This window comes from Haemorhous mexicanus, chromosome 16 (genome assembly GCF_027477595.1).
Source record: "Haemorhous mexicanus isolate bHaeMex1 chromosome 16, bHaeMex1.pri, whole genome shotgun sequence".
Taxonomy (NCBI): Eukaryota; Metazoa; Chordata; class Aves; order Passeriformes; family Fringillidae; genus Haemorhous; species Haemorhous mexicanus.
The window spans coordinates 1,470,085-1,531,032 of NC_082356.1; the positions used below are offsets into that span (position 1 = coordinate 1,470,085).

Here is a 60,948-nt window from a genome sequence, read left to right on the forward strand (position 1 = left end):
CGGGCAGGGTGGGAACGGGGGCGGGCAGGGTGGGATATAACCGGGATGAGGAGCCCCCGGTGCTCACAGCCCAGCGTGGAGCTGCTTCTTCCCAGCCCTGACCCAGGTAAGTGCCAGCCCCTTGCTCCCGCGTTTCCTCAGGGCTTGCTCCTTCTGCTCCCGAAATGGATGTTTCTCAGCCCAAAAGCTCTTGAAATCGCTGCTTTGGCGCTCCAAAGCGCCCTAAATGATTACTACAGAGCCCAAAATGGGCTTAAATTGTTTTTTTGGAGCCCAAAAGCTCTCTAAATTGTTCTTGCTGATCTGAAAATATCCCCAGATCACTCTCCCTGATTCCCAAAGCTCCCGACATGACTTTTTCTCAGCCTTGAACTCCCCAAATTAGGGTTTCATAGGCCTGCATGTCCCTAAACTGCTGTTTAAGAGTCCCAGTGCTCCCAAAATCAGTATTTCTGAACCCAAATGCTGTTTCAGGTCCCAAAAACTCCCCATGCAGGTGTTTCTGAGCCCCAGTGCTCCTGAAACTTCCGTGTTCTCAGTTGTGAAATTCCCTAAATGCCTTTTTTTTGAGGTCCAAAGTGTCTTGAAATGGTATTGATGAGTCCCAAAGTACCCTAAATTGCTGCTTTTGAGCCCCAAGTCTCTGGACATTGAATTTTCTGAGCCCCAGAGCTCATTAAATGGGTGTTTCTGAGCTCCCCCAGTTGCTTTTCCTGAGCCGCAAAGCTTCTTGTGATCCAGTTTTGGGTACTGTAGTTCCTTCAACATGTGTTTCTGAGCCCAAGAGCTCCCTAAATTGGAATTTTGAGCTGAAAAGCTGGCTAGAGGAGCCTTTCTGAGGCCAAAAGTTCCCCCAATCAGTACTTTTGAGCCAAATGCTCCCTAAATTAGTTCTTCTCAACCCCAATGCTGCCTAAAGTTTGGGTTTGTTTAGAGCCCAAAATCTCTCAAATCAGTGTTTGGGACCCCAAAGCTCCTAAAATCATTGAGTCCCAAAGCTCCAAGACTTGCAGTTTCTTAGCCCAAATGCTCCTGAATGGGAGTTTCTGAACCCCTGAGAAGCCAAAATTGCTTGTTTTGATCTCAGAAGCTGCCTACATCTTTTTGTTTTTGGAGCCAAACCCATCCCTAGATGTTTTGGAAGACTGTGCCTGAGTGCTGGTGGAATGCAGTGGGAGAGACTCTGCCAGAGGAGTGTCAGGGAGGATGAGGATGGGAGGTGTGAAGAGCAGCTGGGATACCTGGAGATTCACAACAGGAAGGGCAAAGGCTGACTTGTGTGAGTGAGCAGTGGGGTCAGAAAGGGGGGACACTGAACTGGCAGTTCAGAAACTCCCTGATCATCAGGGAGAGTTGGCAGAAGAGCTCTGGTGCAACCTGGAGGAGTCTCCAGGCCAGTGAGCAGGTTGCCATGGGGAAAGGCAACTGCCCTGGCATTGATGGCCAGGCAAAGCAAAGGGCTCCAGCAGCGTGGGGATCTGGGAGCGATGGCTCAGCAGAGCTACCTGGTGGGTGGAGAGGGGGATGCTCACGGGGACCTGGTCCTGCCCCATAAGGAAGGGCTGGTCAGGGCTGTGCTCCTCAGTGACAGTCTGGCCTGTCACAGCCAGGAAATAGTGGGGTCCACTGAAGAACAGGGACTGAGGCCAGCAGCAGAGCACAGAGCTGGGGCTCCAGAGGAGAAGACTTTGATGTACTGAACTGTCGCAGTCCCCGGCTAGATGGTGACAGTGGGGGGGTGACAGTCCCCCTCTTTCGGGGCTCCGCAGAATCCCAGCTACCAGGGGAGGCCCAGCATGGAACAAAAAGACACAGCAGCAGCCCGGGCCTGGGGTGGCACTGGGTCACTTTATTTGATGTTACACTCCCCGAGTCTCGGGGTCCCAGGCAAGGAGCTGGGGGCAAACAGCAGCTTATAAAGGGGGGCAGGTCTCAAGGGAGGATACCGTGTAAGAACTGTGGGTGGAACACAAGGCAGGGAATACAAGGGAGGAAATCTGCTTGGGACAGGAGGGGTTCACAACTGGCTGTGGGAGGAAGGGGTTTGAAACTTGGCAGAAAAGTAGCTAAATAGCAAAAAGATAAAGCGACACCTGGCTCAACTGAATTACAAAGGCAGGTGTGTGTCCCTCTGAAATCAGGGGGAGAAAAACTCCAAAAAACAAATCAAACAATAACCTTCAAAATAAAAACACAATACAAGACTGAACCAGATGGTGTCAGGGGCAGCAGCTCTGGAGGGTTCCCACTCCCTCGGGCTCCTCCCTACCCCCTAGCACTTCCTTTCTCGGTTTGACACCAATTTCCTGTAAATGCCTATCAGGAAGTCTGAGAGGGGGCAGGGATGGTCTCTCCAAGAGCCAGGAGTAAAGCACTCATCTCCTGAGGCTCTCAGCTGAACTGACCGAGCTCCAGGGTGAAAAGGCAGCACTAGGGTGGTGGAGCACACGAGCCAGCAGCAAAGCAAGGCAGCAAAGCAAGGCAGCAGCACCCAGGGCTGTGTGAGCAGGAGCCCAGCCAGGGGAAGGGCTGACCCCCCTGGCCAGCACATTCACATCACACCTGCCCAGCCACAGGGGGCTGTGGCACTCAGGAACCACTGTCCTGGTGAGTCACTGTTATGGCAATCCTCTTCCACCTGTCCTTCACTGCTGGTGGGATTTCCTTAATATCAGTGTCTGCAACAGCAAAACCAACGACAAAATGTGACCCTGCCCAAACAGAACCGTCTGCAGCAGAGCAATCTGCACAGTCTGCAGCCGCCCCTCTGGGCAAGGCCAGTGCAATCCCTGTTGGCCATACACAGCAGTGACACCCCCTCCTCACAAGGCTTCCAGGGCAGTGACTGTCCCTGGGCTGGGCACTGCTGAGGCCCCTCAAGTGCTGTGTCCAGTTCTGCCAGAGGGGATTGAGTGGGAAAAGCTCTTTGGACCATCCTGGGGCCTTCATTGGGCTTTGCTGAGGTTTGAAGGAGCCCTGCTGCCCTCCAGGGCTTTCAGTGTCTTTGCCTCATCTGTGCTGCAGAGGGTGGGAGACCACCAAGTTAATATTTCATGGATTTCCCATTCAAAGTCCATTGTCCCTTCTCACCCACTGTCTAGAGACACTAATCCAGCTCCTAATTCATTCATACAAAGCAAAAAAAAATGGTCAATTCAGGCCTTACTTATTTATTTAATGGGTTTTTTGTCTGATAGCAAAAATTGTTGTTGTGGCTTTTACTACACATTATATTGGAGAAAAAGTAAAAAGTAAGTAGCATATTGATTAGGCACAGCCTGGATGCCATGAATATATTATGGAAAATTGTTTGTTTCTTTGATCTTGGCTGATCAGAAAAATTTTTAGTCCGAATATATAAAGAATAATTATTTCACGGACTGCGTAGAACTTCATAAAATAAAATATAAAAATTTAAACAATAGCTCATCTTAGCACCCCAGACAAAGCATAATGAGATTTCACCACCACTCATACAATCCTCCTGGATTTAACTCAAAAACTGGTACTAATGTTGTATTAGACTCAATGCATAATTCAAAAAGTCTAATTTATTGGGCCTCTGTTGGCAGACCAGACTCTGTTGGTCTCTGGGCAACAGAGCCATCACTGGCAATGCAGAAGAGAAAGTTTCTTCCTTTTTTTTTTTTTTTCTGGCCATACTCTTTTTTTCTCCTCTCTCCCCATTCATTTTCTTTTTCCTTCTCCTCCTCTCTCCTGTCTTTCCCCCTTCATTTTTCCCTCCTCAAAGCTTCAACTTTGGCTCAGGATTGCAGATCTGGCCCTGTATAAAATAAATTTCCTGTCTAAAGCAGTTGTCAGCGCTTCTTCTAAATATGAGAGAGAGAGAGAGAGAATGATTTGTCTCTGACTGTGAGAAGTGGGGTGACCCATCCCTGGAAGCACAACCATCTTTCCATGAGTGGTGATCTGAGCTAATGTCTGTGTTCATCAGTTACCAATGGCAGAGGCACATCCAGGACAGCTTCACGTGCACATCATCTGTTCATTGTTACTGTTTGAGAATCCATCACACTATTGCTTTGTTTTCAGGAGAAAACCCCTCAAACTCTGAGTGTTTTATGCCATTTATACGCTTTCCCTCCTTTCAGGCCCGAAAAAAAGAGCAAAAAGGAGGAGATAGAGCAGGGCTCAATCCTGGGAAAGCACCCCTGGCATTTCCTGTCTGATGCCTTCAGTTAGACCCGTGGGACAGCCCCAGGCCCTGGGGCTGTGAGTTCTCTTGGGTCCTTGCTGGCATTTCTCTGTTTCTAATCCTCAGTGGAGCTCTTTTCCTCACCCAGGTCTATCCTCCCCTTGAACACCAGGAAAGCTTTCTTGCATGCAGCAGCTTTTGGCAAGGGCTTCCTTAATTGAGTCCAGGTCCTCCTCCTTCTCTGGAACATGGCCAAAGAAAACAGAAAGTCACAGGGAGCAGACAGCCCAGGGAAGTGGAGTGCAAGAAGGAGAGGGAGAGCAGAGCAAGGCAGTGAGCTGTGCCCTGAGCAGACCTTTCCTCACTCCTGAGCAGTCCCTGTCTCTGCCTTCACCTCGTCACTGCTGCTCTGATGGATTGCTCAGAAGGGACAGGTGGCTTTGTCTGAAGGGTCAGCAGGGCCCTGCTTTCTCTAGCTGGCTGTGCAGAAGAGGATATTTAGGAAACTTCCCAGTCTGACCCTTCCCAAGGCTCTCTGGCCATCACACTCCAGCCACCAGAGGAGGTGTTCAGTGCTGGGACTGGAGCCCCTCCACAGCAGTGGCTGCAGTGCCCCAAGGGCCCTACTGGACTCCCCACACCCCCCTCCCACACCCAGCCCCCGTGTCCTCCCTGGTTCCAGCCCAGGTTTCCCAGAGCAGTCTCAGCTGTCTGACTCCATAAAGCCATTTATTCCCAGTGCAGTAACACAGGAACAGCCTGAGCTGGTCCTCCAACAAGGGAGACCCTCAGTTTTATCCCCTCACAGTCTGCATGCCCAAGGCTCAAGTCTGGCTCTTCCTTCCGGCCCTCAGCTCCTGCTGGGTCTCTCGGTGTCCCTTCCCCAGCTGTGCCACCACTCTTGGTGCCCTTTGTTGGCAGTTCATGAGCTCTTGTCTCGAGCTCCCACTTGGAGCTCAACTTGCTGGGCTGTGCCAACCTCATGGTTGGTCTTTAGTTTTCTCTGTGTTCAGTTCCAGCCATGTAGCCTCTCTGCAGGGGCTGCAGGGCTCTCAGGTCTCAGCCGTGCTGGGGAAGGGAATTTGATGATAAGATCACAGCCAGGGCCAGCCCTGCTCCGTCCCGAGCTCCGCAGCCTCCCCCCATTCCTGCCCAGCTGCTGCTGGGGCCCGGCCTGGCCAGAACGGGGCCGAAGGGGGGAACCGGTGGCTGGCCCGGGGAGGGGGAAAAGGCCCGGCCAGAACGGGGCCGAGGGGGGGAACCGGTGGCTGGCCCGGGGAGGGGGGAAAGGCCCGGCCAGAACGGGGCTGAAGGGGGGAACCGGCGGGAGGCCCGGGGAGGGGGAAAAAGGCCTGGCCTGCGGCAGGACTGTCTGGCCCGTCCCAGCCGAGACCGGGGAGTGGGACTGGGGCCCACCACATCCTCACCGACCTGAAACGGGGTTTTTAGTCTTTATCATCTGTGTTTTGCAGAGGCGTGTTCAGCTTCGCAGTGGTACCATAGACTGTCAGTTACACAAAAAGCTTTGCATCTCTTCCCCAAATTTTCTTCCCATTCCATAACACGACAAGAGTGAATACTGTAAAAAGGACACAAGTATTGAAATAAACAGGGCAGAAGATATCTCTCCTTTTTTGATGCCTTTATTAAAAGTGATCAGCTCAAGGTTGGGAGGCCCGATGGATCTGCGGGTTCGCCGTCGCAGCTCCCTGGAGTGACTCAGAGGAGGAGGCAAATGCAGCCTTGTCCTCACGGGGGCAGAGCTGGGGGTCCAGCCTCACGAGAGCAGGCGGGGTCTATACACCCCTGGATCCCAATTTTGAGTTGGCAGTCTCGGGTCCTGGCTCCAATCATCATCTTCTGAAGTTGTGGTGAGGGACCATTAAGGTTTTCAGAGTCTCTGCTGGCTTCTCACCTCACCCCTGATGTCTAGAGACCACTTTGATCTCTGAATTCCATATTGGCTCGCTGGTTTAGGGGTTTATTAATTGCGTTTGGAATAAGGGCTTGCCCCATTGCATTTTGGCTCTAAACTTATCTGCATATCAACTCCTGGTCCCCTCCCCTCCACCATCGGGGGTGGGGGGATGCCATCCTCCCACCTGGCCACAAGCAGGGTGATGCTGATACAATAGAGTGAATTCTCAACCATAGATGGCTAAGGACCCGATACTTAACAGGTGATTACAACAAGCAGCTAACAAAAGCATTCCTCTGCCAGAACTGGTTAAACTTGTAATTCTACAACTTTTGGAAAAAAAATGGGTAACCCTTTTTTTGTTCATAACAGGTAACAAGAAAAGGGCATGGCTAATTTTTTTGCTAAGAGTTGCATTACTTGTTTAGACAGTGATGGAAGGGAAAACCAGTAAATTAAAAAACCCTGAGTAGATCAGAGGTTTGAGAAGTATAAGGGACATATGTGTCCCCAAAAAGCTCTTAAACGCCCTTTTTAAATCCTTAGGGAAATATTGTAGTGAAGCTTCCGTTTTTTAATTTTTCTTTTCAGGTGAAGCTGTGGCTAGAAGAAATGAGCTCGTTGAGGAAAGCTGGAAAACACATAGGTGGTGACATAGGTAAAAAGAGTGGGCTCATGGATTCCATTGCTCTTGTCTGTGGCCATCCTTGGGAACCCTTGTGGTGGCATGGGATGGGATGGGATGTGTTATCCCGGAGAGAAGTGAGGCCAGTGGAGGTCTCTCCCCTGAGCACGTTGCCTGCAGAACCCCTTCCTGAGCACAGCAGAAGGCCTGGCCTTTGGGGTGGGGTCAGTTTGGTCAGAGGGGTGACCTTCTCTGACCAGGGACATGTCCTACTCTAGTAGGAGGTGTTGCTGAGCAGGGCTTTGAGGGTCAGGCTGAAATGAATGTGCCAAGGGACAGTGAAGGGGCCTGGGAGGTCCCTCTCCACTCCCGGAGTGTGAGGCCGAAGAGTCTCACCTTCTTGTGGGTGGCTGGGCTGTGGTGGGACTGAGGTACCTGTGTGGTGCCTGAGTGCTGTGGCAGCTGAGGCAGCTCCCTGGCCCAGGAGAGCCTCAGTGGGCCCCGAGGATCAGGAACCCCCCAGCACTGCTGAGGTGCTCCTGGTCAACAGGAGCTCATGGCTCCTGGGCCAGCTGGGGGATGTGTTCTGCCCCAGAACCTGCTCAGTGCAGTCCTGGAGTTCCCTGGGGAAAGGTCCTTATTAAATGTCCTGGTTTTCTTTTTTATTTTTTTTTCATATGTACTTCATGTTCAGTATCTGCGATTATTTGGTATGTGGTTGAGAAAGTCCTAGACCTGATATTCGGCACATCCAGTAAGTGTGCTGGGTCCCATTGCTCTTGTCTGTGGCCATCCTTGGGAACCCTTGGGATGGGATGGGATGGGATGGGATGGGATGGGATGGGATGGGATGGGATGGGATGGGATGGGATGGGATGGGATGGGATGGGATGGGATGGGATGGGATGGGATGGGATGGGATGGGATGGGATGGGATGGAGTGGGATGGGGTGGGATGGGATGGGATTGGATGGGATGGGGTGGGGTGGGGTGGGGTGGGATGGGATGGGATGGGGTGGGATGGGATGGGATGGGATGGGATGGGATGGGGTTTGGGTGGGATGGGATGGGATGGGATGGGATGGGATGGGATGGGATGGGATGGGATGGGATGGGATGGGATGGGATGGGATGGGATGGGATGGGATGGGATGGGATGGGATGGAGTGGGATGGGGTGGGATGGGATGGGATTGGATGGGATGGGGTGGGGTGGGGTGGGGTGGGATGGGATGGGATGGGGTGGGATGGGATGGGATGGGATGGGATGGGATGGGGTTTGGGTGGGATGGGATGGGATGGGATGGGATGGGATGGGATGGGATGGGATGGGATGGGATGGGATGGGATGGGGTGGGGTGGGGTGGGATGGGATGGGATGGGATGGGATGGGGTTTGGGTGGGATGGGATGGGATGGGATGGGATGGGATGGGATGGGATGGGATGGGATGGGATGGGATGGGATGGGATGGGATGGGATGGGAGGGGATGGGATGGGATGGGATGGGATGGGATGGGATGGGATGGGATGGGAGGGGATGGGATAGGGTGGGATGGGATGGGGTGGGGTGGGATGGGATGTGTTATCCCTGAGAGAAGTGAGGCCAGTGGAGGTCTCTCCCTTGAGCACATTGCCTGCAGAACCCCTTCCAGAGCACAGCAGAAGGCCTGGCCTTTGGGGTGGGATCAGTTTGGTCAGAGGGGTGACCTTCTTTGACCAGGGACATGTCCTACTCTAGCAGGGGGTGTTCCTCACAATTGGTAATGGTTTCAAAGACATAGCACATCCCTTCTGGGATTTCCTTTCCTTTCTTTGAACACTAAAGGGGGAATCTCACCCTAGGCTTAGCTACAGGGACAAAAGGCAGAAGCCTTTCTGTGCAGGTGAGTGCCAGTCCTTGCCCACCTGGAAACTCAACCCTGCCAAGCAGGAAGGAGATCCAGAGGTCTGTTGTGCATGAGGGCTTGGTGCAGTCAGATCAAGCAATCCCACCTGTCGATAAATTCCCATTTCCAAAGGCCTCCAGCCAGTCCTTTGTTACATTGCCCATCCCCATGCAGATACCCAGGATCCCAGGGTGCAGAGATGTCCCAGCAGTGGGCTTCTCTCAGCACAGACCAGAACAGCCTGGAGGAGAGGAAACCAAAAACCAACCTGTAGAAGACCCAAGAAGAGACCCTCGAAAAGAGACTTTAAAACAGAGGAGTTCATCATCCTCAGGCAGGATGGGTGGGCTCCCCTTCAGACAAGCAATGTCAGTTTCCCACTGACACCAATCCTTTTCTACAGCAGGGACAAATGTGGAGGGCAAAACACCCATGGAACGTGACATAGATGAAGACTTCCAGAAGCCCAGTTTCAGGGTGCCGAAGTTCACGGACATCAACAGTATGAGCCGGTGAAGCCAAATTTATTATCCCTAAGAGGGCTATATTTATAGTAAGTTTCTACTGTCCACGCATCTCTAGCTAATACATGATTGGTTAATCCTAGCTGTTCACATGTCTAAAATAAAATGCTGATTGGATCATCTAATTTTTCACGTGTCTTGCTGTGGTCATCTGACCCACCCATTGCTTTCTCTTTTTTCTTACTTTCTCAAACTTGCTGACAAACTTGCTGAGTCTTGATGACTCTTCTTCTTGTATCATTCGCAAGGATATACCGACCCCATTTCTGAATATGTCCATTATTCATTGTTTGTGAACGTGTCCGTTGTCCATTATCCCAAGCAGGCTGGATTGGGCATCGGCTGAATATGGCCATTGTCCTGCAAAAACTCCTCAATCTGCAGAAAATCTTCAACACCCCAGAGTCTGACCCTGCCCCACAGCCCACCTCAGAAATGAACCACCCAGGTTGGATGGGGGTTCTGGTGAAGGAGATGGGCCAGATGCTGAAGGAGTACATTTCTCCAGCTGGTGAGAAATCCTACCCTTGCCAAAAAGAGGGAGAGTCTGATGGTGCAGCAGTGGAACCCACAGATGTTACAACCATCCAGGTTCCAGCTGAACTGCAGAGGCAGTCACAGCCAGCAGCATTCGCCCCTGCAGAAACAAGGAGGTCTAAGATGAAATCAGAACACCCAGACAAGGATAAGAATGGAGGGCCCTCACATCCCACAGGGGAGCCAGTGGTTGAGATCATCACTGAGTCCCTGACATACAAAAGTGACGGAGTCGACGGGAGAGAAGCACATCCGATGATGATCAACAAGTCTCAATTTATTGATTTAACATGCGTGCTCTTATAACTATGATAATAAGGCTCATACATATTGCAAAACTAAAGCTCACTATGGGTTCGCTATAAGAGGTCAGCTCAACCTTTGCTATCAGATACTCAGGATGCCTATGTTTTCTCCCCTCATTAGCTAGTCTCTGCTTCTGCAGCCCGTTATCGTATAACTTCCTGCTCAAGGACACTCTGGCCCTGCCAAAGGCCCCCGACCAGAGGCCCATTGCTTTACCAGCTGTATTTTATCATGTCCCTTCTCTTCAAGCCACGTCTCCACAAAACTCTCCACACAAAAGTCTCTGTAATCTGCACAAAGACATTGTACAACGGGGTTATGAGGCTTAAACAACCTGGTTACTCCGGGTCTGGGTCCTTTTGGGTACAGGTGTGCAACTGGATGGTTGTGAGGCACGGAATTTGGGACTCTTGACCCAGGACTCAGGTATGAATGAGATTTTTGTAAGAGTGTCAGGGTCCCTTTCCCTCTGGGAGTGGCTTTTAATGAGTGTCAGAGAGAGGTTTGTCCACAGGGAGAGAATGCAGGAGCACCACCATAGAATGTACTGGAAGACCCTCGAGGAAGGGATCCAACAGCTGAGAGAAGTGGCAGTATTGGAGGTACTCTTTGGGAGGGATGGACAGCATGACAATGACCCTGACAAAATCAGGTGCACAGGGCAAATGCTGTGGAGTCTGGCAGATCTGGGGCCATCTCAATACACCACCTTCACTGCAACGATTAATGCCGATACCAACCAAGAGACAGCGGGCTCTGTCACCAACAAGCTTAGAAATTGTGAGAGTATGATCAATGGCCCAAGGCAGGCTCATGTCTGTGCTGTGATCAAGGACCTGATCAAAGAGGAGATGAGGGAGATGAAGGAGGAGGTGAGGAAGATCAATGCAGCACCTGTGCCAGTCACAGGCCCCAAAGTCAGAGCCCAACATCCCCTGGCTGAGGAGAGAGGCTACACCCCAAGGGCTGACTGGTGGTTCTTCCTGAATGACCAAGAGGAAGACATAGGAAGGTGGGATGGGAAACCTGTCACATGTCCCGGCTAGATGGTGACAGTGGGGGGGGGACAGTCCCTCTTTTCCAGGGCTCTGCAGAATCCCAGCTACCAGTGGAGGTGCAACACAGAACAAAAAGACACAGCAGCAGCCCGGGCCTATGGTGGCACTGGGTCACTTTATTTGATGTTACACTCCCCGAGTCTCGGGGTCCCAGGCAAGGAGCTGGGGGCAAACAGCAGCTTATAAAGGGGGGCAGGTCTCAAGGGAGGATACCGTGTAAGAACTGTGGGTGGAACACAAGGCAGGGAATACAAGGGAGGAAATCTGCTTGGGACAGGAGGGGTTAACAACTGGATGTGGGAGGAAGGGGTTTGAAACTTGGCAGAAAAGTAGCTTAAATAGCAAAAAGATAAACCAACACCTAGCTCAACTAAAAACCAAAGGCAGGTGTGTGTCCCTCTAAAATCAGGGGGAGAAAAACTCCAAAAAAACAAATCAAACAATAACCTTCAAAATAAAAACACAATGCAACAAAACCCACTTCTGTCCTGGCAGCACAGGTGTGTCAGCTCAAGGAGGGAAACACTAACTGAGGGAGTTCCACTAAAGTGAAGGCAGCCCCAACCTACCATGACCAAGTTGCTGAGTATGATCTGTAAGATCCCCTTGAAGGAACCTCTACCATGAATGCCCAGGAAAGAAATAATAACCAGGGCTAGGGAGGCCCTGCCTCTAGCCAGGAAGAGGCATGGGAAAACCTGATCCTCTGGCCGGTGTGAACCTGATTGCCTTGCACATCAGAGCCACAAAAATAGGATGCCTTAGTTGAGACTGGTGTGCAGTGTACCCTGATACCATCGGGACATGTTGGGGAAGAATCTGTTTCCATTACTGGGGTGATGGTGGGATCACAGTAATTGACCCTCTTGAGAGCCCAGGTGAGCCTGACTGGGAAGGAGTGGGAGAAACATCCCATTGTGACTGGCCCAGAGGCCCCGTGTATTCTGGGCATAGACTTCCTCCGTAATGGCTATTACAGAGAACCAAAGGGACTCAGGTGGGCTTTTGGAATAACTGCTGTAGAGACAGAGGACATTAAGCAATTGAACACATTGCCTGGACTATCAGAAAACCCAACTTCAGTAGGACTCCTGGATGTGGAAGAGCAGCGAGTGCCAATTGCCACCTCGACGGTGCACTGCCGGCAGTATTGAACAAATCGAGATGCTGTGATCCCCATCCACAAAATGATTTGTGAGCTGGAGAGCCAAGGGGTGGTCAGCAAGACCCACTCACCCTTCAACAGCCCCACTTGCTCTGTGTGCAATTCTGACAGAGAATGGAGATTGACTGTGGACTATCATGGCTTGAATGAAGTGACTCCACCACTGAGTGCAGCTGTGCTGGACATGCTGGAACTCCAGTACAAGCTGGAGTCCAAGGCAGCAAAGTGCTTTGCCACTGTTGACTTTGCTAACGCATTTCTCTCCATTCCTCTGGCAGCAGAATGCAGGCCTCAGTTTGCTTTGACCTGGAGGGGCGTGCAGTACACCTGAAACCGACTGCCCCAGGGGTGGAAGCACAGCCCCACCATCTGCCATGGACTGATCCAGGCTGCACTGGAAAAGGGTGAGGCTTCAGAACATCTGCAGTACATCTATGACATCATTGTGCGGGGGAACACAGCAATAGAATATTTGAGAAAGGAAAGAGGATCATCCAGATTCTGCTGGAAGCTGGCTTTGCTGTCAAGAAGAGCAAAGTCAAGGGACCTGCCCGAGAGATCCAGTTCCTGGGGGTAAAGACAGACTTTACAGGTGTCAGAATCCCACTGAGGTCATCAAGAAGATCAACGTGATATCTCCACCAAACAGCAAGAAGGAAACACAAGCTTTCCTAGGCACCATACGATTTTTGGAGAATGCACATTCCCGAGTACAGCCAGACTGTGAGCCCTCTTTACCTGGTCACCCGCAAGAAGAACAATTTCCACTGGGGCCCTGAGCAGCAGGAAGCCTTTGCCCAGATCACACAGGAGATCGCTCATGCCGTAGCCCTTGGCCCAGTCAGGACAGGACCAGAGGTGAAGAATGCGCTCTACTCTGCAGCTGGGAGCCATGGTCTGTCCTGGAGTCTTTGACAAAAGGTGTCTGAGAAGACTCGAGGCCGAGCACTGGAATTCTGGAGCCAAAGTTACAGAGGGTCCAAAGCCAGCAACACATCCACAGAGAAGGAAATCTTGGCCACCTATGAAGGAGTTCAAGGGGCCTAAGAAGTGATTGTCACGGAAGCAGAACTCCTCCCGGCACCCCGACTACCGGTGCTGGGGTGGATGTTTAAAGGAAAGGTTCCCTCTACCCAACATGCCATCAGTGCTACATGGAGAAAATGGATTGCCCTCATCACACAGAGTGCCCATATTGGAAACCTGAATTGCCCTGGGATTTTGGAGATAATTACAAACTGGCTGGAAGATGAGAACTTTGTTCTCACTGACGAAGAGGAGCAGGATCAAGTGGCACAGGCTGAAGAAGCTCCACCATCCAACCAACTATCAGCAGAGGAAACACGCTATGCTCTTTTCACTGATGGTTCCTGCCACATCATAGGGATGAACTGGAAGAGGAAAGCAGCTGTATGGAGCCCCACATGAACGGTTGCTCAAGCTACCAAAGGAGAAGGTGGATCAAGTCAACTTGCTGAACTCAAGGCCATTCAGCTGGCCCTGGACATTGCTAAAAGAGAGAAGTGGCCAAAACTATACCTTTAATACCGATTCGTGGATGGTAGCCAATGCACTGGGGGGCTGGCTGAAGAGGTGGAAAAAGGGCAACTGACAACATAGAGGAAAGCCAGTTTGGGCTCCTGATGAGTGGGAAGACATCGCCACTTGGGTAGAGAAGCTCCCTGAGAAAGTCTGTCGAGTAGATGTCCATGTCTCCAGGAGTCAGGCTAGTGAGGAACACCAAAACAACGAGCAGGTAGATCAGCCTGCAAAGACAGAGGTGTCAAAGATAGATTTAGATTGGCAGCACAAGGGGGAGTTGTTCCCAGCTCGATGGGCCCATGACGCCTCAGGTCATCAGGGCAGAGATGCCACCTGTGAGTGGGCACGAGAGCGAGGGGTGGATCTAACCATGGACAGTATTTCTCAGGTTATCCATGACTGTGAGTCATGTGCTGCCATCAAGCAGGCCAAGCAGGTGAAGCCCCTGTGGTATGGTGGGCGGTGGTCCAAGTACAGGTATGGGGAGGCCTGGCAGATTGACTACATCACACAGCCCCCGACACGCCAGGGCAAGCGCTATGTGCTGACCATGGTGGAAGCCACTACAGGACGGTTGGAAACCTAACCTTGCCTCACACCACTGCCCAGAACACCATCCTGGGCCTGGAAAAGCAAATCCTTTGTAGATATGGAACCCCTGAGAGAATTGAGTCAGACAACAGGACCCATTTCAAGAATGGCCTTATCAACACCTTGGCAAGGGAACATCGTATTGAATGGATATATCATATCCCCTATCATGCACCAGCTGCTGGGAAAGTTCAACGGTGTAACAGACTACTTCTGACTACCCTGAAGGCACTTGGCAGGGGAAACTTCAGAAATTGGGAAATGAACTTAGGAAAAGCCACCTGGATGGTAAACACCTGAGGATCCATCAATCGAGCTGGTCCTGCCCAGTCTGAACCCCTGCACACAGTGGATGGAGATAAAGTCCCTGTGGTACCCATGAAAGGTATTTTAGGAAAGACTGTTTGGATTAATCCCACCTCAGGCAAAGACAAACTCATCCATGGGATTGGTTTTGCCCAAGGACCTGGTTGCACTTGTTGGGTAATGCAGAAAGATGGAGAAAGCCCTTGTGTACCACAGGGAAACCCAGCCTTAAGTGAGAACTGTGTGTAAGGTTTCATTGTGATGCAGATGGTAATAGAATAAAGGGTGGATAATGTCCTGGATTGCAAGGTAATTAATGTGTATATTCTATTTTCCATCTGTTAGAGGTGTGGCAGTTATCTTCTGTTAATTGGGCAGTTTTCTTTATCTCTTCCAAAAACCAATCCTTCCTCTGGGTAATATCTTCTGTCCATGGGCCATTGAGTGTCACTGCATAAAATTACTGATAAAATTACATCATCCCATTGGGAGATGCTCCACCCAGGGGGAGGAGCCAAGCATTCCTACCTGGATATAATCTGAGATTTTGGGATACCAGAGCAGCCTTTTTCCACTGGATTCCCACAGGAGCTGCTGTCTTCTCCACTGGATTCCCAGAGGAAGACCAGGCCCATCTACAGCACTCCTGGATCTTCAGAGGAAAACTCCACCCTTCTACAGGATCACTGCTCCAACAGAACCCCATCTGTCACTGCAGCCACCATTTAATGGGACTGCTGCCAACACCCTGACACACAGGGTGTCAGGTTGTGTTCTGACTCTGTCAGTGGTGTTTTTTTGTTGTATGATTGCATTTGTCTTTTTAGCTTTCCTAGTAACGAACTCTATTGCTATTCCCATATCTTTGCCTGAGAGCCTTTTATTTCAAAATTGTAAGAATTTGGACGGAGGAGGTTTCCATTTTCCGTTTCAGGGGAGGTTCCTGCCTTTTTTAGCAGACACCTGTCTTTTCAAACCAAGACAGTTGGATACACAGAATTTTAGAGGCAGAATATCAATTTCAGCCATGGACACCTGGAGGTGAAGGACGGTTCTTTTCCATAGAAAGGAAAACACAGAACACTGGTGTTTCAGGGCCAGATGAAAGGCAGCAATCAGAGGCCAAGGGCAGGCAGATCTCTCTGTCCTGGCAGCTTTTGTCTGAAAGCAGCCCTTGGATATCGGGAGTTCTGGAGGTGGAATCCCAATTTTGGCCATTTCAGCATAGATATAAAGGATGGTTCTTTTCCACAGGAAGGAGAGCACAGAGCCCAAGTGTTTCTAAGGAAGAAGAGGAGACAGGTGGCTCCTGGGAGGCCAAGCCAGCCAGACCTGTTTGTCCAGGCAGTTTTCATCACCGAGAAATACTTGGATATACAGAATTTGGGGTGCTGAGTCTCAGTTTCAGCCCTGGACATCCTGATGAAAAGGATGGTTCTTTTCCATTGGAAGGAAAGCACCGAGCCCCAGTGTTTCAAAAGCAGGTGAGAGGAAGCCCCAAAGAGGCCAAGGGCAGCCAGACCTGTCTGTCCTGGCAGCTTTCACCTGGGAGCAATCCTTGGATGGATGGAGTTTTGGAGGTGGAATCCCACTTTGGCCATGAGCACCTGGTCGAGGTGGATGGTTTTTCCATAGGAAAGAAAAGCACAAACTCCAAGGGTTTATGAAGAAGATGAGAAGTGGCCTCCCATGGGCCAAGGCTGCCAGAGCTGTCTCTTAGGGCACCATTTATCTGTGGATCGACATAGGGAATTTTGGAGGTGGAATCTCAGGTTTGGCTGTGGGCACCTGGCCAGGAAGGAGAGTTCTTTTCATTAGGAAGGAAAGCACAGAGCCCCAGTGTTTCAAAGGCAGGCAAGAGCCAGCTCTTTAGAAACCAAGGCCAGCCAGACCTGTCTCTCCTGGCAGCTTATGTCAGGAAGAAATCCCTGGATATAGGGAATTCTGGATGTGGATTCCCAACTTTGGCCTTGGGTCCCTGGATATGAAAGGTTCTTTTTTTCCTATAAGAAAGAAAAGCACATGGTCCCAGTGTTTCAAAGGCAGATGAGAGGTGGACCCCCAGTGGCCAAGCGAGAAAGATCTACCTGTCCTTGCAGATTTCATCGGGGAAGAATTCTTGGGTAGACAAAAATTTGGAGAAGGAATTCCAATTTTGGCCATGGGTGCCTGGAGGAGAAGGGCATCTCTTTTCCACAGGAAGGAGAGCCCAGAGCCCCACTGCTCCAGAAAGGCCAAGCCCTGAGCCCAGCCTGGGCCAGCAGGGCCTGTCCCTCAAGGCTGGCTCGGGGCTCTTTGTTGGGCAGGGGGATATGAGGGGCAGCAAGGACAAATGCCATCAACCCGTGTGACACTCCAGATCCTCAGGGAACCGAGGGCCAGAGTGACACAGCGGGGCCTCATGGAAACAAGAGGCCGTTGGGAGCCTGTGGGGCTCTGACACCCCAGAACAGACACCCCAGACCCCTTTTGGTCACCTGGGGGTGACCAAAGACTCCTTTACTCAAGTTTGGTGCACAGGAAAAACACCAACCAGATATTCTCAAGAGGCCAATACAGAGTTTTACTGGTAAAATATGGAAAATCAAGGAACCTTGGCAAAGGATTTTATACAATATCCAATTCAACACGAAACTCTTACTATAGCATTAACTTCATTAACTTAGGCCATTTCTCCTGGATACCTCTAACCCTTAAGATGCTAAGATACCCAAAAATGTTTAAGGTAAAGAGGAAAAGAAATAAAAACAGAGAGAATGGTAGAAAGACGGAAGATCTACAGAAAGACACAGATATAACTACCAACTGCTTGGGTTCCAGTGTGGGTGAGACACAAACCCCAGGAGAAGGAGGGTCCAGACCATGGGCTGAGCTTGTGCTCTGTTCTTTTAAACCCTCAGGCCTTCGTGCAGCCATTGTGACACTGCAGCAACGAGGAGACCATTGCTGACAGCACAGAACCTCATGGAACCAAGGGGCTGTGGTGACACTGAGGTGCCTCATGGAATCAAGGAGACCATTGTGCAACTCGGGGGCCCCATGGAACCAAGGGGACATGGAACAGGTCTGGCTGCTTTGGCCACCTGGGGGCCACCTGACAGGTCCAGCTGACCCTGGCATGTCGAGGGCTGCTGCTCATCTGCCCCTGGAGCACTGGGGCTCTGGGCTCTCCTTGTGGAAAGAACTGTACTTCTCCTCCAGGTGTCCATGGCCAAAATCAGGATCCTTCCTCCAAATTTCCATATATGCAAAGATTGTTCTCAGATGAAATCTACCAGGACAGAGAGATCTGGCTGGCTTGGCCACCTAGGGGCCACCTCTCATCTGCCTTTGAAACACTGGGACCATGTGCTTTTCTTTCTAATGGGGAAAAAGCACCTTTCACATCCAGGCACCCACAGCCAAAGTTGAGAATCCACATCCAGAATTCCCTATATCCAGGGATTTCTTCCTGACAAAAGCTGCCAGGAGAGACAGGTCTGGCTGGCCTTGGTTTCTGAAGAGCTGGCTCTTGTCTGCCTTTGAAATCCCTATATCCAGGGATTTCTTCCTGACAAAAGCTGCCAGGAGAGACAGGTCTGGCTGGCCTTGGTTTCTGAAGAGCTGGCTCTTGTCTGCCTTTGAAACATTGGGGCTCTGTGCTTTCCTTCCTAATGAAAAGAACTCTCCTTCCTGGCCAGGTGCCCACAGACAAACCTGAGATTCCACCTCCAAAATTCCCTATGTCCAAGGATCTCTCCCTGATTAGAGGTGTCATGTCTGGCTCTCTTGGGTGGCCACCTCTCATCTTCTTCCAAAACACTGGAGCTTTGCACTTTTCTTTCCTATGGGAAAAACCATCCATCTCGATCAGGTGCTCATGGCCAAAGTTGGGAATCCACCTCCAGAATTCCGGATATCCAAGGATTCCTCCATGATGAAAGCTGCCAGGACAAACAGATCTGGCAAGTTTGGCCTCTCAGGAGACTTCTCTCTGTACTTAAGCCCCTGAAACACTTGGGCTCTGTGCTTTCCTTCCTGTGGAAAAAAACATCCTAGATACCATGGATATGTGCAGAAATGGCCAAAATTTGGATTCCAACTGCAAAATTCCCTATATCCAAGGGCTGCTTTCAGACAAAAGCTGCCAGGACAGAGAGGTCTGGCTGCCCTTGGCCTGTGATTGCTGCCTTTCATCTGGCCCTGAAACACTGGTGTTCCATGCTTTCCTTCCTATGGAAAAGAACCGTCCTTCTCCTCCAGGCATCCATGGCTGAAACTGGTGTTCCATCTCTAAAATTCCCTATATCCAGAGATTGCTCCCAGAAAAAAGCTTCTGTCTAATCTGGCTGCCCATGGCCTCTGGTGGATGCTGCTCATCTGCCCCTGGAACACTGGGGCTCGGTTGTTTCCTTCCTCTGGAGACCACTGTGACACTGTGAGGACCACGTGGAACCATGGAGACCATTGTCACACTTTGGGGCCATGGTGACACCGTGGGGCTTCTTGGAACCAAGAGACCACCATGACACTGTGGGGCCTCGTGGAACCATGGAGACCATTAAGACCCTTCAGGGCCTTGTGTCACCAAGGGGCCACTGTGACACCTCAGGGCCTCATGGAAGCAAGGGCACCACTGGGACATTGTGGGGCCCTGTGCAATCAGGGGAACATGGAACAGCTCTGGCTGATTTGGCCTCCCAGGGGCCACCTGACAGGTCTGGCTGATCTTGGAATGTCAAGGGCTGCTTCTCATCTGCCCATGAACCATTGGGGTTCCATGCTTTCCTTCCTGTGTAAAAGAATTTCCTCTCTTCTCAGACACCAATGGAGAAAATTGGTACTCGCCCTAAAAAATTTCCCGTATGCAAGGGTGTCACCCAGACAAAAACCTGTCACCTCTGTCTGGCCTTGGCCTCTGGTGGTCACATCTCATCTGCCTCAGAAGCAACAGGGCTCTGTGCCTTCCTTCCTTTAGAAAAGAACCAGCCTTCTTGTCCTGGGGCCATGGCAGAAATTGAAATTTGGTTGCCAAAATTCCATCTATCCCAGGATTGCTCCCAGACAAAAGCTGCCAAGACAGACACCTCTGCCTGGCCTTGGCCTCTGGTGCTGTTCTTAGACTATGAGAAGAAGACTATGAGTGTTTTTATTTGCAAACACCTTGGAGAGGGCCCAAAGATCTCCCAAGCTGGGGCTTGCAGGCCTCAAGAACATAACCCATGGAGGTTGATGTGCCTGGTCCCAGTTGAGAAGAGACTGAGGAGAGAACAGGAGTGGCCTGGAAGGGCTTGAAGGGTGGATTCAGGAGTGGTGGAGCTTTTTCTCCATAGCGGGAAAGAGCCAGATAGAGAAATGATACCACAAATGCAGGTGGGGAGGCCCAGAGGGGACACAAGAGAGGAACCAGGCACCAGGGCAGGGCTGTGGTACAACGCGTCCCCCAGAAGGAGTCTGGGTCAGCCCAAGGCTTTGTGTGGGCAGGCAGAGGCAGGCAGGAGGCAGAGCTGTCAGCAAAGGAAGGGGCCAGCCAGGTGGGGCAGCCGGGGGATGAGCACAGCCTGCAGGGACAGAGGCGCAGGGCAGGGACACCGTAGCACAGCCTGGGCTGCACAGGGCACAGGCATGGGCAGCAGCTGCCAGGCCCTGACAGAGCCAACTTGGGCAGCACTTTGGCCATGGCTGCTGGGCCTGGGCCTGAGCCAGGAGCAGGAGACAAGTGACCCTTGCAGGCCTGGGGCCTCATGGCCTCCTTGTCGCTGCTCAGCAGCCTGGCAGGGGCCGCCCCATGCTCCTGCCCTTGGCACTGCACATCCCCACATGCCAGTGCCCATCCCGGGAAGAGCCCTGAGCAAGGAGGGAGGGACAGGATCTGCCTGGCCAGGGGCTGGGGCTCAGGCCTTGGCCCTTTGCATTCCTGGAACACATCCAGCTTTGCTCAGCACCAGAGACACCTTGGCTTTGTTTGTCCCCAGCTGTCATCACTGCCTCCAGTGTTCTGTTCTAACTGGAACCTGGGGACGCTTTCTCAGTCGTGTCCCTCAGTGGGACCCATTAAAACTTCAAGAAACTTCAAAGTTTCAATTTAACTTTGAGTTGTTGAGTAGCTTTTTGAAGACTCTCTCAGGGACTGAGTCTGTTGTAAACAACACCAAAGCCATGAGAGGGTCATTAAAGTTTTCCTAGTCTAGTTATGGAGAAAGATCTCAAAGACCTTGTAAGAAATACACATTCCTATTTTAAAGGATGTATTTAATTTATTTCTCTTTAGAGCAGAGGTGATCCCAGCATTCTGTGACTGATATTGACCCAGGGTCTCTCTTCAGGAGCTCTGGCCTGATCACAGAAGCTGTGCCTTGATCTGTGGGTGACACTGGGACATACTGGGAGTGACGCTGGGGAGGACAGGGACAAACTGGGGACAATGGGAACACTGTGGGGAAGACTGGGGACACTGGGGCATCCTGTGGATGACACAGGGGGGGGAACTGGAAGGGACTGGGAATAAACTCAGGTGTATTGGGAGGGACTGGAGGGGCACTGGGGTTGTATTGGTTTCTGCTTGGGATGAACAGGTCTGTAATGGGGTTGTACTGGGAGGGACTGGAGGGGGTGAATGGGCTGTTCCTGCCTCCCCCGCTTCCCATTTGCCGAGGCTCCCGCCTATCACCGAACGCAGCCAATCAGCGCCGGAGATCGGTGCCTCGGGGGCTGTGCCTAGCATGGCCGCAGTCTTCTATTTCTAACTACAAATCCCATCATGCCCCGCGGCCCAATTGAGCCCCATTGGAGCTGGGACTACAACGGCCGTCATGCCCCGCGCTCCACAGACATACCCCCCCCCCCCCCCCGGGGTCCGCCCCCATCTGTCCCATTAGTGTCCCCCAGACACTCCAGGATCTCTCCGTGCCCCCTGAGTGCCCCCTGAGCGCCCATTCGGGACCCCCCTAAAGCGTCCCCGGAACGCCTGAGTGCACCCGCACCCACAGCTGCCCGGCATAGCCATTTCTGGGAATTCATCTCATCTCCCGCGGCCCCAGAGCCCCTCAGAACACAGTCCCCCGCCTAAAATTCCTGCCGCGCCCAGCGCCCATAAAAGCACGGATAGAGCTCCCTGAGCTCCCCCCCAAAGGGGTCCCGAGCCGCTTAAGCTCCCCCGAGGACCTCAAGTCGCGGCTTGGACGCAAAAGTATCCCCCAACATCGTGTTCGAGCCACTTCCGGGACTACAGCTCCCATCATGCTCCGCTATTCCAGCCGGGACTTTATCTCCCGTCATGCACCGTGTCCCGGCGAGAGCCATTGCAGCTGCGTCTCGAAGTCCCGTGATGCTCCGCGGCCCTGTTAAACCGTAGCGTGCCCCCGCCTACAACTCCCATCACCCCCCGCGCCCCAGAGAGCCCTGTTCGAGCTCCCCAAGGGCCCGCCCGGACCCCGAAGGGCCCCAAATTCCCCTCCCTGACCTCCAAGGGCTCCCCTGGACCCCCAAGTGCTGCCCCGGACACCGAAGTGTCCCTCAGAATCCCTGAGTGCCCCTCCAAGTGCTCACCCGGCTCCCCCAAGTGTCCTCCAGACCCTCAAGTTCTCTCTGAATTCCCTCCCCAAACCTAGAACAGCCCCAAATGTGCTCCAGAAATGTCTCCAGGCACCCCAAAGTTCCTCCCCTTGACACTATCGGAGAAAAAGATGATAAAAATGATGCCAAAAGGACTTCAAATATTACTAGTTTCCATAAAGAGGAAGAAATATATAGCCAATAGACATGAATTAATTAAGGAAATTGTGTTACTTGTAAACAATGACCAATAAATTTTTTGGTTGCTAAAAATGTATGGAATTTAAATATAAACATTGAAATTTGGATAGAGACATAGAATATTACTAATATAAATAAGAAAAAATAATTATAATTTTATTAATTCATTGCATTTTTTTTTTAAGGCAAAATGTATAATTTTTTTATGCTTTGGGATGTCAGTCTGTAAGAGAGTCCAAAGATCCCTCATTTGCCTCACAACCGCCATCGAGGACGGAGATTGAAGTCCTTCCCAAGGACTGAGACTAAGATCCTTAAAATTCTGACGGGGGTGCTGGGCTGACTGAAAGCGGGATGTCTGCCATTGGGAGCGGGATGTTTCCCATAGGAACCAGTCCTGAAACAACGGGCCCCGCTCACTGCTGGCACCGGTTTGTCCTGTTCAGAACTGGACTGTCTGTACCTGTGAGAGAGTCTGTCTGAAATATCCTCCAATCTGCCTCACAACTGTCACTGAGAGATCGCTCAGAAGACCCCCTTTGTCCCATTCCTGGCCCTACAGTGGAAAGCTACCCACCAAGCCAGGGGCTCTAAGACCTGAAGGAATTGCTAAGTTACTGTTTCCACAGGTGCATTTTTCTGCATGCTACACTGAGCCCAATGAGAAGAAGGGGACACTGAGCCCTTTTTGCAACAATAGCCTTGGAAGCTGTCCCACCTCTTGGCCTGGCTGAACTTCTCCTGAGCTTTTGAGTGGTCTCCCACAGAAGACCCCTCTTGTTCATCTGCAAGCACTGTGACAGACAAGCTGAGATGACAGAAGCCTCTCCACCAGAGAAAAACCTGAGAAATCCCCACGTGAGAAAGGCCGCTCCTACACTCCCCAAGGACTGGGACTGAAGCCCCCAGCCCGGGGAGGTGCGCGGGGGAGGCGAGCTGACCAAAGCAAGATGGATGTTGCAGGTGTGGGCATTGGACCACGAAAACAATGGCCCTCACCCACTGATATAAACTGTGTGTACCCCTTTTCCAAATACCATTATTTTACCAGATGATACAATAGATTCAGTTTTGAAATAATCCCCCTCCCCCCTTAACAAAAAGTGTATAATTGGAGTCCAGATGGACTGCATCTCGGAGATCTCCCCAACGTAACAGGCAGATCCTCACCTGGACTGGACCTAAGGACTTTGTCTCTACGTTTGGTAGCTCTATTCCCCTTTTTCTTTCTCTCTCTCTTTCTCTGTCTTTCTCTCCCTTAATCCCTCCATCGCATTTTGCTGTGGTCATTCAATAAAGGTGCATTTGTTTGGATTATTGCTGCAACACCCCCCTGTACCGTGTTGGTTCTTTTTGCACCCTGAGATCCCTTACGAACCATCATGAAACCCATTCATAGGGACGGATCGCGACAACCTGTTCTCAAGGGACTCATTCTCCACTGTCCTGTACCTGTTCCCTCGATGTGCCGTCCTGCTCCCCTCCCGGCGGTAGATTATAAAAGACCCCAAGTTAACCAAAGACTTTGAGATTCTCCCCGAGTTTACAAGATGGATCTGTTGGCCGGACCACGAGGATTTCGTGTCTATATTGGTAGCTATTCACCTCCCCCCCCTTTCTCTCTCTCTCTGCCCTTTATCTCCTTTCTAATCCTTCTATCACATCTGCTCTGGGCACTCAATACAAGGTGCATTTGTTTTGGTTAATACTGAAAGTCCCCTGCTGTGTGTGTTTGCACTCTGAGATCGGTAAAACGAACCATCAGGACCCCCCTTGTCCCAGCGGATCGTGACACGGCCTGATGGGGTTGCTGCCCACAGCACGTGAACGTGATCTTCTTGGTGGTGGCTACAGTGGTTCATCTGGTCTTGCTTTCCGGTCTCCCTATCCCAGAATTACCTATGCCACCTGCTTTTCTCATACTGTGGTTCTCTGTAATTCCTTAATTAGTCAGCCCTTATTAAGTTCACTCTTGGAATAGGGGATTATCAGCTCCCCATCATATCGAGTGCATTTGAAAGCACTTGAATGCATTTTGCCTGCATTCAAAATATGGTCCCTGTTTTTGATTTACTGTGGAATCTCTGTTTGTATTTTCTGCCTCTGTTGAGGTTGGGATTGAAGGTACTTGAGATGATATTTCAGACTCAGGTATTTATTGTTTCTTATCAGTGAAACAGCCTCACAACCATGAGTTCTGCAGCCTTTCATTAGCAAGGCACAAAATGGCTCACTGTCTCTTGTTACAAGGCCTGGATGGTACCAAGGAGACCATGGTGATACTGGGGATCCAAGAGACCGTGGTGATACCATGGAAACTCATGGAACCGTGGGCATTGTGACACAGCAAGGCTTCATGGAGCCAAGAGTCAACTGCGACTCTACCAAACCTCATGGAACCAAGGGCCCATTGTGACACTGAAGAACTTCAGGGAACCAAGAGTCGCTTGTGACACGGGGGGTACTCATGAAACCATGGAGACCATTTTGAAACTTCAAGGCCTTATGGAAGCAAAGGGTCATTCTGGCACTTCTGAGCCTTGGAACCAAAGGGACCATAGTGACACAGTGGGGCTCTGTGGAACCAAGGGGCCACGGTGACACTGGGGAGCGTCATTGAACCAACTTTCCATGGTGACACTGCAGGGCCTGATGGAATCATGGACACCATTGTGACACTACAAGGCATCATGGAAGCAAGGGGCCACTGTCACACTATGGGGCCTCTTGGGGCTCAGGGGCAGTTGTGATACCATGGAAATTATGGCAACATGTGGCACCATGAAACCAAGGAGACCCTTGTGACACTACAGGAACCCATGGCACTAAGGATCCATGGAACAGTGCAGGACACATGGAACCGAGGGGCCATTGTGATGCTGTAGAACCAAAAGGCCCCATTGTGACACTGTAGGCCCCCATGGATCCAAAGGTCCAGTTTGACATTGCAGGGCCTCATGGAATCCTGGAGACCACTGTGAAACTTTGAGGCCTTGTTGAATTAAGTGGCCCTGCAGGTCCTCATGGAACCAGTGAGACCCCTTAGAACCAAGGGTCCATTGTGACCCTGTGGTACCAAGGTGTCGTGGGTTGACCCAGGCCAGATGCCAGGCATCCATGAGAGCTGCTCGCTCACTCCCCTCTGCAGGACAGAGAAAATTTAATAAAGGGCTCATGGGTTGAGATAAGGACTGGGAGAGATCACTCATCAAATACTGTCCTGGGAAAAACAGGCTTAGCTTAGAGATATGAAATTCATTTATTACTAACAAACTCAGAGCAGGAAAAGGGGAAATAAAATAAGCCCCTCACGTCCCTCCTTCCAGCTCTACCTCCTACCCCAGCAGTGCAGGGAGACAGGGAAAGGGGGTTATGGTCAGTTCATCACCCATGGCTTCTGCCCTTGCTCACGGAGAGGGGGGGTTCCCCTGCTGCACCGTAGGTCCCTCCCGAGGGAGGCAGTTCTGCAGGAACTTCTTCAATGTGAGTCCATTTCAGGGGCAACAGCCCTCTGCAAACTGCTGCAGTGTGAGTCCATCCCAGGGACAGCAGTCCTTCCCAAACTGCTGCAGCATGGGTCACTCTTCCATGGGGTGCATTCCTCCAAGGACAGGCTGCTCCAGCCTGGGAGCAGGGGCCCTCTCTCCATGGCTCTCCTACAGGGTGTCTGGGTCTCCAGTGCCTGGAGCACCTCCTCCCCCTTCTTCTGCACTGACCTTGATGTCTGCAGAGTTGTTCTTCTCACATGTCTTCCCTCTGCTCTTTTCTGACTGGAGTTAAAACTGCACGACAATCTCTATTTTAGTTTCTTTTTAAATCTGTTATCACTGAGGCGTTACCACCGTTTGTAACTGGCCCAGCCTTGGCCAGCAGCAGGTCCATCCTTGAAGCCATCAGGGATTGGCTGTGCCAGGCACGGTGGAAGCTTCCAGCAGCTTCTCACGGGAGCCATCCCTGTGCCCCACCACTGCCAAAAACTAGGCCATGGTACCAAGGGGCTGTTGTGACTCTGGGGGGCCACATGGAACCAAGGGGCAAGGGTGACACTGTGGGGTCTCATGGAACCAAGGAGCCACGGTGACACTGTGGGGTCTCATGGAACCAAGGAGCCACGGTGACACTGTGGGGCCACTGGAACCAAGGAGCCACGGTGACACTATGGGGCCTCATGGAACCAAGGAGCCACGGTGACACTGTGGGGCCTCATGGAACCAAGGAGACACGGTGACACTGTGGGGCCTCATGGAACCAAGGAGCCACGGTGACACTGTGGGGCCTCATGGAACCAAGGAGACATGGTGACACTGTGGGGCCACTGGAACCAAGGAGCCATGGTGACACTGTGGGGCCTCATGGAACCAAGGAGCCATGGTGACACTGTGGGGCCTCATGGAACCAAGGAGCCACAGTGACACTGTGGGGCCACTGGAACCAAGGAGCCACAGTGACACTGTGGGGCCACTGGAACCAAGGAGCCATGGTGACACTGTGGGGCCACTGGAACCAAGGAGCCATGGTGACACTGTGGGGCCTCATGGAACCAAGGAGCCACGGTGACACTGTGGGGCCTCATGGAACCAAGGAGCCATGGTGACACTGTGGGGCCTCATGGAACCAAGGAGCCATGGTGACACTGTGGGGCCACGTGGAACCAAGGAGCCACGGTGACACTGTGGGGCCTCATGGAACCAAGGGTCAAGGGTGACACCGCACGGCTTGGTGGAACCCAGGTTCAATGTGACACTGTGTGGCTTCATGGAGCCAAGGAGAGCACTGTGACACTATGGAACCTAATGGAATTATCAGAAATGATACAACTTCTGGTTTCTTTTAACGTAACTTCAGTCAGGGGTTTGTTTGCCCAGGTAGAGGGGAATTGAAGTTTCTCTTCAAAAGACTCTGCTCACCAAGGCTGGGTGAGGCCTGATGAGCTTAACATCTACAGATTTGGAGTGGCCAGAAGATGCACAGGAGGTAAATGAACATTAATGAACATCACCCCCAGTGTGCAGAGACACCTGGTCTGGGAAAAGATTGAGAAGGGAATCAAAGAATGAGGACTTAATTGACATCAAAGGCGAACGGATCAATCAGCAATAGCAGATGGAATACTAAGAATTGGATAATTTGAGAGCAAAGAACATTAATTTCTTTGGGTTTTTTCTGTATAAATATGTGAAAAGCGTAGTAAAGAACAATGTGTGATGGAATGATTTTCACTGTGGAACCCGGACACGTGTGGATGGAATAATTTCTATTGCATGTGATGGCCGCAATGACATCCTGGCAAGAATAAAGTAATGCCTAAATTCTGTAAGGTGTTGTTGGAGCTTCTGTTTTTCATGCAGTTTCAGTGTCAGTCCAGTGAGGTCCATCACCAACACAGGCTCTTTCTGGACTCTTTAGAGAAGAGAACCAGAGGCCACGATTGCACAAACCTCTCAGAGACTCCCAGGCAAAAGCAAAACCCAAAGTCCCTCGGAGCATTAAGGAGCCCCCAGGGCCATTCCTGAGCAAGGCTCCCCAGGGACTCCTTCCAGCAGATCCCTGAGGCCACTGGGATGTGGGGCAGGGGGGATGCTGAGGGCAGGACAAGGGGCTGACAGTGCCCAGCCTGGCTGGGGCTGTGCCAGGAGGCCCCAGTGGCACAGACCCTGCTGTGCCCAGGGCACCAAGACTTGGCTTCTCCTGGGCACTGCAAGCCCCGCCAGGGCCCTTGGCCATGTCCAGCACAGCTTGTCCTGTGTTGCTGCGTCCCTGCAGGCTGCACACTCCGATCTCACTGCCCCCTGGCTCTGCCCTGCCACTGCCAGCCCTGCTCTGACCTCTGCCCACCCTCATCCTCTGTGTCTGGGGACACACACACATGCACTGAGCTCATCCCCCTCCTTCTGGGTGCTGCTCCTGCCACAGCACTGCCCTGGGAGGGTTCATTCCTCACAGGAGCTGCTGTGTTTGTACTGGAGCATTTTATAGCTCTGCTTCTGCCTCTCTGGCAATTGTCTCTTCAAAGAGCTCTCCAAGGAAAAGATTCATTCAATTGTGGAATAGCAGAGGTGGGAAGAGCCCCCTGAGCCCCCTTGGCCTGGGTGTGGCTGGGATGGAGTTCCCTTTGCCCAGAGCACCCCTGTCCTGCTGTGCTTGGCTCTTGTGGCTGCAGCAGGGCTGGTCCCAGCCCAAGGCTTTGGCTGTCCCTGAGCAGGGCTCGCCCCACATGAGGCTTTTCTGCAACCTGCTCCCCCAATGGGCTGGGGGTGGGCAGGTGTTCCTGGGGGCACAGGGATGGGACAGCTTGGCTGGACTGACCCAAGGGCTCTTACATTCCATGTGATGTCCAGATCATGAGGGAAATGAGGGGGACAAGAAGGCCTCTGGATTTTCTGTATTAATACATTTGTCTTCCAAAGCAACCACTACAGGTGCTGAACTCTTGTTTTCCCATGGTTTTCCTTGCTTCTGCATTTGGCCTTTGCTTTTTGGTCCCTCCAGTATTAATCTCTCTTTATGATGACCCCCAATGTTTTCACCTTATTTTCTCCTGTTTTCTGATGAAGGAGGGACAGTGACAGAGACACTTGGTTGTCACGTGATGGCCAGAGGGGTTTAACCACAGTCACCCTGCCCAACTCTTCTCTTATGGGCACAGCCAGAAATGTCAGGGCTCTGCCAGGTGCCCACCCCTGAGCTGGGCTCATGCCCTCCTCCCAGCCCCAGGGCTGCCCAGGGACACGAGTCCTTCCCTTGCACACACACACAGAGTTCATTGCAGCACGGGCAGGGGCTCCCTGGGCTCTGCTGCCACTGCCAGAGCCTGGCAGGGACCTCAGCCCTGCGGGTGTCACCCTGCCCTGCTCTGCCCTGCCTGAGGTGTCCCAGGGCCAGAGGGATGGACACAGGGAGCTCTGTGCTCAGGAGCTCGTCCCAGCCCTGCACTCAGGGGTTCCCAGGGGATGTTACTCTCTGGAAAGTCCAGGAGCAGCTGAAGGAGTTTGTGCTCACTGGGTTTATGTCCCCTCACACACACAGGATGTTCAGGGCTGTGGAGTGTCCGTGCACTGCAAACACAGACTCCTGACCCGGGCACTTGATGTCCCTCCACAGAGAGAAGAAGAACCTCTGTGACCTGGGGTGAGAGGCCACTGCTGTAGCAGTGCTGGCTTTGCACTGCTGGGACAGCCCCCACCCTGATCACTGCCACACTTCTGCTGGGCACTGCTGGTTTCCTCTCCAGGGCACTGTGCTGGGCACATCCCTGAGAGTAGAGATTGAAGCTTTCAGGCCCTGCACTGGGGAGATGCCCTTGCATGATGGAAATGCTGCTGCAGAGCCCAGCTCTGTCCCAGCAGTGCCCACAGCCTGTCCCTGCCTGCAGTCCCTGGACAGGCACACAGCATGACAGGGACTGAGCTGGCAGAGCCCTGAGGCCCTAAACCAGCACAGGGGTTCTGAAGGGGAGTGTGGCAGTGAAGGAAGGGGAGGCTATGAAGGAGAAGTCCTGGGGCTCCCTGGAAGTGAGGAACACTGGGGTTCCTTTTTCTCCTCCAGCTCTGCCCAGAGGCACGGACCCTGCAGCTCTAGAAATCAGGGAGGAAAGATGTCAGGCACACATGGCAATACAGAGTTCTTTAATTTGTGTTAGCATATATGTAGTATACATATGCTGGTTTTCCAGTATCTGGGTGCAAAAAGGCAGATAAATATTAAAATAAAAATACTGGAGTCAAACATTGTTATGTGAACAAATTCACAAAAGTTTAACGCCTATGTAAAAGGCAAAAAATACAAGACACAGAGTGAGAATTAAAGAGTAACATCATAAGAGATATGCAGAAGAATGAGAGTTTATTGCTTCTGAAAACCAATTGATATCATTTTCTCCAGGTTATTCCTGAGCTCCTGGTTCCTCAGGCTGTAGATGAGGGGGTTCAGGGCTGGAGGCACCACCGAGTACAGAACTGACACTGCCAGATCCAGGGATGGGGAGGAGATGGAGGAGGGCTTCAGGTAGGAAAAAATGACAGTGCTGAAAAACAGGGAGACCACGGCAAGGTGAGGCAGGCAGGTGGAAAAGGCTTTGTGCCGTCCCTGCTCAGAGGGGATCCTCAGCACGGTCCTAAAGATCTGCACATAGGAGAAAACAATGAAAACAAAACCACCAAAAGCTAACAGGAACCAACAGCAAGAAATCCAAGTTCCCTGAGCTGGGAGTGTGAGCAGGAGAGCTTGAGGATGTGTGGGATTTCACAGAAGAACTGGCCCAGGGCATTGCCGTGGCACACGGGCAGGGGAAATGTATTGGCTGTGTGCAGCAGAGCACTGAGAAAGGCACTGGCCCAGGCAGCTGCTGCCATGTGGGCACAAGCTCTGCTGCCCAGGACGGTCCCGTAGTGCAGGGGTTTGCAGATGGACACGTAGCGGTCGTAGCACATGATGGTCAGGAGGGAAACTTCTGCTGAAATGAAAAAGGCAAACAGAAACACCTGTGCAGCACATCCTGAGTAGGAGATAGTCCTGGTGTCCCAGAGGGAATTGTGCATGGCTTTGGGGACAGTGGTGCAGATGGAGCCCAGGTCGCTGAGGGCCAGGTTGAGCAGGAAGAAGAACATGGGCGTGTGCAGGTGGTGGCCGCAGGCTACGGCGCTGATGATGAGGCCGTTGCCCAGGAGGGCAGCCAGGGAGATGCCCAGCAAGAGGCAGAAGTGCAGGAGCTGCAGCTGCCGCGTGTCTGCCAGTGCCAGCAGGAGGAAGTGACTGATGGAGCTGCTGTTGGACATTTGCTGTCTCTGGCCATGGGGAGCTGTTCAAGGAGGAGACAGTGACAAGTCAGGGCAGACTTTCCTGAGCAATGTCCAAGCCCTTTCTCCCAGCCCTTCCCCTCTGTTCCCCCCAGTTTTCCTTCTCTCAGAGCCCTTCTTTCAGCCCTGTGCGTGGAGCTCTGCTGGGATCTGGCCCTGTTGCTGTGATGAGCAGGGGCTCTGTCCATGGACACCGAGGGGTCAGCTCTGCTCTGCAGCAGTGGGGTCATGGGAATGGGGACAGGGGTCAGTCCTGGGGTTGGATTCCATCAGCCCAAACTGCTCCTGAGGCAGAGGAGCTTGGCAGAATCTCCTGTCCCAGGGCTAAGGAGCCGTGATGGCCAAAGGCATTTTGAGAGGGTTTCCCGCTGAGCCCAGGGAGAGCAGAGAGAACTGTGCAATGCAAGAGCCTTGGCTGTAACTCAGTGAAGGGTGAGGGGAGCTGCTCTGTCGCTTCATCTGTCCCCAGCTGCCTTTTCTGAGATGGAGGGCAGTCCCTGGAAATCAGCCTGACACAGCTGAGAGCAGAGGGACCCAGAGCAGAGCAAACTGGCTCAGCCTTTCTCAGGGTCTCAGCCCCGCTCTAGCCAAGGACTGTCCCCCAGTGTCCCCTGGAGGCAGCTGACAGCTTGGATGACATGCCGAGGACACACCAAAGGCTCCTGTCCAGGGCACTCCTTGAGGAGAGTGGGCTCATTGCCAGCCCCCAGGCTGCCCTGCCCAGAGCTCCCCGGGCACAGGGAGCTGGGACACCCCATTGCTGTGCTCAGCCTGCACAGGAGGAGCCCAAGGGCTGGGCCTGACCCTGCAGCTGGAACTGCCATTCCAGAGAGCCCCTCAGCACTGCCAGGAGCACCTGGGCAAGGCCAGGAGAGAGAGAGAGCCAGGCCTGAGGATAAGCCTTTCCCTGCCCAGCCCTGCCCAGCCCTGTCAGGCAGCAGCAGGGCAGGACAGTGGCCCTCAGGCCCTGGTCAGCAGGGAATGGGCACATGGCAGGAGAGATGCCCTTCATCTCTTGCGCTGCTCTGCTTGCCCAGGAGGGACTGAGGGCCCCGAGCCCCCGGGCTGAGGGCTGTGCTGGCTGGGAGGGGACACAAGAGCTGTGCTGCTCAGGGCAGTGTCTGCCCTGCAGGGCAGGGCCAGCAGGTGCCACATCTGCCTGCAGCAGGGCTTCCCTCAGCACTGCCTCCCTCCCTCCCTGCCCACGGCTCTGCTGCTGGAGCTGTCCCAGCCCGAGCTGCTCCTGTGGCCCCGGGCTCCTTCCCTGCCAGAGCTGCCAGAGCCCAGCCCAGCCCCTGGGCCAGCCCTGCCCTGCAGCTGCTCGGGGCTGCAGGGATGAAAGAACAGCTCCCCCAGCCTGGGCACCATGGAAAGGTGATGCTGGATGGATCTGGAGGCTGGGCAGGTGCAGGCACTTGCAGAGGTCCCCAGGAATCCTCAGTGTGGTGGTTTAAGAGCCCCAGCCCCTGCTCTGCCCTGCACAGCTGAGTTTTCATTGCCACCAAGCTGAGCCAGGGAAAAGTGAGGGCACAGATTCAGGAGAGCAGACAGGGAAGCAGGAAAATACAGCCCTGATTGAGCTCCTGAAAAGTCCCCTCAAAAATGAGCTGGGTATGAGCTGGAGCTCTGAGCAGCCCTGGCCCACACAGCACCCTCTCCACAGCAGCAGGACCTGCCCTGGCAGGAGTCACTCCTTGCACCCACAGCTGCCCTGCACCATCCATGGGGAGCTTCCAGGCAGGCTGAGAGCTGCCCCTGGCAGGTGGCACATGCCCTGGGCTGGCCAGGAGCCCTGAGGGCTGCAGGACCTGCTCTGCAGGACAGCCCTGGGCAGCCCTGGCTGCAGCCCCAGCTTCACCCCCTGCAGCCATCCCTGTCAGCAGCAGGAGCCGTCCTGCCCTGTCCCTCTGACGGTGCCCAGGGCAGCCCTGCTCTGCAGCACATCCTCCCCAAAAGCAGAAAGGGCAGCAGAGCCATCCTTACAGTCACATCAGTCCTGTCCTGGGTCAGCTTCAGGAGATCCCCGCAGCCAGAGACTGACTGTGTCAGAAGTAGTGAAGATTTCTCCATGAATGAGCTCAGAATTGTCCTTCCAGCTGCTTTGAGCCTCTGTCTGCTTCACTGCTGACAGGTACCTGCAGGCAGTGCCCTCAGCCCTGCTGGGCTGGGAGAGGAGCTGCTCCTCGGGGGAAATGTCTTTTTGAAGCTCTTCTTGGTTTCCAAGACCTTCTTCTGTGCCAGGAGCCTGGCCCAGCTCAGCAACACAGACACAGCACAAGGACTTCAATGACCCTCTCAGGGATTTCGTGTTGTTTACATCAGACTCAGTCCCTCAGAGTGAATTCAAAAAACTTCTCAAGAATTCAAAGTTAAATTTAAACTCCAACGTTTCTTGAAGTTTTAATGCACCACACTGAAGGACATGACTTAGAAAGTGTCCCCAGGTTCCAGGTAGAGCAGAACACTGGAGGCAGTGATGACAGCTGGGGACAGACAAGGCAAAGGTGTCTCTGGGGCTGAGCAAAGCTGGATGTGTTCCAGGAATGCAAAGGGCCAAGGCCTGAGCCCCAGCCCCTGGCCAGGCAGATCCTGTCCCTCCCTCCTTGCTCAGGGCTCTTCCTGGGATGGGCACTGGCATGGGGGGATGTGCAGTGCCAAGGGCAGGAGCATGGGGCGGCCCCTGCCAGGCTGCTGAGCAGGGACAAGGAGGCCATGAGGCCCCAGGCCTGCAAGGGTCACTTGTCTCCTGCTCCTGGCTCAGGCCCAGGCCCAGCAGCCATGGCCAAAGTGCTGCCCAAGTTGGCTTTGTCAGAGCCTGGCAGCTGCTGCCCATGCCTGTGCCCTGTGCAGCCCAGGCTGTGCTACGGTGTCCCTGCCCTGCGCCTCTGTCCCTGCAAGCTGTGCTCATCCCCCAGCTGCCCCACCTGGCTGGCCCCTTCCTTTGCTGACAGCTCTGCCTCCTGCCTGCCTCTGCCTGCCCACACAAAGCCTTGGGCTGACCCAGGCTCCTTCTGAGGGATGTGTTGCTCCACAGCCTTGCCCTGGCAGGGAAATTCCTTGCTCTTTTTTCCCAATCTGGGCCTCCCAAGCTGCCCTTTGCATTAACTCTTTCTTTCTCTGGCTGTACTCTACTATGTAAAAATGATCCACCATCTCTGAATCCACCCTTCCGTCCCTCCCATGGCTCTCCCCTTCTGTCCTCAGTCTGCACCCCACTGAGCACAGAGCTCCTCTGTCCCTATACAGTGCTCATGTGCTTGAGGACATGGGCGCCTGGACAAGAAGGACGGTTCTTTCCTACAGGAAGGAAACCACAGAGCCCCAGGGTTTTGAAGGCAGATGAGAGGAAGGCACTGGAGGCCAAGGTAAGCCAGACCTGTCTGTCCTTGCAGCTTTTGTCTGAAAGCAACCCTTGGATATTTGGGGAGTTTTGGAGGTGGAATTCCATTTCAGCCATATGTAGCAGTGTATTTCTATAGCCATGGGTGCCTGGACAAGAATGACAGCTCTTCTGCACAGGAAGGAAAGGGCAGAGCCCCAGTGTTACACAGGCAGATGAGAGCTGGTCTTCAGGAATCCAAGGGAACCTAGACAGTCCTGGCAGCTTTTATCTGGGAGCTCTCTTGGATGTAAGGAATTTTGGAGGCAGATTCCCAGTTTTGGCTATGGATGCCTGCACATGAAAGAGGTTTCTTTCCATGGAAAGAAAAGCACAGCCCCCCCAGTGTTTTGACGGCAGATGAGAGGTTGCCCCCCCAGATGCCAAGGCCATCTAGAGCTGTCTGTTCTGGCAAATTTCATATAGGAACAATCCTTTGATATAATCAAATATGGAGGTAGAATCCCAATTTCAGCCATGAACCCCTGGAGAAGGAGAGTTCTTTCCCAGAGGGAGGAAAACATGGAGCTCCATGGCTTCAGGGGCAGATGAATAGCAACCCTCAACATGCCAAGGTCAGCCAGACCAGTCAGGCTAAGCCAGCAAGACTTGTTCCATGTTCTTGTGTAGGATTTGTGGCTGCTGTAGAGGGGATGAAACGACCCTCTCAAGCTTCTCCTACTTGAGGGAATCCTGGGCAGGTGGTCCAACTCCCAGGGGAGCTGTCTCCTCGATTCTCCTCACGCGCACACAATCCCAGGTAGCTCAAAACAGTCCAACCAGACGAAGAAGGAGGATTCTGCACACTCTGCCAAGGCTCCAACCAGGTTAATTGAAGGAGCAGTAGAGGATCTTAGGCAGGGTGGGTAGGAGAGAAGAAGGGATACAACCAGACTGAAGGGAAGCAGGTGGCAAGAAGCAGAGAGCTGGGCGGGAACAGGGTTTATAACATTGTAACAAGTAGGAGGGGCTAGGGTACAAAGAACCAATGGGATAGGGGACCAGGGGAGGAGCAGGAGTGGAGTGATCGGGGATGTACAAATGAAATGAGGGGAAGAGGGTGGCACCAACATACAGGCCAATGGGGAAGGGGGAACCACAGAACTTTCTAGCTCTTTGGGAGGGAGCCATAGTTGACGGACACCTGCAGGGGAGTGCCCTCCCAAGGCATCTCCACCCCATTATCCCTAGGGTCTCCTCCCACATTCTTGGATCCTGGGGGCCCTGCAGCAGAACTTTGTTTCCAGAAGGCCCAGCGATACCACAGTGGTCTTCTTGGCTCTGCAGTGGCACAATGGCCCCTTGCTTCCATGAGGCGATGAAGTGCCAAAATGGTTTCCTTGGTTCCATGGGACTGTGTAGAGTGCCACAATGGCCCCTTGGTTCTATTGGGCTCGCCAAGATCACAATGGACCCTTGGTTCCACAGGCATGGCTGTGTCACACTGGCCCCTTGCTTCCATGGGGACCCATAGTGTCACACTGGCCCCTTGGTTCCATGGGGACCCAGAGTGTCACAATGGCCCCTTGGTGCCATGAGGACTCAGAGTGCCAGAATGGTCTCATTGCTTCCATGAGTCCCTGCAGTGTCACAAAGAGCTCCTTGGTTCCACAAGGCCCTGCAGAGCCCCTTGATTCAACAAGGCCTCAAAGTGCCAGAATGGTCTCCAGGACTCCATGATGCCCCACAGTGTCACAAGGACACCTTGGCTCCATGAAACCCTGAAATAGGGAATGGCCCCTTGATTCCATTGGGTTCCTCCCTGTCACACGCGTTCTTGGTTCCACCGCACCCTGTAGTGTCACAATGGTCTCCTTGGTTCCACAGAGTCAGAATCTCTCGGTGGTCTCATGGAGCCCCACTAAGATCCCCTTGATTCCATGAGGCCCCGCCGTGCTACAATGACCCTTAGGTTAAATGGCCCCTTGGTTCCAGTGAGTCCTGAAGTGTCATAATGGTCTCCATGGTTCCATGAGGCCCCAGAATGTCACAATGGATTTTTGGTTCCATGAGCTTTCGTACAGCCAACAGCAGTGTCCTTGGCTCCACAGTGTCATAAGGGACCCTTTGTTCCATGAGGTTCAGTAGAGTGAGATGGACACCTTGATTCCATGAGGTTCTGTAATGTCCCAATGGACTCCTTGGTTCCATGGCCCTGCTGTCCAGAATTGGCCCTTGGTTCCATGAGGTTCTGTACTGTCAGCAGGAATCACCTTGGTTCTGCAGTGTGTCCTAGGTTGTCTATATGATGCTTTTATCCCCAATTGTCTCATTCCGTTTATGCTGAATAGTAAGTTTTGCACCTTTAAGACTTGCTTCAAAGATTGAGGGGGGGAGAGGAGGCGCGCAGTTTGTTTTCAGACACTGAACTTACTCCTACACATTCCTGCTTCTGGACTGCGTGGTTCTGCGGATGAACAGATGGCGGGACAGGGCTCTCTATTTTTTTCTTGCTTTTTAGTTAGTTTAGCTAGCTGAGGCAAAGAAATTCCCTGGACTGTGCTTTTTTTTTTTTCCTTTTTTTTTCCCCTTTCTCTGGACCGGTTCACACCTGCTCTGGACTGAACAACCATAAGAGCACCAGCAGCTCGCATCGGTGGGCCGGGCCGGGCCTGGGCCACGGCATTTCCAGCGCCGGAGGGACTGATAAGAGACTGAGTGAGCTGAACTGGAATCTGGGGAGGGGACTTTCTGGGTTTGTCATCTCCTTTGGAGCAGCAAGGGGTTTTATTGTTTAATATTAAGTTTTCTTGTTTAATAAACAGTTTTTTTCCACTTTTCTCCAAGGAAGTATTTTCTCCTGGACCGGCTGGGGGAGGGGAGGTAGAATCCGATTTCCTAGGGGGGCCCTTTTGGGTTCTCTCCCAGATTTGCCCTGAACCAGGACAAACACATATATTGTTGCCCAATGTGAGGCTCGAGAAAGTGGAAAAAAGCATTATTGATTGCATGTTGGTTGTGCTTGCTCTGCAGTGAGTTAAAGCAGTCAGTAGCCATGTTGCTCGATTTCGTAATGTCTCTTGGGGGGGAGGCCTTCCTGTGGTTCTGGTCTATAAGCCTTTTTGAGGTTTCAATACCTTTCTGGTCACTAGGATTATTGTCCCTAAGACGTAAGTTTCACAGTACAGGGGCACGGATTGGAACAGCTATTTTGCTGGCCTTGGTGATAATGATTTATAGGGCATTTACAAGGTTACTGGAGTCTGCTTACAATATGTATGGTTTATGGTTTCTTCGTCCTACCCCGCGTCCTAGTTCCGGCAGTATGTTTTGGGAATTTATTAGTAATTGCACCCAGTTTGTTAGAGGAGGAGCAGGGAATGAGACTTTCCAGCCTTTCCTTTCCTTCTTCTCCTCTGAATCTTTTATGTCACTTTTTGAGAATGTTCAGTTTCCCCTGAATGGTAAGGAGACCATGTTTCTAGCATTTAATGTGGTAAGCTTCCTCTATATGGTCTGCAGCTTCTCTAGAATGAGGGCTGAGATGTCCAGAGGAGCTGACAAGACCCCTGACCCAGAAGTAGACTCAGGCATGAAAAATGATGAGTGATGTGGAGAATGGGAAAATATGGGCCAAACCCTGAAGGAATTTTCTGATCCTGTAGACTGGGATTTTCCATGTGAACAAATTCAGAACCCAGCTGAGGTGGGAAAATACCTGAAAGAGAAATGCCATGGTGACTGTAAGGAAAAAAGTCTCATTGCAATAAGCTGGGCCCTGGCCTACGCTTATCGCACCCTGCTAGATACTAAAGGGCAGCAGACAGAGGCAGGCAGGCAGGGAGATAAAGCAGCAGCTACTCCAATCACTCAGGCTGCAGCCAACACTCCAGCTGCTCAGGCTGGAGCTAAACCAAACAGTAACGCTTGAGGGAAATGGCAGTGGCAGAGATTGTCTTCTCGGATGATGTAAACACTGTAAATCCAGACTTGGTACCATGCACATCTGTAATGTGGAGAAAACTTGTACGACTCGGGCCACATGAATATGCTTTTGCTCTAGCAATAATGAAGCGAGATGACGGTGAGGAGACCGTGCTGGATATGGCAAAGCAACTCCGAGCATATGCAGACGCTGTGCATGGCCCGACACATGCCAGAATCGCAGCAGTGGGAACACGTCTGCAGAGGTTAGAGGATAAGATAGAGGAGAATCACAAGAAGCTCAGAGAGGAGATTAAGGAAGACCTTCTTCAAATCTCAGCAGTACAGATCAGAGGTTCTGGTGCCCAATGCAGACGCTCCCCAGATGGAGAGAGAAGGTACACCCCACGAGCTGAGCTGTGGTTCTTCCTGCGTGATTGTGGAGAAAACATGAGGAGATGGGATGGAAAACCTACAGCTGCTCGGGTACAATGGGTATGTGAACTGAAGACTCAGAGAGGAAGTTCCAAAAAGGAAGCAGCTCCAGTAGCCAGTAACTGAACTGTCATATATGATGATAATGACAATATTTTTGATGCCCTTGAAGGAACCTCCAAGACATATGTCCAGGGAAAGAAGGATAACCAGGCTTAGAGGGGCCCTGCCTCTAGCCAGGTAGAGGCTAGGGAAAACTGTGTTTTTTGGACTGTGTGGATTCGTTGGCCTGGCACATCTGAACCACAAGAATACGAAGCTTTGGTCGACACTGGTGCGCAATGTACATTAATCCCATCGAGACATGTGGGGGCAGAGTCTGTTTCTATTGCCGGTGTGACAGGGGGATCCCAGGATTTCACTTTGGTGGAAGCTGAGGTGAGCCTGACTGGAAATGAGTGGAAGAAACACCCTATTGTGACTGGCCCAGAGGCCCCATGCATTTTAGGCATAGACTTCCTCCGAAGTGGGTATTTCAAGGACCCAAAGGGACTCAGATGGGCATTTGGAATAGCTGCTGTAGAGGCAGAGGGCGTCAAGCAATTGAACACCTTGCCTGGACTATCAGAAGACCCATCTGCAGTAGGACTTCTGAAGGTGGAAGAGCAACAGGTGCCAATTGCCACCTCGATAGTGCACCGCCGGCAGTATTGCACGAATCGAGATGCCGTGATCCCCATTCACAAAATGATCCGTGAGCTGGAGAGCCAAGGGGTGGTCAGCAAGACCCACTCACCCTTCAACAGCCCCATCTGGCCTGTGCGTAAATCTGAGGGAGAATGGAGATTGACTGTGGACTGCCGTGCATTGAATGAAGTGACTCCACCACTGAGTGCTGCTGTGCCGGACCTGCTGGAACTCCAGTATGAGCTAGAGTCCAAGGCAGCAAAGTGGTATGCCACCATTGACATTGCCAATGCATTTTTCTCCATTCCTCTGGCAGCAGACTGCAGGCCTCAGTTTGCTTTCACCTGGAGGGGAGTGCAGTACACCTGGAATCGATTGCCCCAGGGGTGGAAGCACAGCCCCACCATCTGCCATGGACTGATCCAGGCTGCACTGGAAAAGGGTGAGGCTCCAGAACATCTGCAATACATCGATGACATCATTGTATGGGGGAGGACGGCAGCAGAAGTGTTTGAGAAAGGAAGGGAAATTATCCAGATTCTCCTGAAAGCCGGCTTCGCCATCAAAAAGAGCAAAGTCAAAGGACCTGCCCGAGAGATCCAGTTTCTGGGAGTAAAGTGGCAAGATGGACGGCGTCAGATTCCCACTGAGGTCATCAACAAAATCACAGCAATGTCTCCACCATCCAGCAAGAAGGAAACACAAGCTTTCCTAGGTGCCATAGGCTTTTGGAGAATGCACATTCCTGAGTACAGTCAGATTGTGAGCCCTCTCTACCTGGTCACCCGTAAGAAGAACAATTTCCATTGGGGCCCTGAGCAGAAACAAGCCTTCACCCAGATCAAGCAGGAGATCGCTCATGCAGTAGCCCTTGGCCCAGTCAGGACAGGACCAGAGGTGAGGAATGTGCTCTACTCTGCAGCCGGGAATCATGGCTTGTCCTGGAGCCTTTGCAGGAGGTGCCTGGGGAGACTCGAGGCCGACCACTTGGATTTTGGAGTCGAAGCTACAGAGGGTCTGAAGCCAACTATACCCCAACAGAGAAGGAAATTTTAGCAGCCTATGAAGGAGTCCAAGCTGCCTCAGAGGTAATAGGCACTGAAGCACAACTCCTCCTGGCACCCCAACTACCAGTACTGGGGTGGATGTTCAAAGCAAAGGTTCCCTCTACGCACCATGCCACCAGTGCCACATGGAGCAAATGGATTGCTCTGATCACACAGCGCGTCCATATTGGAAAACTGAATCGCCCTGCGATTCTGGAAATAATTACAAACTGGCCAGAAGGTGAAAACTTTGGTCTTGCTGATGAAGAGGAAGAAGAAGTGACACGTGCTGAAGAAGCTCCACCATACAATGAACTGCCAGTGGAAGAAACGCACTGTGCTCTTTTCACTGACGGTTCTTTTCGCATTGTGGGAATGAAACGAAAGTGGAAAGCAGCCGTATGGAGCCCCACACGACAGGTCGCTCAAGCTACCGAAGGAGAAGGTGGATCAAGCCAACTTGCAGAGCTCAAGGCCATTCAGCTGGCCCTGGACATTGCTGAGAGAGAGAAGTGGCCAAGGCTCTACCTTTACACTGATTCGTGGATGGTAGCCAATGCTCTGTGGGGATGGCTGGAGAGGTGGAAAGAAGCTAACTGGCTGTGGGAGCTCAGCACATCACTCCTGATGTCCAGAGCTACCGAGAGAACCCTTGGGGGGCTCGGGAGTCCTGGAATGTTGCCAAAAGCACTTGGTGGCTTGATTTTGATCCATCTAGAGATGTGCCACCGATGTATGAGGAAATGGAACATGCGAGAACCACTCAGGTGTAAATAGTGAAGGGAAGATATTATTATAGGGTGAATTACAAATTTTGGGGTTTCGGTACAGGGGGGTGGTAGAGACAAGATGGAGGAATCAGGGTGTGCCACCAGGCTTTTCCTTCTTCTTCCTGTCTTCCATCTTCTGGGGTGGTGTTGGCACTTGTGGATTGGTCTGGGATGAGGGTGTACTTAGTGACGAAGATGATAGGTATTGGGGACAAAAATGTAAATATGATATACGTAGTTTTTGTTATAAAAGATGCGGCCGCCTTAGGGGTGGGCAGAGTGCCTTTGGCTGCCGTGCTGGTCAGATCCTTCAGGCAGGGAAAAGGACTTTTTAGATAAGAGATAATATACAAAACTGAAGACCGAAAAAACCTAGCGTCCAGTCTCATCCTTTGAAGCCCAGCGTGCAAGAACCATCCTAAGCGCGTCTGGGGGCAGAGACAGACAGCCGACCCCAGAACTGGCAACGTAGAGGAAAACCGATTTGGGCTGCTGATGAGTGGAAAGACATCGCTACTAGGGTAGGGAAGCTACCTGTGAAGGTCTGCCATGTAGATGCCCATGTCCCCAAGAGCAGAGCTAATGAGGAGCACCAAAACAATGAGCAGGTAGACCGGGCTGCAAAGATAGAGGTGTCAAAGATAGACCTAGATTGGGAACACAAGGGGGAGTTATTCCTAGCTTGGTGGGCCCACGACGCCTCAGGTCATCAGGGTAGAGATGCCATCTATAAGTGGGCACGAGAGCGAGGGGTGGATCTAACCATGGACAGTATTTCTCAGGTTATCCATGACTGTGAGATGTGTGCTGCCATCAAGCAGGCCAAGCGAGTGAAGCCCCTGTGGTATGGTGGGCGGTGGTCCAAGTACAAGTATGGGGAGACCTGGCAGATCGGCTACATCACGCTGCCCCAAACACGCCAAGGCAAGCACTACGTGCTGACCATGGTAGAAGCCACCACGGGATGGCTGGAAACCTATCCTGTGCCTCATGCCACTGCCCAGAACACCATCCTGGGCCTTGAAAAGCAAGTCCTGTGGAGACATGGTACCCCTGAGAGGATTGAGTCAGACAATGGGACGCATTTCAAGAACAGCCTTATCAACACCTGGGCTAGGGAACATGGCATTGACTGGGTGTACCATATTCCCTACCATGCACCAGCCACAGGGAAAGTGGAGAGGTACAATGGACTGTTGAAAACAACTTTGAAAGCGTTAGGTGGGGGATCTTTCAAAAACTGGGAGCAGCATCTGGCAAAAGCCACCTGGCTAGTTAACACCAGAGGCTCTACTAACTGAGTGGGCCCTGCCCAATCTGAGCCTTTGCATAGAGTAGATGGAGACAAAGCCCCAGTGGTACATGTCAGAGGTTTATTTGGGAAGACAGTTTGGATTAATTCTGCCTCGAGTACAGACAAACCCATTTGTGGGGTTGTCTTTGCTCAGGGACCAGGTTCCACATGGTGGATAATGCAAAGAGATGGAAGAACACGATGTGTACCTCAGGGAGATCTCATTGTTGGGTGAGACTTACATGTAAATATCACTGTCTGCTAAATGTTACTACCATTGTCTGTGTATAGCTGTATATTGAATGTCTGATGTATGAGTTTATAGAGTTAGAATATATATATTAGTTTTAGTAGTAAGCTGACGATATGGGGATAAGGGGTGGAATGTCCTAGGTTGACTATATGATGCTTTTATCCCCAATCGTCTCATTCCGTTTATGCTGAATAGTAAGTTTTGCACCTTTAAGACTTGCTTCAAAGATTGAGGGGGGGAGAGGAGGCGCGCAGTTTGTTTTCAGACACTGAACTCACTCCTACACATTCCTGCTTCTGGACTGCGTGGTTCTGCGGATGAACAGACGGCGGGACAGGGCTCTCTTTTTTTTTCTTGCTTTTTAGTTAGTTTAGCTAGCTGAGGCAAAGAAATTCCCTGGACTGTGCTTTTTTGTTTTTTTCCTTTTTTTTCCCCTTTCTCTGGACCTGTTCACACCTGCTCTGGACTGAACAACCATAAGAGCACCAGCAGCTCGCATCGGTGGGCCGGGCCGGGCCTGGGCCACGGCATTTCCAGCGCCGGAGGGACTGATAAGAGACTGAGTGAGCTGAACTGGAATCTGGGGAGGGGACTCTCTGGGTTTGTCATCTCCTTTGGAGCAGCAAGGGGTTTTATTGTTTAATATTAAGTTTTCTTGTTTAATAAACAGTTTTTTTCCACTTTTCTCCAAGGAAGTATTTTCTCCTGGACCGGCTGGGGGAGGGGTGGTAGAATCTGATTACCTAGGGGGGCCCTTTGGGGTTCTCTCCCAAATTTGCCCTGGACCAGGACACAGTGTCATAACCGACCCTTGGTTCCATGAGGTGCCTGGCCTCCCACAGCCTCTCAGAGACCCTTCTCCCCCTCAAGGTCCCCGACAGCCCTTCATGGCCTCTCAGAGACTCTCATGGCCCCTCAAAACTCCTCATGGCCCCTCAGGACCCCTCACATATCATGGCCCCTCATGACCCATTTGAGCCCCTCTCAGCCCCTCACAGCCCCTCACAGCCCCTCACAGACCCCCATGGCCCCTCACAGCCCCAGGCCTGGGGCTCCTCCCAAAGGAGAAGGGGTCGGGCCCTGCTTGTTCTCCTTTTATTTCAGTCCCTTCACAGCAACGAGTGAAGAAAGGCTGAAATGGAGCCTTTCCCCAGCGTTTCCCTCGGGGTTCATTGCGGGCTGAAGCTCTGTGCTGGCGCTGGCCCGAGCGCCACCATCCCTGCAGCCGCCAGGCCTTTGCTGTCCCCCCGTGTCCGTTCCCTGTCCCCGAGTCCCGCCCGGCTCTGGCAGCAGCAGCAGCCGCAGCGCAGGGGGCGCCGGCCCGGCCCAGCCGGGGCTCCCGGCCAGGAGCAGCAGCAGCGCCGGCCCCTTCCCGCCTGCTCCTGCCTCGGCTCCCGAGGGCTTTTTCCAGCTCAGTTCTGGAGTAGAGCAGCAATCACCCACACACAGCCCTGACTGCGCAGGGCCCGCCTGTGCTGCCCTGACCCAGCTTCAGAGAAAGAAAGGATCGGGTTCCAGCGCTGTTTTCAGCACTGCTTTACTCACCCTGAGGTGACAGCAGGAGGCTGCTGCTGCCTTTGCCTTGGGAATTGGAGATCATGGCGCTCTTGCCACTTGAAATTTATCTGTAAAACTGCAATTGCCTTTTTTGATCAGTGCTACCCAGAGTGCTTTCGTGACAGTGAATGTGGGAATCCTTAAAATCAGAGGGTTTTGGGAAAGCTGCAAAAGGCAGGCCTCAGAGACAGCAGAACTGTGATTAGAGCTGAGCTGTAACCATGAGATAGGGCAGCAGAAAAGTTAAATAAGAAGTGGGAAAGTAAGGACAAATAGAACAATAGTTTGTGTATTAACGCTTGGCTAGAAAAACTCCCTAAGCTGCAGAAAAGTATATCTAGCCTGATATTAGGAAGTACTGAGCTTAATAAATGAGCTCTGAGCATTGTGTTTTAAGGCTTACAAGCAGGTATTGTATTCAAAATAATCGGGCATTGTTTTAACCAAAGGTATGTGTGCTTATAATGGTTGGATAGAACTACTGTCAATATGCTTTTCCTTTGCGTGATTGGTCAAAAAACTTTTAAAGTAAGTTGTAACATTGAGTTCTTTGTCTGCTGCCGAGGACACAAACTGCCGGCATCTTCCCATTGTCATAACCATGTAATGAGACTGATGCTGGAAAATAAACACCTCAAGACACATTCCTCAGCAGTCCGGTCCTGTTTGTGATTTTGTACATAGACCCCCGGCCGGCAATAGGTGAACTCAGGCTTTTGGTCACAGGCATCATGATTAGCAGATCTTGAAATCCCCTAAAGTCCCTGAGCACTAAGTCAAGGAGAATTAAAGCCACACAGACCACATTTGCAGTGCTCAAACACTGCCCTGTTGCTGCTGCTGCTGAAATAAAATCACAGAAATTGCCTCTCAAGTGTCAAATCAAATGAAAACATCCACCAGGAGGAAGAGAAACCAGAACTTCTCGACTCACTTCATTGTTTCTCCTTCTGAGCAGCAGCAGCAGCAAGTGGAGATGCGCAGAGGTATTTCCAGCTGCTGCTGATCCCAGCTGGAGCCCAGCCTGCTGCCCAGTCCCAGCGGGAAGCTGAGCCCAGCCCGGGGAGCTCCCGCAGTGTCGGGAGCTCAGCGCACGCGGGGCCAGGCCCAGAGCCCCGGGCACGGCCGCCCATTGCGGGGCAGCGGCGCAGACGGAATGTCCTGCGGCCCAAACCTCCTGCTCCTGCCACACAGCGCCAGCGCTCTCCCCCTCCTCCTCCTCTCCCAGCACGGCACAAATCCCAGCTCGGAGGAGGCTTCCCCAGAGAGGGCTCAGGCTCCTGCTTCAGCCTCAGGGTCCCTGCAGAGGAACAGGGCATCTTTCAGGCACTTCCACAAGCTCAGGGCTGCCATTTCATGGGCAATCTGGGATGAAAATGGACTTGTTAGGAAGCACAAAAGCAGAGGGAATTGATCAGAAATTATTAGGGAAAAATGACCCTTCTTAGAGACAAAGTTCGCAAAGTCATTCCATGCATTTCTCCTTTTCAAATTCTTCCAGTCATCTCCTGACAGGTCCAGCATGTTCTGGTACTTTTCATGAACTGACTGTACTCTTGATTCATATCAATGCATGAGATGGAGAAGCATCTGAACTGAACACTGAAACAAACTCCCTCTGTCAGCCCATTTTCATCTTCTAGATCACTTTCCATATGTCCACGGGCATGTTGGAATGATTATCCCACAGCTCTCCATTTCTGGCTGCAGGCTCTGGAGATTCTTTCTCTGCATTCCCTAACAATTCCTGGTAGCCCATCATGTTTTCTTAAGGTAGAACAGTAACAGTGAAAACCTCACCAATGGCACAACTGCCCAGCCCACAAGGAAAAGAAAGAACAAGCTGTCAAGTTCTTCAAATATTTGTCCTGCTTTGCTGCAAGAGTCGTGCTGCACACACGGTGTGGAAAGCCAAGAGGAGCTGCAGTTGGTGGCACATCTTGTGACAGAAGCTGCACCTCGTTCTCCAGGAAAGATTCTTGGAAAGAGCAAAGAGGACTGAGGAGCAGATGATTGGAAAACTGAAAGAGCTTTGAAGAAATTCAAAGAAAACAGAAAGAAACCATCTGAGATGTTTTACTCGATTTATTTTTATGCTCCCCTTTTCCATCTTGCACTACTTCTCCTTCCCATTAATTCCAAATGGATCTCACCTCGAAGATCCATGACTTGGCAAGTTGTAGACACTGTCAAATACCATGAGCTACACCCAGTTTGCCTTCCCCTGGTTTTCTTTGGAAAGCAATGCTGGAGAGGTAAGTGCAGTGCCTGGGTCACGTACAAATTCAGCATTCAGGGAATGCGCTCCGATAGTGTTTGACCCTCAGCAGGGACAATGCACAGCAGGGACTGAGGGGATTCCTGTGCCGCTGTGCAGGAGTGCAGACTCTGGGTCTTGGCTGAACACGGCCAAGTTCCTGTGTTTGGACAGGCTCAGGGGCTGCCCCCGGGGAGCGCGGGGCTCGGCGCGGGGGCGAGTGGGCAACGGGAAAAAGGACACGGGGACAAACGGCCCCGGCGCTTCAGTTGCAGCGAAAGCAGCGGCAGCAGCAGCGGCAGCAGCAAAATCAGCAACTTTGTCGACTCCCTCTCGCTCTCCAGCAGTCCCGCACCCTCTCCCGGTCTCCCTTTCCCGAGGTCCCCTCCTCTCCCAGTCTCTCTCCCCATGCCCTGTCGGGCCATGCCCCCGGCCCGCCCCCGGCCCCGGGCGGGGCTGCCCCGTGCCCGGCCCCGGCCGTCCCGCCGCGGTCTCGCCTCCGGCCGGCTCTGATCGTACTGGCGGTGGCGCTGCTGGGCGGGCATCAGTGCCTGGGGCTGGGGCGGCATCGCCTCCCTTTGGCTCCGCCTGGCCCAAGCCTGGCCCCGGCCCCGGCCCCAGCCCCAGCCCCGGCCCCAGCCCCGGCCCCTCCCGGGGCCCGCGGAGGACACAGGCGGCGCGGCCGCTCCCGCCGCCTCCGCTGCCGCTTGCCTGGCCCGAGCTCCGCCGCTCGGCAGCGCGGCCGCCGGCCCTGAGCCGCCGCTGTCCCGCTGCAGGGAGCGAACGCCCGGGGATGGCCGGCCCGGGGCGCTTGAGGGGCGCTCGGGGGCCGTTGCCGGCCCCGGGCCGAGCGCTGACAGCCGCGTCCCGCCGGCAGGGAAGGCGCAGCAGGGCCTGAAGGAGCAGTACCGGCTGGGCTCGCTGCTGGGGCGCGACGGCTTCGGCAGCGTCTTCGCGGCCACGCGGCTCTCGGACGGCGCCCCGGTGAGCGGCGGGCACAGGAGGAGGAGGAGGAGGGGGCGGAGGAGGAGGAAGGCGGAGGATGGGGCTGAGCAAGGCGGGCGGCGAACTCAGCCCGCTGCTGCCCTTGGCTTGCAGGTGGCCATCAAAAGGGTGCCACTGGAGCGCGTCCGGCACTGGGGCGAGCTGGTGAGTGAGCGGGGCCAGCGGAAGCAGCCGGGCCGTGCCGGGATGAGCCGAGGCCCGACAGGGTGGAAGCCACCAGGACGCCTCGAGGGAGAGCGGGCGTGGGGCCAGCGCAGGGCACAGAGCATCCCAGGCTGGCTGAGGGCTTCCCGAGCCCCGGCACGGCATCAGCCCCACTGACGGCATCGTGCTCCTCCCGCAGCCCGACTGCACCAGCGCACCCCTGGAGATCGTGCTGCTGGCCAAGGTGTCCACTGGCTTCCCTGGTGTGGTCCAGCTGCTGGAGTGGCTTGAGCTCCCCAACGACGTCTTGATGGTGCTGGAGCGGCCGGAGTGGTGTCAGGACCTGCAGCATTTCATTCGGGAACAGGGGTTCCTGCCCGAGGAGGTGGCACGGGAGCTGTTCCGCCAGGTGCTGGAGGCCGTGCGGCACTGCACCAGCTGCGGGGTCCTGCACAGGGACATCAAACCAGAGAACATCCTGGTTGACCTGGCCACCGGGCAGGCCAAATTGATTGACTTTGGCTGTGGCACCTACCTGCAGGACACAGCCTACATTCACTTTGCAGGTGAGCCCACACAGGGTGTGCTCCTGGTCCCAGCATCTCACGGCCCGACATCTCACAGCCCAAGCTGGGTGTGGCAGTGGGGATTCTCCCTTTTGCTGACCTTCATGGCACTTAGACTTCAGCCAAGTTGCTTTTGAGCAGGGCTGGGTGTGGAGCCAGCTTCCAGCCCTGCAGGCAGCCTTTGCCCACCACTCTGCCCAGGACTGAGGCTGGGGCAGCCAGCCAAACAAAAACACCCGTGGGTGGGGGTAGCCGAGAGGGGGGGTCGGAACCAGTGCCCCAGCCAGTTTGGTGTGCAGGTGAGAAAGGGCTTGGACTGTTCCACTCGCCTGGTTTGTTTTGGGTTCATAATGTTTTTTGGAGCAATGCAGGCAGGGAGGATGCAGGCATGGTTTTTCCCCCATCACTGAGTGGTTTCTTCCTTGTTATGGTGGGGCCTTTCCAGGGCTTCCACTGCCCTCTTCCAACCCCAGTGGCTTCTTTTCCAACCCCAAGTCTGTACACAAGTCCGAGGTGCTGGTGAGAGGGCAGTGCGTCACACCCCATGTGCCACTGGAGCAGGGATGCTGGGGCCAGGCTCTGGGAGCAGCAGCATCCCCCTGAAGAACTCCATCTGTATTCCATAGGAACACGGTCATACAGCCCCCCGGAATGGACCCACTTTGGCTGGTACTATGGCAGGCCAGCTACCATCTGGTCCCTGGGCATCCTGCTGCACCAGATGGTCTGTGGAGAGCACCCTTTCAGGAAGGGCCAGAACATCAGCTGGGACCATCAGCTCTCGCTGCCACAAGGGCTCTCTCAAGGTGGATCCTCATCTCTGGGCAGGGGGGAATACCAGTGCTGGGAGACAGCAGCGGGCTTGTGAGCATCCTGCTCTGGCAGCTGCTGAGGAGGTGGCACATGTCCTGCTCTCCTGCTCTCCTCCAAAACAGGGAATGGATGGGAAAGCTTAGGCCCAGCTCTGAGCACATCCAGCATGGCCTGGGCACGGGAATAGTGGGGCAAAGCCAACAGGAGCCTTCTCCAACTGACCAGCGGTTTGTGGTTTCTCTGCCTAGAGTGACAAGATCTGATCAGGCGGTGTTTATCCATGCTGGACTTGGAAAGACCCTCATTAGAAGAGCTGCTCTGTCCTCCTTGGATGCAGGATATTCATCTGCCCTAGAAGAAGGGAGAGAGCCACAGGCACACTGTGATGCAGGGCCCTGGTAAGTTACAGCTCCACACATGCCTTGGCAATCAGAAGCAAAGGAAGCCAGACTTTTTTGTCCGGCCCGTGTCACTGCCCAGGGCTCATCAGATGGGAACACACAGCCCTTGTTGTTGAGCTGAGCTGCTCTGCCCAGCACTGGTGGCCACCATCCGAGCTGGTTTTGCTTGTCCTGGTTCCCTGACAGCTGGGGCCTTGGGCAGAACCTGAGAGCCTGGTCTCACCCCAGGGAAGGAGAAAGAGCCCCTGGAGAAGCTGTACCAGGTGGGACTGCTGCTGCTGGAGACAGCGAGGATGACAATCTCTTCCTGGACCTGGCCACTGGCCAGCTGAAGATGATGGACTTTGATTGTGGCACCTTCTCCAAAGCCAGGCTCCACAGCAAATGTGCAGATGAGTCCACACCCAGGGGGATGCTCCCAGATTTGGCCATTGCACAGCCTGGCGGGGAACCAAAGGTTCCCCCTTTGCTGGGGCAGATGCAGCTGATCCTTCAGTCGGCTGCCCAGCTGGTTTTGGCAGGGCTGGAGGGATAGGCTGGGCTGGGTACAAAATGGGAGTGGGTTCCTGGCCCTGCCAACAGCCCCCAGCCCCCACCGTGCCCCGGGCTGGGGCTGGGGCAGCCAGCCCGACACAAACAAATCCCATGGTGGGAGCAGAGGTGGGACTCCAGAACCTGTGCTGCGGCTGCTTTGCTGTGCAGGCAAGGAAGGGCTTGGGCTGCTCCACTGCCCTTGTTTGCTTTGGGATCAGTGTTATTGTGGGGGGCAGTGCAGGGGGGAAGGGAGAAAGCCTGGGCTTCCCTTCCCCGTGTGTGGGTTTTTCCTTGCATGCAGGGATTGGGCCTTCCTCAAGGCCCTGGCAGAGATAAGATTTTTTTTACCTTTTTTCTTGTTTCCCCTTTTTGTCTGTAATCTATTTTCAATAATTTGTTGTTTGTTTTCCTAGATGAAGCCTTATAGTTTGGGTCCAGTCTGGATCAGGAAGTGCTTGGGACCAGCTGCAGTGTGGATGGGCTGTGCCCTTGGAGAAGGCTGAGGACATCATTTGGGACCAGCTTTTCTTCCAGCAGGGGAGGGCGTGAGGTGGGTCCCCGTCTGCCTGGCATGGTGGGATCAGAGCTTCTGGGAGATGGCAGCGAGCACAGGAGCCTCCTGCTCTGGGCAGCTGCTGAGGAGGTAGATGTGCCCTGGCTGGCTGCAGGCTGGGCACATGTCCTGCCCTCCTGCCCTGCTGCCAAAAGCAGCAGTGATGGGCAGCTCTGGGCACCGCTCTGAGCACGGCCAGCATGGCCTGGGCACCGTGGGCGGCTGGGACAAGGGCACAGGAGCCTTCAGCTGACGGGCGGTTTCTGCTTTCTCTCCTTGCAGCCGGGCTCTGCGGGTGCTGAGGCTGCTCTGGGCTCTGGCAGGGCTCTGCTGGAGCTCAGCACCGGGCTGGAATCAGCCAAAGAAGAAATGGTGTGACCTGCAGCACAGACTTGCTTGAGCATTTTGGCAGCACAGCTCAAGTTTGCAGAGTGTACACCTCCAAGGGAAAACAGGACACGCCCCAAAAAATAAATTTGTTCAATAACTTCTGAAATGAAATCAATCTGGGATGCCCCTCAAATGACATTTCTCAGCTTGCTCAAGTTGTAGCTCAGCCCTTCTCTGAACAGTTCTCTCCCCATCTGCCTTTTACTACTGCTCCCTCTTTTCCCTCGGTGAGTTCCCAGCCCATTGCAGCCTGTATCACACTGTTGCCTTCCTTGGTGCCCCTCCCCACGAGGAAGGCTGAGCCCCAGGCTTAGGGATGCATCCTGTCACTGGCTGAGGAGCAGCAATGTCTCAGAGGTCCCATGGGATTTTGGTGTCATTGAGAGCCACTCTCCAGCCCTCAGCTCTGCTCACGGCTGAGCTCCCACTCCCTTTCCCTTGTCCTTCCTGCAGGATGAGCTCTCTGAATCCCCTTGAGCCTCTTCACCCTTCCCAGCCCACACACCCACCTCAGTTAGGCCAAAGCTGAAGCTGCTCTGTCTCCTCTGGTGTACAGGGTGATCTTGTCCCCAATGAGTTGCAGCTGGACCAGTTGCTGAAGATTGGAGGCGGGCCTGATCTTGACAGGCCACACCTGCAACCAACAAGCACTAGTGATATATAAGAGTAAGGGAAGAGGAGTGACAGGAGTCAGATTACTCCTGCAAGGATCTGGAACAGTCAGTGTGTAGAGGAACTGCCTGTGAGGAACATCAAGAAGGTATGAAGCTCTGACAATACGAAATCCTTGCGCTATGATGACGCTAGAATTTGTGTTATCCAAGACAACGCTCTGGCACACCATCCAGTCCCCTGTGCAGGCAGCCCCAGCCCCAGAGCACAGCACACAACAGTGCAGTCCAGGCTGGAACAGCTGCCCTGCAGGCCTGGCTTGGCTCTTTGTGGCAAGGGAATGCTCCCTGTTTCCAGCTGTCCCTGCAGGATGGCCCCAGGGCAGAGCCCAGCTGGGCTCCCACTGCAGCCCCTGGAGCTTGGGGCAGACAGTGCTCCCAGAGCTGAGGTTCCTGGGGAGCACCCGGAGCTGTGCCTTGCACTCTGCTGCCATGTGTCACAGTGCAGGCTGGCTAGTGCTGTGTGAATGCACCAGCCCCTGGTTTGACTGACAGGGGCCTTGCCCAGTCACATCTCTGCCAAGGCTGCAGCATTTCACTGGGCAGAACCTGACAAGGCATAGAGAGCAGAGCAATGAAATTATCCAGACTGGGTTTTTCAAAGGCACTTTAGAAGGAAGGGCTTGAGAATAAATGCTCTCTGTTTGCCACATGAACACTGGGGAGAGTTTAGTGTCTTTGTCTTCAACCCACTCCCCCTCGAGCCAACGTTACAGCCACCCACTCCCTCACACATCCCCCTCATGCCTTCCCACTGCTGTGTCCTGTCAGGGCTTCTGCAGCCCCTCGTCCCTTCATGGCCCCGTCCCCTCAGGGTCTCCCCCAGCCCAGCCAACCTGCCCGGCAGCAGCGCCGCAGCCCCACAGCAGCTGCAGAGGAGCCCCATCCAGAGGCACCTTGGAGCCCTCAGGAATCCAGCCAGCAGCACACGGGCAGGAGGACACAGATGGCGCTTCCTGCCTGGGACAGGGCTTGTGGCCATCTCCAGGCACCGCTCTCACAGGGATCTCTCCAGCTCCAGCCCCTGCCCACCCACTCTGTTGGCAGCAAAAAGGCTTCAGCCGAACCACCAAAGGCCAAGGGGCTTCTGGCCATTTTCCCTGCAACATAGCACGCCGGGACAGCTTGCTGAGCCCAAGCACCCTTTTTCCCCTCTTCCCCTATGCCCTGCAGACCCTGGGAAGCAAAAGAAAGCTCCCAGGAGTCTGTGTATTATAACACAATCTATATTCATATACTAAAAAAAAAACAAAAATAAAAGAACAATCTTGAAGAAATAGAAAATTCCTGCTGGCTTAGGTGGCCCCAGCAGACAGAGCCTCTGGGCTCAGCTCTCTGCAGATCTCCAGCAGCGCAGCCAGCCGAGCCCCGACAGACGAGGCCGTGTCCTCCATGCCCTGCGGAGCTGATCCTGCAGCCTCTGGAAGACGGAAGATCGCTCACTCTGGAGTGCCTGGAGGACATTCAGTGTATGAAGTGCCATGTGTGACGTGGCACTGCTGGTGTCCTCTGTCAGGTGTTCAAGGGCTGAAAGAGAGAGGAACAGAGCCATGGTCAGAATCTGAGAGAACCCGAGGAGAGTCCCCTGCCAAGGCCATTCCAGCCGGCTCTAGCCATGGCCAGGAGGGAGCAGGGACCAATGCGACCAGCCCGAAGCTCCTGGCCACGAATCCCCCATGTGGCCCTGAAATCTCTGTGTGCTCTGCCCACGCCGCCCCTCATCCATACAGGGAGCAGAGCCCTCTGCAGCCGAGGCAGGGCTTGCAGCTCCCCCCGTCAGCCCCTGCTGTCCGCACGCTGCCCTCACTCACCACTGCAGATGAGCCGGAGCTCTTCCTTCTTCCCCCTCAGGTGCCGCTCGGCCATCCCTGGGAACACAGAGCCTGTCACAGCCCCAGCGGCACAGCTCCCTGCCAGCGGCGCTGTTGGCACTGTGGCCACACGGCCTGCTGGCCCGGCAGGGCTCAGCCCGGCCCTTGCTGCACGCGGCCACCCCAGGGCACGGCTGCGAGAGGGCGGCAGCAGCGCCAGCGCCAGGCGGGGCTTGATGGTGCCGGGCCCGGGTGGCGCAGCCGGGGCAGCAGGTGGGGCTGGGGCCGAGCTGTGGCGGTGTGGGGAGGGAGCGCGGGCTCGTGGCTCACCAATGAACCTGATGGCCACCACTCGCAGGGACTCCTGTGGGCTCTGCAGGTAGGGCAGGGCCCGGCGCAGGTGCTCGGCTGCTCTGCTCCCGTGGTCTGCCAGCTGGAGAGAGCGGCAGGAGGGAAGGGTTGGCGCGGGCTCAGCCCCTTGGCCGGGCGTTGCCTGCGCCCAGCCCCAGCCTCCCCTGCCTGCACAGCCCTGAGGCGCGGCCAGCAGCTGCTGGTGCCAGGCTGTGGAGGGGCAGAGGGCCGGCTGCTGCCCGGGGAGCCGCGGTGCCAGCCCGCCCCACAGCTCTGCTGGGCCAGGGCTGCATCGAAGCCTGGCTCAGGCCCACAGGAGCCTGGAGAAGAGCCCGCACAGCCTCTGGGTGCAGCAGCGGGCAGGGGCACAGCTGCCAGCCCCGCACTCTGAGCACCGCACTCAGGGGCCTTCTCCAGGCTGAGGCTGGGGCTTCCAGGCCGTCCTTACCAGGCACTTGGTGAACTTCCACGGCTTCTGGTTCTTCACCAGTCTTTCAAGATCCCTCCTCTTCAGGAACTTGACCACACAAAGCAGCATTGCCTGAGAAGCCTGGACAGCAGCAGAGATGCAGAGATGGCCCCACAGCCCAGGGCGCAGGACTCACGTCCCTGTGCCAAGGCCTGGAGGAGGCTGCAGCCCGGCAGGCGCCAGGGCAGGAAGCAGCCGAGCCCCCTGCCAGGGGGACAGCAGCAGCCCACGAGTCCTCACCTGTGCCACACGCCGATTCTCATCATGGCAGTGGAAGAAGAGTGGCAGCAGGCTCTGGAACAGGGGTGTCTTCAGGGCCTTTTTTTTCTTTTCCAGTGGAAGAGTCACCAAGGTTCTGAAGAGCAGTATGGAGAGCAGCTGCACCTGGCTATTATTCTGTATTGAAGGAAGAAAAGAGGACCTTAGCATTGGCTGCATGGGGCTCAGCTTGGCCCAGGCCTGCAAATCCACAAGGCACAGTGCCTGGGAAGCACCCAGTGGCCGTGGCTGGGGGCAGCGAGCCTTACATGGTCAAAGAGTGGCAGAAGTGCCTCAAGCAGCTGCAGTGTGATGGGGCTGGGCATCAGCATGTCATTGTCCAAGATGATAAAGCTGAGAAGCATGACTGTCATGCTAACTATCTCTCCATCTGCGTCCCACAGGAGCTCCACAAGACTTTCAGTCAGGCTCCACATTTTTTCGGTCTGTGTGGAACACAAGTTTGTGAAATGCCATCCTGCTGCTGCAGGGCCCAGAGGCCAAAGGCCTGTCCTGAAGCACTCGGGCAGCTGAACTGGGAGGCAGGAGAGCTGGGAGCAACTGCCCCAGCGCCCAAAGCTCAGCCAAGCCCAAGGGACTGCATTCCCCAGCTCAGCCTCAGCTGCTGCCCCCTTCTTACCATTGAAGGCTCCTCAATGAGCTCCAGAAGGGCCCTGAGCGCCAGGCGACGCCTCTCCCTGCACTCGCTCTGCAGCTGCCTTGACAAGATTTCCAGGACTCTGTTAGCACCGTGTTCACTCAGGTCCAGGAACTCGAGGACCTGAAAGGCACAGGGCAGTGACAGGGGACCCGGCCGGCAGGAGCCCAGAACCGCACAGGGCTGGGCCCAGGCAGCAGCACAGGGCACGGGCACCGTCCCAGGCAGCTGTGGCTCCGAAAGGGCAGAGAGCTGGGAGGCAGCTGAGCGAGGCAGTGCTGGCCATCAGGCTCACCTCCACAAGGAACGCCAGGGCAGGCAGATCCCAGCGTGGCTCCCGTGTGCTGAGCAGCCGGAGCAGGTAGCGAGCGATCCGGGAACACAAGGGGATGGAGACACAGCACATCTCCCTGGCAGGAGAAAAAGGAACCAAGACTTTTGGCCAGGGGAACAAACCTCTGCCAGGACTGACTCACAGAGGTCTGGTCTTTCCCCAGCATCCTTCAAGGGGCCCTGGCCTATCTGGGAGGTGGCTCCTTGTGGGCACCCTCCTCTCCCTGCCTATTCCAGTCTGCTTGGCCATCCCTCGTTCACAAGGCTCTCTGGGCCACAACCACGGGGACTGTGTTGGGAACCCTGGGAACAGAGCACAAATGTCAGAGGCAGTGGGGAGAAGGGGGTCTCACCTGGCCAGCAGACCCACGGCATAGTGGTGGGTGTCAGCACACAGCAGCGTGTCCCAGCCACCCCTGCGTTCCACTGCCACCACCACATCCTCCTGCTGCATTTGGCAGAGCAGGGACTTCAGGGTCTGCACTGCAAACCTGTGTGCAGAGCAAAGCCCAGGTCACGCTGGCAGCACTGGCTCCTGCCCAAGGATGTGGCAGGGACAGGAGGACTGGGATGAGCACCTGCTGGGGCTGGTGGCAAGGCCATGTTGCTCCTGGCATCCTTTCCAGAAGGTATCGACCTCCTCTGGCACATCCAGAGTGCTGAAGAACACTTGGAAGAGCAGATGCACAAAGAGGCGGGGGAAATACACCGTCACCATATGTGGGACACAGGGCACCTGGAGGATCTTCCACATCACCACAGCTGCCTGCAAAGGACAAAGCCCCCCAAGACAGCCCTCAGTGCTGAGGTGTCCGTGTGGCAGGGCCCGAGCAGGGGAGGGAGAGGCCAGGAGAGAGGCAGGGGGAGCATGGGGCCTGGTGCCCCTGAAGCTGCTCCTGGGCCAGGTTTCAGCCCAGTCCCTGAGGCAGGGAGATGCAGTGGGGCAAGGAAGATGGAGAGCTGCTGGATAGGCGGCCGGGGGGCCAACAAAGGCCAGTTGCAGAAACTCACAGCCAGGGCAAAGACACCCGTTTTGTCCCCGTCCGAGGTGCACGTGCTGTGCTCTGGCCAGCTCCCCAGCACATCCAGGAGTATCAGCAGCACAGGCTCTGCAGTCCTGGGCGAACACATGATGCTCTTCCACATGGTCAAAGCAGCTCTGTGGGGTTAGAGCTCTGTCTCAGGGGTCTCTCAGACACAGCACCATGGCCTGGGCAGCAGTGGGGATCTGAGCTGGCTTCCAGCTCTGCCTCTGCCCACTGGCCTTCACCAGCAGCACCCAGGCAGCCCAGCCCTATGGGGACAGTCCCCTGAGGGGTGGCAAGGGAGCGTGGCAGCAGGCTCGGGGGCTGACGTGCAAGGGCTGGCAAAGAGAGCAGCCAGAGGGCCCTGGAACTCTCTGTTGGTCAGACACTTTGGCCAGGCTGTAGAGGCTGATGGGCTGGGGAGCCCTGAGCCCTCTGGGCAGGTGGGCCCCATACCTGTCACAGCACGGGGACACACGCAGGAGCGTCATGACTACGTCAGCGGGCTGTGCTTCAGTGAGATCCAGCAGGGTCCTGTTCAGTCTGTGCTCAGCAAACTGATTGGCCAGGAGCCACTGGTGGATGTACCTGACCAGGGCAGGCACCTGGAGAGGGCACAGGGAGACTTGGAAAGCTGCCAGAGGGAGGAATGTCCCCAACTTCCCCAGAGAAGTGCTGCCCTACCACCACACTGCCATGTGGCCTCAAAGGTTTCCAGTGACCAGCAGGCGTGGCTTGGGCAGCCAAGCAATTCCTGGGAGGATCAAACCCTGGCCACAGGCTGCTTACTTGCTTTGGACTGGAAAAGCCCTCCTCTACGAGCATATCCAGCAGGGCAGCACTGGTCTTGGTTTTGAAGATGTGCGAATATGCTCTGAGCCCAGTGACCATGGGGCTGGTCTCTTCTTCCCGAATTCTCTTCAGGAATTTGCAAACCAGCTGTAGGAGAAGGGCAGGAAGCCAGGGATTTTGCACGGAATGCTCCAAGCACTGTGACAGCAGGCCCAGCCCAGGTGGGGATGGCTGCAGGTACCTGCACTGTTCTGTGGAAGAGGCCACGGGCGGGGTCCTGCTCTTGTGTGCGCTCCAGGGCTGCACCTGGCAAAGAGGGAGCACAGCCAGAGCTGAGGGGCTGCGGGAGAGGCCGGAGAACACAGCCCAGCCCTGTGCTACCCAGGCAGTTACAGCCCTGGGATGCCCCAGGGGATGGAGCACGGCCCTGCGGGGTGTCTGCCTAGCCCCTCTTCCATTCTGTCCATGGGCATGGCCCAGGGGATGGGATGGGATGGGATGGGATGGGATGGGATGGGATGGGATGGGATGGGATGGGATGGGATGGGATGGGATGGGATGGGATGGGATGGGATGGGATGGGATGGGATGGGATGGGATGGGATGGGATGGGATGGGATGGGATGGGATGGGATGGGATGGAATGGGATGGGATGGAATGGGATGGGATGGCGCAGCGCCCAGCTGGCTGCAGGCACCAACTCTGTGGCCCAGCTCCACCACTCACCACCACTCAACGGCTCCAGCTCTTCAGTCTCCTGTGCGGGGGCAGGTCCAGGGCCTTCTTCCTCTTCTTCCCCCCAGGCCAGCTTGGGCCCTCTTGTGGCTCTCTGCTCCATGTCTTGCAGGAGAGATGCCTTGGAAAAGCTCTGAGTCAGCAAGTCCTACAGTCGTGCCTGGAAGGCACCTTCGAGAGAGAAGCCTCGGGAAGGCTACAGGACAGCAAGTCCTGCACTCTGGTCTCGAGGGCTCCTGCCACAAGGACAGGAGACTCCTGTCAAGGATTGTGGTGTGGCCTCAAGGGCACTGGCAGCAGGGATTGGAGATGCCTCCAGGGCACCAAGTCCCACACTCTGCCCTCAAGGGCACCTGCAGAAGAGGAGCCTCGGGAAGGCCACGGGTCAGCAAGTCCTGTGGTCTGGCCTCAAGGTCAGCAGCAGGAACAATGCCTCGGAAAGGCTCTGGGTCAGACACGATCGAAGGCGCTGTGCGGGGGCTCCTCACGGCACCGCTCTGTGCTGTCCTGTCCCGTTGCCTGCTCCAAGCACTGTGGCCTGCTCTTGTCACCACCAGCTCCTATGTCACCACGTGTCACAAAGAGCCCTTGGACACCCCTTCTGTGCCATGGTTACCATGCTGCACCGTGTCACAAAGAGCCCCTGCACACACTGCCCCCTGCCCTGGGGCTGCTCCCAGCTGAACCAAAGTGGCCCAGGCTGGAAGGAATCTCTCACCCCAAGTGTTTAAGGCAGCCCGACGGGGTCTTTAGGAACAGCTCAGACCATCAGCAAATGGTGCCCTGCTCTCTGGGCTCAGGGCAGCAGAAGGAGACCCCAGGGCTGCCGAGGCAGCCGCTCTGGGAAGGGCACGGGGCCTTCCACAGAAGCTGGCACGGCCTCCTTGGGGCACCTCCCGGCGGGTGGCCATCCTAAACCTGTGGGTGTGACATGGACAGGGAACATGTGGGCCTGGGCATGAATGCTGCTCTGACCCCTGGGCCTGGGGAGCACTGACATCAGCAGGTGTGGCAGAGTCCCTGCCCAAGCAGACCTGCCACCCCCCGAGCCCTGGCAGCGCTGGTGCCCATCTCCTGTCCCAGAGACCTGTGCCCCCGGGGGGCTTCTGTGCCAGAGGGAGCCAAAGCCCACGTGCATTGGGGGCTGTGCTCCTTCCTGCAGGGGCTGTTGGCAGGAGCACCTGGAGCAAATGCTGGCAACACTTGGTCTTGGTCAGAAGCTCTCACTCCATGCTGAAATTATTTTCTATTGAAGTAATTTCCTTTAGCACAGAAACACCTTAGTGGTGAAGGCACAGAAGAATCTGGCGTTTAAGACTCCTCACTTCAGGAAAGCTTTTCTTCCCATTGCTCAACTCAAGGAGTTCCAAAAAGTTGCAAACTTCCCAAATTCATTGGGACGGCCTGAGAAGGTGAAGAGTTTGAAGTTTGATTCCCATCCCAAAGCAGCAACTCATTTGCCCTAACATCATCCACTGAGAGTCACTTTACAGAACATAACACTACACAGAGGCAAAAAAAAGGCCATTCTTTGGTTTGCAAACAGTTGTCTATGAAGGGGTGATAATATCCTAATTGTCTTAAGGAATAAAAGCTGTCCAGAAATGAAAGTCCACTCAGTGTTGCAAAAGTAGCCCAAACAAATGAGTAGATGGCAAAAGGGCTAATCCTCGCCCTGGTACAGATATCTAAGTGGCCAGTAAAGTACAGCTCTCCCTTCTTGTTCCCTGCAGGAGAATCAGGACCATGAACAGGAAGAGTCACAGATATTCTTTCTGCCCTCTGTTAGCAAAGCTATGCCAAACCACAAATGCTGCCTTCAAACTGACTCAAATTCCAGCCTAGACCTCTCACCTTCCAGACAACTCCTTCCCCAACACTTTGCCAATACCAACCTCCCCAAACTCCCGCACAGAAGCCCTCAACACCCCACCAGGACCCCCAGCTGACCCCGTCCCTCCGCAGAGCTTTCCCACCCTCCTGCAGACCCCCTGGTTCCCTGCAGGTGCCGTGGGATGGCACTCAGGGGGATCTGCCCCAAGGCCTTCCCCGGTGGCAAGCTCAGGCTGCCAGGCCTGGGGTTCCTGGATCACCCTTCCCACCTCACTGGGAGCTCCCAGGGAAGCACTTTCCTTGAGAAGCAAGCTCCAAAGGCATTTCCCCAAATGTGTAGATTTCCTGGGGAACACCAACACACTCTTAAGAAAAGCTGGCAAGGCTGAATGCTCCAGCTCTAGCTCCTATTCCCCCAAGTGTGTTTCCAGGTGGAGGTTCAGAGGTGCAGCCCCAGGCCCTCTACAAACACAAGCTGCCCGCTGCCTCTTCACCTGCCTCAACTCCTGCCTGCGCTCACGGCAGGAAAACCAGGCTGTTCCCAGCCAGAGCCCAGAGCCCTGTCCCCACAGGACGCTCTTGCCAGAACCTTCCAGAACTCTCTGCTGTGCACGCAGCACTTTTCATGCCCGCTCCCAACACGCTTTGGAATGCAGAGCACACCCTGGCTGGCTCTGCCACCAGCACGCCCCAAACACAGGTGGAGGAAGAAGCAGCAGGGGTTGTTTTGCGGCCATGCCCAAGAGAAACTGAAAAGGTGCCCTCGCTCTGGTCTCACTTGGTTGGCTTTCTGACTGGCTCTGAGCCTGGGGCTGCCATTCCTCGGTTCTGGGGACCAGAACCACACCTGGGATCCCAGCACTGCCTGACAGCGCTCCAGGCACTGGCACGGTCATGTGTCTGAGTCTCGGGCACCGTG

The 60,948-nt window shown here is 54.1% G+C and overlaps 2 long non-coding RNA genes and 1 pseudogene across 3 annotated transcripts; 2 read left to right on the forward strand and 1 right to left on the reverse strand.

Moving 5' to 3' along the window:
- Positions 1-11: 11 nt before the first annotated feature.
- On the forward strand, positions 12-10,286 carry LOC132334679 (uncharacterized). Of its 2 annotated transcripts, XR_009488432.1 has the most exons (5): positions 22-106; positions 6,666-6,732; positions 7,394-7,453; positions 8,990-9,621; positions 9,702-10,286. It is a non-coding gene; the product is annotated as an uncharacterized LOC132334679 (long non-coding RNA). The 2 variants fall into 2 exon arrangements; XR_009488431.1 differs by lacking the exon at positions 9,702-10,286 and having other exon boundaries at positions 12-106; positions 8,990-9,235.
- A 20,001-nt stretch (positions 10,287-30,287) lies between these two features.
- Positions 30,288-31,424, reverse strand: LOC132335049 (olfactory receptor 14J1-like; annotated as a pseudogene).
- An 18,840-nt stretch (positions 31,425-50,264) lies between these two features.
- On the forward strand, positions 50,265-51,189 carry LOC132335051 (uncharacterized). Its single transcript, XR_009488580.1, has 2 exons — positions 50,265-50,699; positions 50,985-51,189. It is a non-coding gene; the product is annotated as an uncharacterized LOC132335051 (long non-coding RNA).
- Positions 51,190-60,948: the final 9,759 nt, after the last annotated feature.